This window comes from Vicia villosa, linkage group LG4 (genome assembly GCF_029867415.1).
Source record: "Vicia villosa cultivar HV-30 ecotype Madison, WI linkage group LG4, Vvil1.0, whole genome shotgun sequence".
Taxonomy (NCBI): domain Eukaryota; kingdom Viridiplantae; phylum Streptophyta; class Magnoliopsida; order Fabales; family Fabaceae; genus Vicia; species Vicia villosa.
This window is the reverse complement of record NC_081183.1, coordinates 141,132,243-141,204,331: the sequence shown is the minus strand read 5'-3', so window position 1 is coordinate 141,204,331 and position 72,089 is coordinate 141,132,243. Positions and strand designations below refer to the sequence as shown.

Sequence of the window (72,089 nt, the reverse complement as noted above, 5' to 3'; positions counted from 1 at the left end):
ATTTTTTCTATATTTGTTGGATATAAAAATAAGAATAAGGGCTGTTTAAAATTGTTTTAAAATGCCATTTTTGTTAAATTAACCTTGATAGTATTTTAGAAGTAATGTATACAATATTAATCGAAACATACAATTGAAAAAATAGTCATCATTTCTATATTAAAAAGTAAAAATAATATTTAATTAAAAATACAAAATTTATATTTTAAAATAGAAGGAGTATGTTGATTATAAGTTATTAAGGGTCTGTTTGGTAAAAATAGCGGTTGACTGATAAGTTAGCTAATAGCTTATAGCTTATGACTGATGACTGATGACGGATGACTTATAGCTTATAGCGGATGGTTGAGACTTATAGCTTATAAGCTAATTGAAGTGTTTGGTAAAATTAGCGGTTCAATTAACTTATAAATGTAAAATGACATAAAAGATATTTAATATATAATTATTTTATTTTAAATTAAAATAAATTATAAGGGTTAAAAATGGATTTTAATTAAAATAATAAGGATAAAAAATGAAGAAAAATTAATAAGCTATAAGACATCAGCTAAAACGCTATTTGAAATAGCGTCTGGAAAATAAGCTATAAGCTAGTAAAATAAGCTATAAGCTCGTGATGAAAAGACTGTTATCAAACGGGTCTAAATTATCATATGAGCTTATAAGACATAAGACATAAGCTATAAGCTCGAAAATATGTCTTACCAAACAGAGCCTAAGGCTAGTTTGATTTCTCTAATGTCAAAGAAATAATTGCCCGTGAATTGGAACCTTCACTTAAAAAGTACACTGATGTAGTTTTACATCGACTGTATGATCGGTTAGGCCTCAATTGTATCATATTATCCGTTGTTTGCATTCTTCGATCGTTAGCAATGGGTATATATAAGTCTTAGTGAGATAATTAATCCGTATTGAATGTGTTCTCTAAATACTTAAAGCTCTTGAATGGGTTGTTTTATCATATCAGTATTGGGTCATCTAGATGAGATGGTCTTCTAACATAGGGTGGATTGACTTTGAAGTCAAAGGAGATCTTTCGATCTCATTTATAGTAGCCCAGAGCCTGCCCACTTATTAAAGGGGTATTGATGATATTAGCGGGGCTCTTTACTTATGGGTTTTCAAGTAAATTTGGAATCCATCGTGAGGTATTCTCCAGGATATTGGCGGGGCTCTTTACTTATAGGTTTTCAAGTACTTTTGACGCCCACCGTGGGGGTATTCTCCAAGATATTGGCATAAGACTGCACACTCGAAATTTAATAGAGTCGCCACCATACTTTATTTATTTCAAAGGAAAGAGAAAATATCGATAAAACTCTCAGAAGAAAAGAAAATGGTCGTCGCAACCAAATTATGATTTAGGAGTCGGTTATGTAAGAGGAAGGTATTAACACCTCTCACATTCGTTGTACTCAACATGACTCATTTAGTTAGTTTTACGAATGAGTGTTAGCGGAATGTTTATTTGAGATTTTCAAATTATTATGCAACAAGAAAGGAAAGAAATTTTTTTTTTAGGTTTTTTTTATTATTGTGCTCGCTAAGATTTCAAAATCATGTGCCCACGTATTCTTCGGTACAATGGGAAAATCAGAGCTTCGTAGTTCGTGGTAGCAAATGTTTGTGAGTTGGTCGATTTTAGCGAATGATTATTAGATCACATTCGAGAAAAAACATTGCTTACCACTTGGTGTTATCTGGGAATTTCGACGACATGGAAATTCAGAGTTGAAAGGATGATTGTTGAAAGAGAGTTAGTTCGAAAAGAAATTTAAGTTTATTTCGTAAAGATTTCGACTGACAGGCACGGGTAGTCTAATTTTGCTAAGTGTTGGTGGAAAGTCTTGTTTTTGTGAATAAGTGAGACTTAAGCTATTTGGAAGCTTCGAAGAATAATACTTCGACAATCACATTGGCTGATTTGGCACTTCAAAAGAAAGGAGTTTTAAAAATCAGAAGATTGGTCTTATCCAAAAGGATGCGTGGAAGTCTGAGGATTCGAAGAGCATGCAAACGACGAACGTGACATTCTGTTAGGAATAGACTGTTATAGTCGAATTAGTATAAATTAGAATCTTAGAGTTAAGATTTAGGGTGTTTAAATCTCGTACAAACACTCAATATCATCCGAAGTACCAATGTTTACCGAGAAAATAGTTTCTGAGTATGTATGTATGATCCATCAAAGTTTATTCAATTGTCAATTTATATTTACAAAAGTTATTTTAATTCCTTTTACATTTAAGTCGATGTCTCTTTATTTTCTTGTATTTACTACGTATAGCGTTACAATTACTTACAAATTAGCCGTCACATTCGAGAAGATGAACATTTGAAAGACATAGATCTCCAAACTAAACACATCATCCTAGGATCAATCTAGTCAATCATGTGAGTAGCCAAAACATCTTTGTTTTGGAAGACTAGCGCTTGTTTACCAAATTCTAGGGTGAATAAATTGGCAGGCCCAGTGGGATCAGTGTCTAGTTTGTGTCACAAATGTTGTGTCGTGTTGTTTTTTATTTTGTTTCTATTTGTTTAACATTATTGCATGAGATTAAGGAGTGGAAAATTAGCCAATACCAATGAACTAGTACAAAAAAGAAAATACAATAGGAAGATGGTTAACCCTCCCAATAATAATGTAGAACAAATTTCTTCTATGACAGGAGAAGGCACAATTGCTACAAATATGACTGAAGCCATACCATCAATTCAAGGTACAAAGGTCATTCCTTCGACGACAAGTTTGATGGCCATACCTTTAAATTCGTAGAGCGAACCAAATGTTTCCTCTACAAAGATGCAGGGTCAACCTGTGACCCCATGACCTCTAGGTCCAGGATTTTCGATTCCAATGAGAGAAACTCCATATGGCATGCCAACGTCCTTTATGGCAGATTTACACAATAGTATGTCCACATACACAAATTCATTAACATCCATATTCTCACCATTACTAGGATCGTGCTCTGGTGTTAACAATTTGGGTCAGAATACCCAACCACAAGGATTTGCTGCCCAATTGCCTACACTTATACAAATTCTACAGCAGTTTGGAGGCAACAAACGGATGAGAGCAATCATGAAATGGTGGGGGTACTTGCTCAACAAATGAGTGCAATCTCCAACCCTTTGATTTAGAATGCTACCCAGACGAACTTATAAAATGCCCCGGCGAATCAACAAATGAAAGCACAGATGGGAAGAATTACATATTCCTTTGGGGATCCTAGAGAACAAATTCCACCACCCTGTCACCAATGGATGAGAGAAAACCAGGGTGCAGCATTCGAAGAGGGTCCAACAATCAACCAAGTCCGTCCATGCATACAAAATGCTGGCGCAAACAATCAGGGAATAAGGGTCGAACCACCCAGAAATCAATAGGCTATACCGAGGGAAGAAGAACCACGAATAGTTGTGTGGGTTAATCAAAACTAGAACGATGAAGAATTCGTCCAACACGTTCGACAGGATGAGATGGTAGGAGAGAATAACCTGGCTTCCATGGTTGAAAGAATTATGACACGAAATAGGGTAAACATTGGTCTTCGAAGGATAAATTATGCTCCTCCTTTATCTGAATATATAGCCAGGTATCTTGCCAAGGCTGGGGATATAGCGAATAACGAAAACCTAAGAATAAAATACTTCCCTAATTCGCTAACCAAGAATGCTTTCACATGGTTCACCACTCTCTCAACGAATTCCATCCAAGATTGGACTCACTTAGAAAGGTTATTTCACGAGCAGTTTTATGTAGGTCAATCGAAGATAAGTCTAATCGAATTGGCAAACATTAAACATAAGTTTAGCAAACCCATAGATGATTACCTCAACAGGTTCCGTCTATTGAAGGCGAGGTGCTTCACACAAGTTCCTGAACATGAATTGGTTGAGATGGCCGCCCGAAATTTAGATTTCTCTATTAGAAAGAAGTTAGATCCTCATTATCTGAGAGATATGTCCAAATTGACAAATAGTGTTCGACAAGTACAACACTTGAAGGCTGAAAAGGGTAGGGCGAATATAAATAAAAAAGAAAGGGTTGCATATGTTGAAGCCAATGAAGACTAACACGAGATCTATAATGATCTTATAGGCTTCGAAGATATAATAAAATATTCAAATAAAATAAATATAATAAAATATTATGAGATGGAGAGTATATATAAATAAGTAGAGCTGTCAAAATGGGCCGAAGCCCATGGGCCGGTCCATCGAGCCCAAAAAAAGTTAGGGCCTGGGCCTTATTTTTTGAGCCCATTTACTTCCGAGCTTTTTTTAGCCCGGCCCGAAAAAGCCCTAAAAAATATGGGCTAGCCCGTATGGGCTTTGGGTAGCCCGCCAGCCCAATTTTTTTTAAATATAATTATAAATTCTAACTCATAAAAAAGTTAAACAAAAGAAAAAATTTAATTGGGCCAAGATTCCCTGCCCACTGCCCAGGTAGGTTAATATCAGCCCAATTGGGATTGGCTCTAACTCAATCAGCCCACGTAACGTATCACACAAACACAAAAATAAAACCTAATTTCACTATCTTTGTGAGAACCGAGAGGAAGCGGCTGCCGACTGGACGATGTGCTGGTGATGTCGATCGGAAGAAGTGGCTGGTGAACAAATCTTCAGCGGCTGGTGTCGTCTTCTTTCGTCAAGTCCCTTCTTCAAGTGAGTTTCTGGTTTCATTTCAACACTGGTTGGTGTGTGTGTGTTTTTCAAGTGAGTTTCTGGTTTCTGCAAGTGAATGAATTTTTTAGCATATGTTTGGGGTTGTTTGTTAGCTTGTAATTATTTTAGACTAAGGGGGTCATCAAAGGTATTAGGATAGTAATTATTTTTGTGCTATTTTAATTCAATTTGTCTTTCCAAAACAAAAGATCTAGATATATTTGTCAGTTGTTAGTGGCAAGAAGTGAAGTGCTTTTGTAGTTAGTGAAGAGATATTGATTGGTCAGTAAAACTTGTGGACAAATTAGTATTAAATAGAACTTGTGCACTGAGCAAACAAACTACTTGGATGTATTGCGTAATTAGAGTTTTACCTTCTAGAAAATATTAGAAAAATAAGAATATTTTTCTTATGATGTTTTATGATTGTGAACGTTGGGTGATAAGGAATTCAAAAGAGCATTAGCTGAGTGTTGTATTCAATATTCATGAGGATATTTTGGTACATGATCAGACATACAGAACAAAATAAGATTGGGAGTCAATAGACAAGGTAGCATATATTATCTAAAGAAAGCATGTACAATTGTGTGTAAAATCATACGAGAAGAAGTGAGAGAAACCAGAAAAAATTAAAAATTGTTAACCCTAAACAATTGCCGACTTCTTTCTTCAAGTGAGTTTCTGGTTTCATTTCAACACCGGTTGGTGTGTGTGTGTGTGTTTTTCAAGTTTCTTCAAGTGAGTTTCTGGTTTCTGCAAGTGAATGAACTTTTTAAAGTGCTATATACTGTTTTTTCCTGGTTTTATTTACTATTTTTTTAAAGTGATTGAATACAGTGCTATATATTGTTTTTTTTAAAGTTTATCGTAAGACATCACCAGCCCTGATTGAATTTGTTATATACAGTGCTATATACAATACAGTGCTATATCCTATTTGCAAATTTTGTTATCCTATTTGCAAATGTTGTTAGAAATGTTTTTTTATTGATTTGAAATTGATATTTGCTGTTGTTTTTGTGTTGATTTACATGTAGGGGTTATAGTTTGTGTATACTACAATCATGGAAATTAATAGTGATAGTGAGGTTAATGCTAGGCAAGTTAAGCAACTCCACCTGTACCATTATTTTCTCCGTCTAATGTAATTGATCTTGATGACACTGAGATTAACCAGGAAGAGTCTTCCGAACCAACTACCAAAAACAAAAGGCCCTTACGTCTGAAGTGTGGAAACATTTTTTAAAGGTTGGGATGTGGATGGTAAAGAGAAATGTAAATGTATGGGTTGTGGAAGATTCTTGAGTTGCGCTGCTACTAATGGAACTTCTCATTTGACTCGTCACGTTAACAGTTGTAGGCTTATTTCAAAATTTCATGATGTGGGTGATATGATACTTAATGTCGAAGGAAGATTGAGAAAGAAGAAGTTTGATCCTAAGGTTAATCGTGATATCTTGGTTGAAATGATAACTACACACAATCTATCATTTAACTTTGTTGAGTATAGTGTTTTTAGGAAATATAAAAAATGGTTGAATGATGATTGTACCTTTGTTACTAGAAATACTGTTTCACGCGATGTTATGAAATGTTATTAGGAAGAGAAACAAAAGCTTAAGTTACAGTTGACTCAAATTAGAGGGAGAGTTTGTTTGACTTCTGATTGTTGGACTGCATGCACTAATGAGGGTTATATTTCTTTAACTGCTCATTACATTGATGGGAATTGGAAGTTGCAAAATAAGATTTTAGCATTTGCTCACATGACACCTCCACATACCGGTCGAGAATTAGCCTTGAAGGTGTTGGAAATGTTAAGTGATTGGGGTATGGAGAAGAAATTTTTTTCCATCACTTTGGACAGTGCCTCTGTAAATGATAGCATGCAAAGATTCTTGAAAGAACACTTAGAATTATCAAATAGCTTGTTATTTAAGGGAAAGTTCTTTCACATTCGCTGTTGTGCACATATTTTGAATCTCATTGTTCAAAATGGATTGAAGGTAGTTGGTGATGCATTGCATAAAATTAGACAAAGTGTGGCTTATGTAAAGGTAACCGAAAGTAGAACACTACAATTTCATGAATGTGTTAATAATGTTGGTGAGATCGATACTACAATTGGATTAAGATCTGATTGTGTTACTAGATGGAACTCCACTTTTATAATGCTCAAGAGTGCGATCAATTATCGTCATGCCTTTTATAGCTTGAGTTTGCGAGATTCAAATTTCAAGTGTTGTCCTTCAAGTGAAGAGTGGGCAAGATCCGAAATAATGTGTGATCTTTTGAAGCCATTCTACAACATTACTAATTTGATCTCCGGATCTTCTTATCCTACTTCTAATTTGTACTTTGGAGAAATATGGAAGATTGAGTGTCTTTTGAATTCCTATTTGATAAGTAAAGATTCTTTGATTCAAGACATGGCTAAAAAGATGAGGGAAAAGTTTGACAAGTATTGGAGTGAGTATAATATTATATTGGCTTTTGGTGCTATTCTTGATTCAACAAAAAAATTCAACTTTTTGAATTTTGCACATACAAAAATTGATGAGAACACTAGTGAACTCAAGTGCAAAAATATTAAGGGTGAGTTGTATGAACTTTAAGCAGAATATGTCAAACACAGGAATTCTCCCAATCCTAACTTTTCACAAGTGGTACCTACTTTTGGAGGAGTAAAGGATTCTTTGGCATCCTCGTTATATATTTGTGAAGTAAGTGTAAACTATTATTGTTATTTCTTTTGATTGGGTTAATTTTAAAATTTAAATTTTTATCAATTTCATATGTTTAATTTGTAGGAATTTGAAGAGCATGAGAGTCAAGCAAGTAACAATACTGGAAAATCTGAACTTGATGCTTATTTAGATGAACAAAGGTTGCTTCCATCGGTTGGTTTTGATATCTTAGCTTATTGGAGAGAAAAGAGTCGTAGATGTCCCAATCTTGCAAGAATGGCTTGTGATATATTGAGCATTCCAATAACTACAGTGGCTTCCAAATCTGCTTTTAGTATTGGCTCTCGAGTTTTAAACAAGTATAGAAGTTCAATGAAAGAGGAATTCGTTCAAGCTCTCATGTGCACACGAAGTTGGTTACATGGTTTTGAAGATAAACTTGTTAACTTTGCCTCTATATTTTAAGGATATGTTAGGATATATCTAGTGTTCTTTTGTTCGGATATATGTTAGGATATAAATAAAGAAATTAATATTTAAGATATATTTAGAGAAATTAATATTTTTAGGATATGTAAATAGTTTGCTAACATTGCCGCCTTAAATTTCACAAATTGAAAGTTACATACACTTCTGTTTTTATTTTAGATATCATATTAATACTTCAAGTTCGGTAACTAAAACAAGGCAGTAACCAAAACAAGATTTAAGAAATTATATTAAATTAATAAATCTTAAGCTTAACTTACATAATCCAAGTAACACAAAACTTAACACGTGACAATAAGATTTGAATACCACACCATAAATTAAATGAATTCAAAATAGTTTGACATAAGAAAAAGAAATAAACACCATGCCATAATTTTAACTAGAGAGCATAGCAATCAAAATATTGAAGCATGATATAGATACTTATTCAACGCTTAAGTGTCAAATCAAGCCCAGAAGATTCAGAATTGGAAGGTTCATCTTTAGTGTTGATCTTTGGTTGATGAATTTCATCTTCGATAGGAGCAGGAGCCACAAAAAAAAATCTTCTCTATGAGGAAGGAAATCATGAAACATCTTGTTGATTTTGTTTTAACAAATTCTTTTATTGTTTTGTAGAATTTGTTAATGACATTAATGTTAATCAAGATGTTGGATTTGGAAGTGGACAAGCATCCAACACATTTGAGCATTCGAATGTTGTTGAAGAAAACTCAAGTGACATTGCGAGTCGAGTCAAAATATAAACAAAGTTATTTTGTTATCATGAATATGTTGTGTTATCATGAATAGTATTTTGTTATCTTGAATATTTGAAACTTAAAACTTGTTGAAACAAGATATTTAATTTTGTGTGCTACATACATTGGATAATTTGTGATGTATTTTGGATATTGTTTGAATCAAGTCAATGTGTTTATTTATATTTTAATTGTTAATCTATATGGATTATTTAGAAATCCATGCATATATATATATATATATATATATATATATATATATATATATATATATATATATATATATATATATATATATATATATATATATATATATATATATATATATATATATATATATATATATATATATATATATATATATATAGCTGTCAATATGGGCTACCCCGCCCTAAATGGACCGGTCCTAGCGGGCTATGGACTTTTCAGGGCTGGGCCAAAAAGGCCCTGTATAATATGGGCTCGAGATTTACTACCCGATCCCGGCCCTAGATGGGCTTCGGGCTACCCGACCCTAAATGGGCTTGTTTATTTAAAAAAATTAAAATAAAAACTCCATAATATTTATTATAAATAAAATTAAAAATTATGTTATTTTAAATATAATACATTTTTAAATATTATATTATCTCTTATAAATACTATAATGTGTTTCTAAATACAATATATGTCTAAATTGTATAAAATAATACTTGAATATTTATTATAAGAGAAAAACTAATATAATATGATGAAAAAATGTTGATTATATTAATGTATAATATTTAAAAGAGAAAGATTGAATAAAATAGAGATAAAATTTAGTGAAGTGAGATCAATTAATATGCTATTTTGGAGTAAGATAATATAAAAATTAATATATTTTTAAAAAAATTATAATTATGCGGGCCTGATGGTCTACCCACGGCCCATATGGGCTAGCCCTAATGGGTAGCGGGCTTTTCAGGGCTGGGATAAAAGGCCCTGAAAAATATGGGCTCTAATTTTAAGGCCCAAGCCGTATGATTTTTCGGGCCTGGCAGGCCGGCCCATATGGGCTAGCCCATTTTGACAGTTATATATATAAATGGGCCCGTTTAGATGAATTTTACTTAAATAGGCCCGTTTAGATGAATTTTATTTAAATGAGCCCGTTTAGGGCCTGGGTAGCCCGCAGTCCAGCCAGGGCTGAGTCTGAGTAGTAAAATAAGAGACTATTTAAATATGGGTATTTTGGGCTCGGCCCTAAAAATCCCGAGGCCCACATGGGCCGACCCGTTTAGGGCCGGGTAGCCCATATTGACAGCTCTATAAATAAGTGACATTGGTGTTCTCCATGTCTTTACAAAACAAAGATAATTGCTATCTTGACACTATTTTTTACACCAAATACTTACACCTATTAAAATAATATTATTTTTAAAAAATATAATGTCATGATAATTGCTATCAGCTTGACACTATTTTCTTGACATATTTGTGAACAGTGTATTGAGTATAGGTGTATGGAATTGGTGTCATGATCTCATTTCTCAAAGATAATATCACTAGCATTATATAATTAATTTTCTTGTGAATAACAACATTTGGCATCCAAAAATATTACAAATAACATCAAAGCTGCTTTCCAATATTTTCTTTTATTTTAAAAAGCAAATAATATTAAAGCAACTGGCATTAGCCATACTAGAGAAAGTCACAGAAACTACAAAATGAACTCCTACACCAGTATCATTGAAAAGCAGATCACTCCTACACCAGTAAAACAATTTTTGTATCCATAGACTCAAAGGATATTCAAAACCTTTTGATTTGTGAAGAATTCATCTCCAAGAAATAATTTTAGCCTCGTCTAAGAATCTCTCAAAACCACCAGTATAAGCATTGACAAATGTCATTAACGCATTTCCCACAAATAGGAAGGTGACAATAAGGGTAGCAATCCTCGTCACGCTTACATGATTTATTAGTACATGCTGCAATTTAAAACATGAACAAAAGAATATTACTAATAGATAATGTATACACAAATTATGTATAAGTATAGTAATATATTTGATAAGGATGGGGAAAATGCATTACCGCAGTTGGTTACAAGAAGAAATATGAAAATAAAGATGAGAGTAGCTTTAACAAATTTGTTAACTTGTTGTGCCATATGTTTTCTTCCTATGCGGGTAACAAATAGAAACTAAATTGCTTGATCAATTTATAGTGTAAAAACCTTTATCTCCTCTTTGAATTAAGAGAAATGGTATTGTTACACTAATTTGTAAACTTACACCGCATTTTATACGGTTTTGTTTTTCCCTATGATGTTTAATAATAATTTTTTATTTTTTCTTATACAACTAAAGCATGTCTAGGCTGTATTTTAGACAGTGTAGAGATTCGGTGTTGGAACTTCAGTGTCAAAATAGCAGCCCTCTTGAATTAATTACTATAAAAGTTTCTTGTCCGTATGCGGTAGGAACCTTTCTACATGTGATAACGTTTATTAAGTGTCTCATGAATGGGTTGTATTTGACCTTTAGTTATCTCAATTAAGAAAAAAAATTTATATATGCTTCTTAGCAACCCGCAGCAATATTTTATAAATGTCTCTATATTTCGAAAGTGAATTTTTGAATGCACATTTTTTTAAAAAAAATGTGATTTCGGATGTGCACATCCGAAAATACCATTTTTTTTAAAAAAAAACGTGAATACGGAGATGCACTTCTGAAGACACCTTTTTCAGAAATAAAGTGACTTTGGATGTGCACATATCCGAAATCACCCCTTAGGATATTTCGGAGATGCACATCCGAAATATTGCATGATGCAGAAAACAAAAAACAAACCAATAAAGCTTGGATTTATCATAAATAATCAAAATTACAAAAGATAGATCAACATGAAATTAAAGTTACATATTGTTAAACACGGGTAGTTGAAGATGGGTCAACATTTGGATAACATCGACTCCCGTTCTTTGGCGTGTCGCGCGAGAATCTAAATTGGAACGACATCGGGTGGCTGAAGTATACAAAAGCAAGGTGGGGTAGGTTTGTGTCATTGTTGTTTGTGGCTTGATGTTGATGAAAACGTATAGGTGCATTATTTATAGACTTCTTGGAGTAATAATGACCCAACAAACCTTAATGTGATTGCAATTTTTAACTTCTAATTAATAATATTCCAAGCATTATGGTCTATTTGCACGTGATTTTAAAGAATAGTTTGTTGGTATAATGGAGCAGCACACCCGTTTTCTTGATATGGAAATTGTTTCGTGAAGTAAATGGTAAATTATTACAAAATGACCTTTAATTTTATGTTAATAAATAAATGTCATTGATCGAATGATTTTATGTTGATTTTATGTTTGAGTGATAATTATATTAAATTTTAATAATTATCGAAATTATAGATATTATAATATATAAATAACATAGTATTTTATATTAATTCATAGAACTAAAGAGTATTTTAGTTAGTCAAATTAAGAAATTAAATTTATATATATATATATATATATATATATATATATATATATATATATATATATATATATATTTTGAGAATGGGTAATTTATATGAGAATGTGAGAATGAATCTGAACCATTAGATTTTAAAATAAATGGCGGAGATTAAATGTGAATATTTTTTTCTCTCTCTTCCATTATTAAAATAAATATTGAGGAAAGAGAAAAAAATATTTATACTTAATATCCACCATTTATTTTAAAATCCAATGGTTCAGATTCATTCTCATATTCTCACATAAAAATGTCATTCTCATATGATACGCCCTCATATATATATATATATATATATATATATATATATATATATATATATATATATATATATATATATATATATATATATATATATATATATATATATATATATATATATATATATATATATATATATATATATATATATATATATATATATATATATAGGGGACGACTCAAGTGAGAACACTTGGTTATTATGAGAAATGAGAACAATGAATCACGACCATTAAATTTGATTTTAATGGACTGGATTGGTTTCTCTTTCTAGGATCCAGTCCATTAAATATTAAGGATCTTAGAAAGAGAAACCAATTCAGTCCATTAAAATCAAATTTAATGGTCGTGATTCATTGTTCTCATTTCTCATAATAACCAAGTGTTCTCACTTGAGTCGTCCCCTATATATATATATATATATATATATATATATATATATATATATATATATATATATATATATATATATATATATATATATATATATATATATATATAAAAAATAAAATTTATAAAGATAGTTTTATTAAATATTATTGATATTTATTTATTGTAAGGTCGAACAAAATAAAAAAAATATAAAATATTATAAAATATTATAAATTAAAAATGTATACATAATTTTGAAATGTATAAGAAAATAGAATCAAAGAAAAAAGAAAAAAACAATATTTTTTTTAGGTAAATAAAGAGTTTAGAAATGAAAAGACAAATCATCTATAATATAAGAAAATTAATGGTTTTGGAAAACACCATTTTAACCTTTTGTCTTTGTCTGCCACCTCATCATTTTGGGGGTATTTTGTGTCCAAAATTTACTTTTTGCAACTAAATTGTACTTTTGCAACTAAATTGTACTTTTAGTTCTAAATTGTACTTTTGCTACTAAATTGTAACTTTGAAACTAAATTGTACTTTTTGTTCTAAATTGTACTTTTGCTACTAAATTGTATTTTTAGTTCTAAATTGTATTTATGCAACTAAATTATACCATTTTAGAGACATTTTGTGTCGAAAATTTACTTTTTGGATGTGTAAAATAATTATTCACTTCCGGTGCATGAGTATTATTCTCTATTTTAATTCACAAGTAAATTAGTTTCTAAAATAAATGTTATTAGTCTAATTATGTGTCAAATGTTTGTTATGGGTCAAAGTCAAATTCTATTATGGGTTAAATATACGATGCCCCCTGCCACTAGGGCGAGTTTTGATTTTGCCCCCCTGAAGTTTTTTTTTTGTAAACCGCCCCCTATAAAACAAAGATTCTGTTTTCAGAAGCCCCTATCCCTTGTTTGGCTGACTGGACGTGGGAGATTTTGCTGACTGGGCAGTTGAATTCTTTGTTTGGCTGACTGGACTTGCTTAGTATGTTCAATAAGCAAAAATCATTCAAAAAATTTGTCAAACCCAGGAATCAAACCTGGTTCTTGCATGTTGCCATGATGCATCTCCCACCAACTGAACTGGTAAATCTTATTTTATAGGGGCGGTTTACAAAAAAAAAACTTCAGGGGGGCAAAATCAAAACTCGCCCTAGTGGCAGGGGGGCATCGTATATTTAACCCTTCTATTATTAATCTAAATATTTTTATAAATGATACTTACAAAAACTAATATTTGTATACGGGGTAAAATATATTTGATCCATGTATTTTAATAAACGGTGTTATTTTTATATACGAGAAAAAATCTATTATTGATCTAAATATTTTTATATACGAAAATTTACTATTAGTCCTAATATTTTTGTAAATGATACCTAAACATAAATAATATTTGTATACGGAAAAAATCTATTATTGATCTAAATATTTTATATACGAAAGATGGTATTTATGATCTAAATACTTATGATCAAGAAATTGTATACGAAAAAAAATCTATTATTGATCTAGATATTTTTATATACGAAAATTTACTATTGATCCAAATATTTTTGTAAATCATACCTAAACATAAATAATATTCATATTCGGGAAAATATATTATTGATCAAAATATTTTTATCTACGAAATATGGTATTTATGTTCCAAATATTTATGATAAAAAATGGTATACGAGAAAAAAATCTATTATTGATCTAAATATTTTTATATAGGAAAATTTACTATTGATCCAATTATTTTTGTAAATGATACATAAACATAAATAATATTTGTATACGGGAAAAAATTTATTAATGATTTAAATTTTTTTACATGCACAAAATGATATTTATGATCCACAGAATTTTAATTCAAAAATGATACACGAGAAAAAATCTATTATTGATATAAATATTTTTATATACGAAAATTTACTATTGTTCCAGATATTTTTGTAAATGATACCTAAACATAAATAACATTCGAATATGGGAAAAAAAAATCTATTATTGATCTAAATATTTTTATCTACGAAAGATGATATTTATGTTCCAAATATTTATGATAAAAATTGGTATACGGGAAAAAAATCTATTATTGATCTAAATATTTTTATATATGAAAATTTACTATTGATCCAGTTATTTTTGTAAATGATACCTAAACATAAATAATATTTGTATACGGGAAAAAATTTATTAATGATTTAACTATTTTTACATACACAAAATGATATTTATGATCACAGAATTTTGATTCAAAAATGGTACACGAGAAAAAATCTATTATTGATATAAATATTTTTATATACGAAAATTTACTATTGATCTATATATTTTTGTAAATGATACCTAAACAATAATAATATTCGTATACGAGAAAAAATCTATTATTGATCTAATTATTTTTATCTACGAAAGATGATATTTATGTTCCAAATATTTATGATCAAAAATGGTATACGGGAAAAAATCTATTATTGATCTAAATATTTTTATATACGAAAATTTACTATTGTTCCAGTTATTTTTGTAAATGATACCTAAACATAAATAATATTTGTATACGGGAAAAAATGTATTAATGATTTAAATATTTTTACATACAAAAAATGATATTTATGATCCACAAAATTTTGATTCAAAAATGGTACACGGGAAAAAATCTATTATTGATCTATATATTTTTATATACGAAAGTTTACTATTGATCCAAATATTTTTGTAACTGATACCTAAATATAAATAATATTCGTATACGGAAAAAATCTATTATTGATCTAAATATTTTTATCTATGAAAGATGATATTTATGTTCCAAATATTTATGATCAAAAATGGTATACGGGAAAAATTTTATTATTGATCTAAATATTTTTATATATGAAAATTTACTATTGATCCAGTTATTTATGTAAATGATACCTAAACATAAATAATATTTGTATACGGAAAAAATGTATTAATGATTTAAATATTTTTACATACAAAAATGATATTTATGATCCACAAAATTTTGATTCAAAAATGGTACACCGAAAAAAAATCTATTATTGATCTAAATATTTGTATATACGAAAATTTACTATTGATCCATATACTTTTATAAATGATACCTAAACATAAATAATATTCGTATACGGGAAAAAATCGATTATTGATCTAAATATTTTTATCTACGAAAGATGATATTTATGATAAAAAATGGTATACGGGAAAAAATATATTATTGATCTAAATATTTTTATATTCTAAAATTTGCTATTGATCCAGTTATTTTTGTAAATTATACCTAAACATGAATAATATTTGTATACGGAAAAAATTTTATTAATGATTTAAATATTTTTATATACAAAAAATGATATTTATGATCCACAAAATTTTGATTCAAAAATGGTACACGGAAAAAAATATATTATTGATCTAAATATTTTTATATACGAAAATTTACTATTGATCCAGATATTTTTGTAAATGATACTTAAACTTAAATAATATTTGTATACGAAAAAAAATTATTATTGATCTAAATATTTTTATATACAAAGATGATATTTATGATTCAAAAAATGATATACGGGGATTTAAATATTTTTATATACGAAAAAATCTATTATAAATTTAATTATTTTTTCTTTTTTAATCTTCCATTTAAAATAAATATATTATGTAAACAAATGCGTGTACCAGATCAGAACCCGTGCGTATGCACGGGTTTGTTACTAGTTTACATATAAGAAAATTAAATATCATAATTATCTTTAGAAATCATTGATTGATTGCAAATTTTAATTTATGATTTAATGTGATTGCAACTTTTGATATCTTATTTTGATATTTGAATCTAATATAAATATTATTAATAATTTTTAATTATGTATACTAATTCAGATTGGTGAAGAAATATTGTGTAATAAGTGCTATCAATCTAAAATAGACGAAAAATTTAATTGTTTTGTAAAATTTCATTAAAAAATTATGTATTTGATTTGCTATATACATATATTATAGTTATCAAAGAGTTTTTCAAATCTATTGAAGTTTTAAAATAAATTTACTTAAATGCAGCACGTGAAAAATGTGTTATTTTTTATAATTATTTAGGTTAGTAATATAAAAATCAATGAGGCAAATAATTATAAAAATAAAAAAAAATCTAAACAGTAACATATGAGTTAAATAACATTATAATTAAAAGCTAATATAAACAATTTATAATTAAAAGATATATATATATATATATATATATATATATATATATATATATATATATATATATATATATATATATATATATATATATATATATATATATATATATATATATATATATATATATATATATATATATATATATATATATATATATGAGGGGGGTTATATTTACTCCAAGAGTAAGTGTAAAAGACTTACTCCAAATCTTAGCCATTAATTTCCATTAATCTAACGGTTTTAATTGATAATTTAATCTAATTATTTTTGGAAATATTTTTCTATATAAAAAATTAATTAATGGCGTTAGATTAATGATAATCAATGGTTAAGATTTAGAGTAACTCTTCAACACTTACTCTTGGAGTAAATGTAACCCTCCTCTCTCTCTCTCTCTCTCTCTCTATATATATATATATATATATATATATATATATATATATATATATATATATATATATATATATATATATAAAGTAAAGTACTTGGAATTTACACGATAAGCCCTCTGATAAAGCAATTTAAACTTTTCTTATTCCATGGGTAAAATAGACTTTTAGCAAAATAACTCAATATCATTGTTGCATTTTTTATTTTTTTAATTCCATAATTAACTAATTAAATCAATTGCACATTTATTGGTTTGAATACACGGCTATTTAACTGATACATCAACAGTCTTTTTTGAAAACTTACACTCATCATTCTTCTCCTTAAACGTGAAAAGCCAGAACCATCCTAAGTCACAACTTCCAATATATCGTTTAAGTCCACCCACACAGCTCCCCATGTTGCTATTCAAAAACCACTTCTCCTCATTCTTTCAATCTAACTAGTAAAGGACCCGTGCGTTCGCACGGGTCACGCAAATTCAATATATATAATAATAAAATATATAATAATATAAAATGCGTATAAAAATTAGTTTCATTTAATATGAAATTCATATAATTAGGTAGTTAGATACCATTGTGTCCGCACTCGTACGTTATTGTTTAAAATATACCATAAGTATCCATTACCCCTGGGTTCGCATGGGTCGCGTAATAATTTATCTAACCAATAATAATATTATTATGTAAATTGTTTTAAAATGTACCACATATAAATTCATTAATTATTATATTGTGTATGAAAATTCATTCTGATATTTAAATAATGATGTATAAAAAAAATATATATATTTGTTTAGAAATCAATTTATTTTAGCATAATAAATTTTAGCTTGTCAAAAATATATAACAAAAAATATATCAAAAAAGGGAATATATTAAATTTTTTTGGCGAAAAATATAGAAGACAAAAAAAGCAATGAATGAAGATAATTAATATTAAATTAAGTAGTAAAGGAATTGTAAAAAATAAATTCAGTTAATGTAATTAAAAATAAATCGAATTCAATTTTGAAAAAAATAAAGTGAAGACCCAATTTAAATAATTCAATGTATTAAATTTTTTTAAAATTAACAGAGTGATGTGTATATTGATAAAACGATATTAATTATTCATTTGAAGAATTTAATATAATTTTAATGTGGTCATCTAAAAAGCCAGTATATCAGTTTCCCACGTTTTTTGCACGTTTCCCTACTAAGTAATGATAATGTATGTGAAGATGTACTTTGGGAAAAGAAGACTAAAGAGGTTGGAACTTTTCAGTATATAAGTGGATGAGAGGAACTTGAAATTAGGTTTTAATCTCAGAAGCGAAATCCACTGCATCTGTTGAACGAAAATGGGTACCTTCTCCCAGGTTAAGAAAGCATGCAGGTTGTGGATTCTTTTCTTCTAAATCCAAAATATTTCTTTCATATTTTTTAAGAGTTTGATTTTGATTTAACCTTGTTCTTTATCGTCCAGAAATTTAAAATTTATTATGGTTGAAGATCGTTTACAGCGATTCGCCATTAAAAGGAAGATTAGAGAAAGATCTAAACTACTGCGCATGAGGGCGAAGATGAAGAAAGAGCGGGTTACGAAGGCGTGCACTGATTTGGTTGTTTATGTACGGGACAATGTTGCATGCATGTGGGAGAGTGACAGCAAGGTGAGGAACATCGGAGGGGTGTGGCAGAATGAGATGGTTGCAATCAATTGGATGCTTCGTCATGAAAGAATCAGATCTGGAATTAGGTTTGCTGTTGTTGAAGATGTTCAGTTTGTAGCTGATGTTATGGGCAGTGTGGGATTGGATATGAAACCCAGAATGGTAGAGATATCAGATGGAGTGTGTGTTGGTTGGATACGCTTTGAAAATGAAAGGTATAACTTTATTGTTCAAAGTTTTACGAAAAGTTTGAAAATATGTTAGATTATATTTTTTGGGTTTTAGAATCATAAAATGCTTGTATTATGGATGACAGTGAATGGAAGATCTGGACAGAGTTGGTGAAGAAACTGAAAACAATGGTTAGGATTGTATTTGTTGACATATAATGTTGTATAACATTGATATTGAATGCTTTGCATTGTAATCCGTATGTTTCTGGAATTTTTTTAACACTGTTTTGTATGTAAAATGCAGGTTTAGACGATGGTGATTTGTTGATGTCTTAATGGTTAGTGTGGATGCATTGATGACGACTTTTTGAAGAACAATATTTTTTGGTTTAATCATTTACCTTGTTTTTAGTAATTTTGCATTCTTAATTTGAATGTAATTTTAAGAACTTGTTTTATTTAATGTTCAGAATTTTTGTTTGGGTATTAATTTGCTATGGATTGATAAGAACTTATGCAAATTTAATGTTATGATAATCTGTTATGCAATTGCTCTTATTTTCTAGTTTTGTATCAGTCATTGTTTTACAGATACAATTTGTTATTGATTTGGTATGCTTTATATTTTACTTATTTATGGAAGATATGTGAAGTTAGTAGGGGAATATATATGACTAAAGTCCTGGGGATGTACAATATTTAAATTATTATATAAATTTGTTTATGTTGGGCTTTGATTTTGTTAAGTCTATGTAATTTTTTTTTCAAAATATTATTAGTTCAATACAATTATTAATAGTAGATTTGCAATAAAATATACATGTGACAATCATTGTCTATTTGAAAAACTTTAAACAGTTGAATTCTGATGCCCAACAAAAATGTTTTGACATTGTGTGGATTTGATATAATAAATTAAATATACATGATATGAAATGGGAATATATTATGATGCATTGCTTAAAAAATATATTCCACATATTTTGTCTGTTAAAATTATTTTAATGTGTATTTAATTGTGGTAAATAAGATGTAAATAATAATAACAAATTAATATATTGGTAATTTTGTTATATATAAAAAAAAAATTATTAGTTTTAATATGATGAGTGGGTTATTTTAAAAAATAATATGTTAATTATTAATTGTGATTGTTAAATAAACATATTAGTCAATCGCTTCTACACTTATTGGGCTATTGGGTATTTTCTTGGTCAGGGCAACCCAACAATTATCTTGGCCCATTGGAAATTAATAGCTGTAAATTGCCAACATTATGAGGAAGCAGAGAGACAGGTTATTATAAATTAATTTTTTATTGAAAACAAAAGCACCCTCGGCAAACCAAACGCGCGAGCTTTCTGAACAGTACGGTAATTCCAGATTTCCTGCATGGTAGAGAAGATGACCGGAGGAAGGAAAACTGTCCACGGATGTATATCAGACGAAGACGGCGTAGAAATCAGGTACTGCTTTTCATCGTTACTTTAAGAATATAAATCTGATTGTTATTATTTCAAGTTTTAGTGTTGAAGCATTATTGTTTCTAAATGGGTTGAGATGCATGTGTTTGGTAAAGGCGAAAATTTATCTGCAATTGAAAATTTTTCTGAAATCAACTTTTTAAAGATTAACTGGGATATATGCCCTCTTATGGCTATTATAAATGTGGGGGTGACGAAACATTGTCGGTTGTGTCGTGTTTTTTCTGTGAAGTTTTTTTGAATATTCTCTAAGTATGTAGGTGTATGTTAAATAAATACGTACCAAGAGTCGTTAGGGTTTATGTGTATTTCAAACTGAATTTGCAAAAACAGATTACATCAGGTTCGATTAGTGATTCTTGGGTTTTTACTACTGTTGGGTATGCATTTTTTTTTGTATTAAGTCTGTGTTTCTATTAAGGATCGTTTTACATATTTGTTTGTTCATATTCTGAATATCTGGTGATTGTTCAACATCATTTCTTGTGAATCATCAGTAATCTTGAATTTGTTCGTATCAAGATAATTTTTATTGAGTAATTCAAATGGCTTAATGATTTCGTTAAATTTATAAGACAAATATTTAACTATTGTTATGATTGTTTTTGGTTGTTAGCGACGAAGGGGCATGGAGGTTGATAGATGGGTTGGTTGCTGAAACGGGGTACAATGCAGATAAGGCAAAAAAAGCTTCGAAGAAAGCGCAAATAGCAAAAGAACATGGGAAAGTACATCGGTTTGATCAAATGGCTACGACATCCGCCACTGCAGTTCCTCAACCTTCAACTCATGAAAATGTTGTGATTCTGGATGTAAAGGAGGAGCCAATGGAAGAAACGATTGAGGATAAAACGATTGACAGTGTTAATGTGGATCCAGGGATGGTTTCAAAGAAAAATTTGTGTGGTGAACGAAGTGTAGGAATTAAAGAAAAGGAAAAAAATTCAGTTCGGGCAGTTTCATCACGGGGAAAAGTCAATCCGCATATATTGAGAAAGGGAAATCAATCAAAGAAAGGGAAAGGGAAGGCGTCTACTGAAATTACAGAGGAGTTGTCGAATGGCGCAAAGAAATTCACTTGGAAAACTCGTATTACAAACGGCAAAAAAAGTGCAAAAAATGTGATGGTAAGATAACACAATCTAATGTGATTCGTATTCATTTAATATAGGAACAATATGAAATGTAAGCTAAAATATATGTGTATTTATGCAGCATTTTCCAAAGGACATAGCTAAGAAATGCCTCCGAGTATATCAGGATGAAATTAAAGTTGTAGACGCGGCGACTCGAAATGTGTTCAACTGCAGGCTTCATAAGGCGAGGAGGAAAGGAGTCCCAAGCACTTATGAAAGGTACATGGCTCAGGGCTGGTATGAATTAGCTAAGAGTATCAAACTTTGCAATGGCGATACTTTAGTCTGGAGCATGTTGCGGTTTTCTCCTTATGTGCATTTAATCGTGGAAAGGCGTTAGGATGGGGACTTTGTAAAGTGCTGTTTTTTATAATTCCGAATGATACAATCAAATGTTTTTGTAATTGTAAAAACCTGTATAACATGAGTTTAATCTTTGTGTAATAATGTTGGATTTTATTTCAACCATTCTACCATTACAAACAGAAACTTGATATGTGTTGTTTAACACTGACAAATAGAAAAAGGATATAATCTATAATTTAATCATTTGGAGGCAGTTTTATTTGTGTAATAAAATGATAAAACATCCAATGAATTTAATAAAATATTTTAAAATCGGTGTACTAAGTTTATGAAGCAAACTTCTTTCTATAATGTACATTGTTTTCGATAATGGTTGTTGATAAATATCCTGATTATATTAAATTATGGGACTGATAAAAGGGAACTGTAAAAGAAATCAGTAATAATTTACCTTTTAAAAAAGTTTAATAGCTGAATAAAATAAAAATTTTGTAGGCCTTAATTGTTGAAAATCAAGACATAACAATTTTTTTCCTTAAATATGTAAGTCATATTAAGTAATCTTAAACGTTAAAAAATATATCAAAAGAAATTAAAATTTAAAAAAATTATGTCGCGTCCCAATTAAAATTTCCAACATGTTAAGGGCCAACATGATGGGTTTTGTTATAATATTATTGAGAAATATAAATTTCATATTTTGTTGATAGAATATTAGTTTGAAATATATTTTTCAGAAAATACGAATATAGTATTTGTTTGTCTGCACATTATATGTGTTTTTTGTATGTTATGGATAAATATAGTGACATCTATCTTTAATATGGTTTTTTTAATGTAAATATGAAAACTATAATTTTGTTACAATGCTGTCCTTTATAAATAGTTAGTGCATCTATTATATATTGATTACAATATGTGTGGACATGTTGCACGACCCAACATTTAAGTGTGTGCCAATTATCATATATAGGAAGTTGTTGAAAAATGGTCATGACTTGGTCTATTATAACCAAAAAACTGTTGAGTATCCAAAAATAAGCATTTAGATTTGATTGGAAACGTGCGCTCGGACTTCCTATATTAACCAATTGTATTACATTTGAATTAAAGTAACCTTTCAGATACATTTGTTTCCTTAACTATTATATTAAATTATCGTCGTTTGGTTTAAGAAGTATAGATAGAGAAGTTGGGATCCTAAGTGAAGAAACAATACTTCTCCAAAGGGCGTTAGGGTTTCGTACTGGTGAGGAACAGTTGGTCGACACAGCAAAGAAACTTTCGCTTGGCAATGACGTACTCTCTGCCATATGACATTCCCGATCGGTGAGTTGCATGTATACTGAATGTATAGATCGTATAATAAATATGTAGATGTTGTTTTTTCTGAAGAGATGTAAATATCATTTAGCTTGAATGCTTGGATTGTCTATTAAATATGTAGATTTTGTTAAATCTGAAGAAATGTAAGTTGCATGTTCATTGTTGTTGTTTTTTTCCGCTATAATTTTTGTTGTTGCAATTTTTAGGACTATCGAGCAACTTGGAATGGAGAACAATTGGGAAAGACTGAGGAGGGAGGCTGGGATTCGCAGGGTGTTGGAACTGATTGATGTTGTAGTGGAATGGAGGAAAGTTTGGGAGAGGAATAACCGGAAAAAATGGAAGGGATGCCTTTGGAGACGCGAAAATGATTTTAAGGCAATAATGGCTGGTCTTGCGAACACTCGCACTTCAGTAGAATGGAAGGCAGCATGGCAATCAAGCAAATCTGGGGTGTACAGAAAGCATTCTGCAAACACTGAAGCAAGAACTGAAGAACATGTAGTTGTTGGTGCTGGGAAAAGAAAAAGAATGTCGAGAAGAGAAGCCCAACAAAATGTGATTGTATTGTCTTCAGATTCTGAAAGGTAAAATGTATACACTATATATGTTACATAGATATTAATTTCTTGGCTTGTCTATTGTTTTAAAAATTATGTCCGTTAATGTTTCGATTCGTTTCTGGATGAATGTTGGATGTCTCTAAGATGCAATGTGATAATCAGTAAGTAATAAAGAATGATAAAAGTAGTGTGATTATAGTTTAAATGTTTAGATACAATTGACTTGCTATTTGGTATTTAGATATTTATTATTTGCGTGTTAGTAGTATCCTGATAGCAGGAAAGGATTTAATACATGTAATTTAAAGATGATAATAAGCGCGTGATAAATAATGATAATAAGGCTGTGTTTGTAGTTAAAATGTTAGAAAGAATGATTTATTGTGTTTCTTCTGGATGCAGTGAAGAGGGGTATGGCAAAGAATTTAATAAGCCGTCTAAGAGCAAAAACAACCAAGAAGGACCAAGTAACATTGCAAAAGAAAGGGATTCATACAGGAAGGGAAAAGAGGTTATGGAAGAGGTTGAAGATGACCACGTTTCAATATCATCAGATACGGAAGGGTAAGTTAAATTAATTTATGTTATATGTTTAAAAATATGTAGAAGTGTCGTATTTGTAAATGTATATTCCGTTTTAGTATTAGATTTGGTTAATTATATAATAGTTTTAACTGTTTATTTGAAATACAGGCATAATGATGATTCGGTTGTAATTCAAAATGAAAAAAGTTGGATTATGGAGGTTAAAAACCCACCATCAATGGGCACGCAAGTTCTTGTAAGTTCTTAATAAGATAATAAGTGACCGAAAGTATTCCATTTGCTAATGTCTGTAATTTATACTGAATTGTAGCAAATTCCTGCTGAGGTCATAACTGCGTGTGAATTGAAAGGCAAGGACACAATTGGGCTGTATGACACGGACAGACGCAAGGCATACAATTGTGTGCTCAAGAAGAGAGAAGATAAGAATGAAATGTTTCTTTGCAGGGGGTGGTATGAGTTTGGGAAGAGCAGGACTTTCAAGAAAGGTGATGTTTTGCATTTCACCATTAGGTACCCACCTGTCGAAGAAATTCTGGTCTGCGTTGTCCGTGGGAATTACTAAAGAATGTGTTGCTGATATATTATGTGTTGTTTTATAATTCTGTGAACTATTTTGGCTTTTTAAGGAAGTTTAATTTTGTTTTGCTGTAAACAAATTATGGATAACCATGCAGGATGGTATCAGTACTTTTTTTTAATTGGTAATTATAGTAGTATTTTTATATGAATGGGTGCTGGATATATAATATATATATATAACTATTGTATTAATTTTAAAAGAATTAGAAAGTTGTTAACTTTAAGTTGTTAGGTCTGTTTTATAATTTCAAATGGTGTGTGTGTGTGATATATGTAGGCTTCTCTTTTGGATTTAGAGATTATATTAATTCTTAACCCTTTTTGGAATATGGTAACTTTAAAATAGATGGCAACTTTTTTTACAATATGAAAGGAACCGTGTGTTGGGCTTTTGAATCTACCCAAAAAATTCAGACTATGCATTTATCAGGTTCATTCATTGTAATTTAATACCAACACTACAACAATCATCCACGTGACAATTTGAACAAACAGTGGATTACAAAATGATACTAATTAAATGGATTATAATTAGACATTTTCAAATACTTCTTTGAATACCACGTTGGTGGTAGTGTCTGCCGCTTCATTGTCTTTGTTGTGGATTAGTATCTTGAGACCGTTTTTGCTTTTCACTCTTGATATTGCAACGTACAACTGACCGTGGCTGAAGACATTCCTTGGCAGATACAACCCAACATAGTCTAACGACTGACCTTGCGACTTGTTAATCGTCATTGCGTAGGACACAATGATTGGAAATTGCCTTCTTGTTAATTTAAAAGGCCAGGGTGATTGTGTTGGAGAGATATCCATTCTTGGAAGATAAAATGAACTTCCTATATTTTTACCGGAGATAATCCTTGCCTCTATAACATGGTCGGCCAATTTTGTAACAATGAGTCTTGTACCGTTGCACAACCCTTCAGATTGATCGATGTTTCTCAGGAGCATTATAGGGGTGCCAACTTTAAGTCTAATGCTGTGTTGTGGAAGACCGGATGCCGTCAGGGTGTTCAAAAATTCCGTTGTCAAAGCATCAAAGGAATCGGAAGCATCAGCGTCCATTTGATCAACTGAGTCGGAGCTCAAATAAATCTTTTCATCTCCTACATAATTACAATCAAGGCAAAAGATTGTATCAGAATGTAAAAATATAATTTAGCAGTACAAAGATTTAATTGATAAAAATTTTCCAACAGCGTATATTATAATTACCTGGAATCATATCTAGCGCATAACGATTTACGACATCAACTGTCTCTAAAGTTCCAGCCAATATTGCTCTACATTGAAGGTATTGGGGATCTTTGTAATTTTGCAGAAAGTCAGGATAGGTCGAATCTATAATTGCCTTTATCGGTTCATCAAAATTGGATATCAACATGTCCTTTGGTATGTCAATATCTGCATATCCATCATTCGGTTCAGCCAGTTTTCCATCTCCAACATCTAAAGTCCAACTTGAAAACTCTTCTAATTCTGTTGAACTTGAAGGTGTGGTGGATTGCAACAAACGCATGTTTTTTGTTAGTCTGAGAACTTTGCAGTGATCCCATATGTATGAAGAGTTGATGCTCGCGTGAATTATGTCAGAACGGCTGCCCCTTAGAATATCAGGAAGGATCTGACGAAAATCCCCGCCAAAAACAACAACTTTACCACCAAATATAGACTTGGAAGGCTTTGTGTCTGACATAAGGTCCTTAAGGGTTTTATCCAGTGCTTCAAAACAGTACTTGTTAGCCATTGGAGCTTCGTCCCAGATAATTAACTAGGCTGACCGAAGCAACTCGGCTCGTTCAGTATTCTTTGGGATGTCACATATGGATTCCTCCAATGTTGGGATTGGAATTTTGAACATTGAATGTGCTGTTCTACCTCCTGGTAGCAAGAGAGAAGCTATACCAGATGAAGAAACTCAAGCAAATCTGTTTTCTCGAACGAATGCAAGACGCCAATGTCCTCCAAATGTACGTCTTTCCCGTGCCGCCATAGCCGTACAGAAAAAAGACACCTCCTCTTTCGTTATTGACAGCGCCGATAATAGTTTTAAAAACAGTTCTTTGTTCATCTAATTATAATCGTAATAAATTATATATTACGGTTTTCAACAAATAAGATACGTAAATTTGTAACAGATAAAACTGAAATTTATGAAATGCACAAATACCTGTGAGATGTTGATATAATGTATTGTATTCTTGACGTTGTTCTATGATGTCGTAGTTACGTTCATCATAAATCAACCTGTTGCCTAATTGCTGAACAACATATCCATTTGGCTGTGGCATTCCCACAAAATCGGATAAACTCTTCCTGTTCTTTTGAAGTAATTTTTCAACTTCTACCAATGTCAAATTGACCAATTCTTCATTTGACAAAATCATCTCTGCAAAAAAAAAAAATTCAATAGCGTTATGGGTGGCATGCGCTGTATATTCTTTTTATATAGTATTGATGAATACTAACCTCTATTGTTTGCGATTCTACGTTGTTCATATAATATGCCGTCCGATAATAATTGCCATGTTTTTTTCCAAACATGTGTTGGTCTATTCAAGCTGCTTGATAGTAGCATATGAACAAAAAGTAACCTCAAATAATGCCCAGATCCCCAATGACTTGCCTCTTCAATGGCAGCGATGTACTCCCTATCGTCGCCAATAAATCCCATAGCAAAGCAAGCATCGCGGAAAGAATTACATTTCTTGTTGTTAACTATTTTTATGTCTTCGTAACTATGTGGACCTTTTACATGCGTTAACATCATTCTGAGATAGTATAACTCACCCGAGCTTGGAGGAACCCATACCAATCTACCAATTGTATAACCCTTTTTCCGCGGTTTCCATTCCCTTGTTTTTTTTACATAAACAAACTTTCCAACAAACTTGCTGTATGTTAACTCCTTGGCTTCAGGATATTTTTTGTTTGCCTCAAACCAAGCAGTAAACATTGATTCTGTGACACTTGGCTTTTCCAACACGGTATCTAAGCGATCCATGTCTCTGTAAAACACAGAATTCTCTCCTTCGCAGTGAAAAAATAACCTCTCAACCGCGGGTTTTTTTCCATGTATGGGAAAAGAGAATATTCTCCAACATGCTTCGCAAGGAGAAACATATCTGCAATCAAGATATTGTTTAATCTCGTCAACATTTTTTTGGGCATTTTGGCTCACCTCATCATTCCTAATAATGGCAGCAGTGATTCTGTCGTAACCTTTGTTGATGTATTTAAACAGATACTTTATCGAAGAACTTTGATTGCACCACTCCATATTTATGTGACCTCGAAACTTCTTTAATAATCCTGAATTGTATGGTACAACGTGACGGTTATCAAAACGAATTCCATTCTTTAACACAGTGTGACCATTGTCTCTTCTTCGATAAACAGGGAAGCCATCTTGATCGACTATTGTTTGAGGACGGAACTCCTTTGGAAAATACTTGGAACATTTACCATCCCTTGTACACGGAGCATTTAGGTTAAGTCTTCCGCATGGACCGTGTATCATATGTGACTTTACCAAGTCGTAGAGCTCGTGATCAGAATTCTCGTCAGGTATTTCGGCTGAAATTATTTTATCAATATCCTCTGCATTTGGATACTTGCTGGTCGGATGAAGAAAAATTATTATGTGAGCATGTGGCAAACCCCTCTTTTGAAATTCAATGGTATACATATCTGTTAATGAAATGTCATATATTTCCAATTAAATTGCAGCATATAAATATGTGAACCATTTTAAAACGAAAATTCTAAGTTTGGAAGAATGAAGGAAAACAAATGTACTTACAGGCAAGGACCTTGCCCATGACAGATTTCTTGGTTAGATCGGACAATAACTCATCAAACTTCATCTTAAATACTCGACAAATAATGTCTGGACGATCGGCCGGCTTCAAGTTTGATTGTCTTACGCAACGCTGTATCTCCGGCCAGTTTGGATTACATGTAAATGTAATAAATAGGTCAGGAAAACCAACAAAGCTGCAAATTGCCATTCCGTCAAAATACAGTTGATCCATATATCTACGACTGCCAACATATGAAGACGGTAAAACAACTCTTTTTCCGGTGCTTGAGCCTTGTGTCACACTGTTTGAATTTAACTCATTCAAATTGTGATATTTTCCAACCCTTAATTTGGATTGATTTTTACGAAGCCATCTAAGTCTCTCCGATTCCAACATTGTATAACCATCAACTAAAAATTGTTGGAATAGCCTTCGAGCTCTTAACAGTGTCGGTGCCTCGTTCTGTCTTGATTGTATTCGGAATGCCATCCATTCTCTTATCGTTAGCCTGTTTCTCTTTGTAGCTTCTTCCCATGGAACATCATCGTATTCCAATTCAACACGACTGTTTGGTGTGGTGGAACGTACCACGTGACCGTGATGCCGATGTTTCACATCTGGCCTATATCCATCCTCGCCATATGGAAAAAGCAATGGATATTGATATCCAAGATAAGAACTATGATACTCATCAATTCTTTGAAGATCGCCCGACTGTTTGTGCATTATGATATCTCTTTTTTCAGCTGTATCGACATCACCAACTATCAATGCGGCAACTTCGGAAACAGTTGGCTGATTATAAATACGTCCATCAGTTTTTCTGTCTGAAATAAGTCTCAATTTCAAATCTGTTACGCTTCGTTGAGACAAAATATCTCTTGCCATTTGGAAAGACTGAGCATGTACGTTGTGTTCGTACAACATTTGAGATAATTTTGTAACAATATCAATGTCAACGCCAGTTTTTGTTCTACATAATAAAATTAAAAAAAATATGAAAACATCTCATCAAACAAATATGGACGTGACAAAAAACAATTGGCAAATAAATACCTCATCCCATTAATCCTGTGTTGTATTTCATGTTCAGTGTCGTAAATATATAGCTGGGAAAATTTTGGAGTCTGTCCCGGCATGGGTAACATACTACCAATTCTATGACAGGCCTGCCCTTGAATACGGAAAGTAGGAGGACCACCTCCATTGTTAGAACGGTTATCCATCTTAGTACCAGGAGATGTGAATGCAAACATCATGTTATACATTCGAATGTTTTGCTGGAAATTGCGAGACTGAACCGTATCACTGTCAAATAGGAGATGTTGCAGATATTTAGGTGGCATCTTGAGAAATGGAAGTTGAATCTTGCCATTTCGACAACACATTGAAAATTTTGGAATAGATCTATTCCGATGTTTTTCCTTTCTTTCAAGATACCACATTTGCGCACCGCATTGTTGACATACAGAATCAGCGTCTCCTACATCGTAGTATCCTATAAAAATAAAAAGTATTTGAGTATAATATTTTTATTGTAGTATTACCTCCTATAATAATGAGTTTAACATGCACAGGGGAATGCATTACCATTTGAAGATGTCGATGCAGAATGCATGTCTGTATAGATGTTATTACATTCATCCGGGTATTCAATATCGGAGTCCGTTTCAAAACCTGAAGCATAAATAAAAAAAATTGCATGTTATTTGTTAATTACAATCTGATAAGGGGTTATGAATGATAGAAGTACTTAATATTCATATACTTTCTGTACTATTGTCATCAGAATCCGAAAATAAATTGCTATTGTCCGTGGCCGGGACAGGAGTTGGAGAAACCTCAGGATGATCATTTGAACCACTGACGGTGCTGTTAAATTTTTTTGTCAAATTCAAACCCAACCCGTTCGTACGATATGTGATGGGTCTCCGAGATTTTAAAATCCCAACAGTTGAAGGTTGAGTTCTTGAAGAAGATGGTTGACATGTGTTAGGTGAAGATGACTCAGTAACGTTGATGGTATTCATTGTTATGGTTGATAACGGTGTTCGGAAGGAGGAAGATTGTTTGACGGAAATTGGAGAGAAGAAAAAGTCATTATCTTTGTTTGTTAGATTCAGACCCAATCTGTTTGAAGGTTGGGGACTTGAAGAAGATGGTTGAAAGTGGTTAGGTGAATATGATGAGGAAATGTTGATGGTATTCATAGTTATTGTTGATAAAGGTGTTCGAAACGACGAAGATTGTTGGACGGAAGTTGGAGAGAAGAAACACTCGTTCTCTTTGTTTGCTCTCTTCAACCGCTTTGCCTTCTTCTGCCTGAGGACATTCATTCTATTAAACCTTGCCTTAGCAGCTTTCATTTTGTTGATCTGACGTAAAAATATACAACTCTCATCATCCATATTAAAATCCACAGATCGATTACCAAACTCCATTTAATATGTTTATGAGCATCTGCAGTATTCTAAGTGTAATATATAGATGGCATGTTGTTACTCAAGAATCCTCAAATGTTGTACGAAATCATTAAGGGGAAGAGCATGCTTTAACAAAATATGCACGCCATCAATGAATAGCTAGCATGGAAAAACAAAATGTCATTATTAATACGTAACACAATAGTTTTAGCTTGCAATTATTAAAATCAATCCTATGTAACCCTATATGACATCACTGACAGCTATTTAATTTATTTTTGCTACATTATAAAACAAAGGAATACGAATAGTTATGAAGTAGGTGAACACATTATTGTATTAAGATGTATAATACCTTATTCTCTTAAGTATATATATTATTTGACATTTTAGTTACATGGGTATACCAAAAGTTGCGCATAGCACAAAACATATACTACATTTTAGCGCTTTTAGGGAAATTTACATATAAATTAATATTAAAAGTCACGTTAAAAGGTAGCTCCTCAATAAAATATTTGTTTCGATAATCATATTTGATAGTGTGTTTTTATATATGCGACATGTTACTGTATATTTATAAAAGCGACTTGTTAATGTATTCTTATATATGGTAATTATTATTCTAAACCCAAAAACATTCATGGAAAAATTATTATTTGAGTTTATAAAATAAATTCATGAGTATATTGTTGTAACAAAATTAAAATATATTAAGAAGACACTCAAAATCTCCTATCGATATTCTTACATGCATGTGTTAATAAAGCATATTGTAAAAGACACTCCAAAGTTGCGTATAGCACAAAACATAAACTACATATTAATAAATATCCTAAAAAAAATATTTGTTTCGATAATCATATTTGATAGTGTGTTTTTATATATGCGACATGTTACTGTATATTTATAAAAGCGACTTGTTAATGTATTCTTATATATGGTAATTAATATTATAAACCCAAAAACATTCATGGAAAAATTATTATTTGAGTTTATAAAATAAATTCATGAGTATATTGTTGTAACAGAATTAAAATATATTAAGAAGACACTCAAAATCTCCTATCAATATTCTTATATGCATGTGTTAATGAAGCATATTGTAAAAGACACTCCAAAGTTGCGTATAGCACAAAACATAAACTACATATTAATAATTATCCTTTGATTGCGCTTTTAGGGTTATTTTACATATAAATTAATACGAAAAGTCAGGTATAAAGGTAGCTTCTCATATTATATTAATTTGCTGCAAAAAAGTGTTTGATAATAAGATTAAAAGAATATGACAATAATCTTGTAACAGAATTAAATTATATTAAAAAGACACTCAAAATCTCCTATTAGTTTTCATACGTGCATGTGTTAATAAAGCATATTGTCCAACGTGATTTGAATATTTTTTCAGGCGATATATGACGTATCAACATTTGAAAATAGTCACGGTATTTGTAAATAATAGAAGCAATATTGTAAAACCTTGATAAGCATATATTATCCAAAATGGGATGGTCTTATGGAATACCAAGTTTGAAAAGGAACATACTTCTACAACCAAATATGATTATCCAAATATTAAGCAAAAATTTAAAACATGAAATTGAAAATGAACATTCTGCTTAAAGTCAGTGCTTTTTTAATCACCAACATATCAGTTGGTTCCTTCTATCTTCACTTTTTTTAGGGGTTTGGTACCCGAGTACTGTGTAGCTCCGACAAACTCACATTCATTTTCACCGTCTGGTGCATTTGTTGACTTCGCCTTTGTTGGGGTGACCGTACTGTTAATTTCGGGTTCATTTTCTCCACATGCCGAAAGTGAATGCTACAGGATAATAAAAATGTATTAAACTCTAAAAATGCAATGTTTAGCTAAATGATTGAGGAGTTTGATATGTACTTACAGCTGAGAAATCAATGGTATCTTCCTTTCTTGGATCCTTTCCAGCAATGTTGAAATTCTGAAGAAACAGCAATGGAGAAATTAGGAATTAAATTTGATAATAGCCGAACAGTTATGGAAAAACTTAAATAAAATATAGCAGTGTCTACCAAGGTATCTGTTGGTGTTTTTGGTTCATTGACTACAATGTCTTTACTTTGCTCATCTTGCTGTTTGATGTAGTTTTCTAAAATCTGGTCAACAGAAGATGCATCTGTTAAAAGTTTCTGAACGGATCCTTGATTGAAGTTTGGCTGCACTTTAACTCTAAAAGCAAATCTCTTTTTCAAAAGTACGTCAAGTTCGTCTGGATATACCATAGGATCATCTTCACCATTCTGTAAACATATCATAGAAAATAGATTATGCCAGATTTAGATGCGGAATTAAAATATTAAAACATGTATTATAATCACGTAAGGTAAAATCTTATTCAGAACTAAAAACCTCTATCATGGATTTGCGCATATCGTCGGCTGTTTTTCCAATGATATTAAAGCAATCAGTATCCCAAAATACAAAGCGGAACTTGGATTCTCCATCAATTACATGAATCTCAACCTTGTACCTAACATTTGAGGTAATAAAATTTATTTAATAAGCAGTTAGAAAATAAAAATGAAAAAATATCTGAAAAACCTAAACATCGTATTTAAAGCACCTTGGTACAGGTTTCACAACATTTTCACCACATCCACATTTAAACGGATTATCTGGATTGGAAGCCTTCAAAGTGCAGCCGGTGCATCCATAGTAGAACCATCCATATTTGGAAACAGCAAATTTCAAAGTAGTAGCCACAGTTACACACACAGATTCCTGCAAACAAAAATTTTATTCACTAATCCATGTACCATAATTATGTAAAAAAGGTCTCAGAGACTTATACCTGTTTTAACTTTGCCACTTCAGCTAGCGACATACATTTGGCATTATAAACAAACTTATCAATAGTTGTGTATTGGGTTGACCCAGACCAAGAAGACATCGTCTGAGTGGATTGCAATGGTCTTTCATTCCTCTGAGATTCAGACAGCCTACAAAATAACACAATTACCATGAATCAATGAATCAAACGTTGTAAAATTCTTATTTAACAGAACAATTAATATAAAAAACACAAAATACAATATTTGTGATATACTTTGACATGAATTCATTGATAACAACAATATCGTCATTGATAAACAGTTTTGAGCCACTCCAGCCATTAGAGACTGCAAAAAAGAAAAAGTTAATAAGTTTATTAAAAATCCATTCATGATTTTTGATTATAAACAGATCACTCTATTTTACCCTGAGAATCCTTAATGATTGCATGAGTTAGAACAATGACTATTGCTCCACATTTTGAATCGTCATTATAGTAATTTAAAAACCTGGTTCCGTAAGTGTCCCACAGCGTGCAAGTTACAATGTTCCCACTACAAATTATAAATAGCCATCAAAATGTGTAGTCAGCAGACAAAATAAGAATACTGTATGACAGTATTATCGAAATATACCTCAAATCTTTGAGTTTAAAAGAAATGACAATCTTTTTTCCTCCTGTCTTGGATTGGCAGTTTTCAATCTCATCAACCACACCTATGATATCTGAATATGAAAAGATTGTAACAATAAATTATTACAGATATTTAATAAGTATTAAGCATCTCAAAATATATATTCAAACACAATATCTTTGACATACCTTGAAGTCTGTCCATGTTACATCCCCCCGCGAGTATGTCGGCGAAATCTTTAAAGAAATATTTCTCAGATGGTATATTGTTAAGGTCAACTGGTTTAACAGTTGTACCGCTTAAGAAAACAAATTTTTTGGGATGATCGCACAGCTTCCACTGGAAATCATTTTCATAAACATTCCCATTATTAATGACGCAGGTCATATCCTCTTTCAGCAGTTGCTTCCACTTCGAAGTATGGTCACCACGGACCAAGGCTTGAATACGATCTCCCTAAATAAAAAAACAACAAACAGAACAATATTAGATAAGCTGATAGCGAAAAAAAAATATACAGAAGATCAATAAGAAACCCTTGCTATACAAAGACCCACAAAAAAACGATTCAACCTTTGAATCAATCAAAACCATCTCAAGATACTCGACACCTTTACTATTTACGACAGTCCAGAGATCGTTGATACGAACAGCAAGGCGCCATGTTTCTTTAGAATCATCAACATCACGTATGAAATCGGTTCTGCGAGACATTGAAGATGAAAAGAAAGAAAATCGATTTTTTTTTAGGGTTTAAGTTGGAGAAAGAAATATGTTTGGGAGGGTCTATACGGATGACATTGATATATAGCAAGTATAAGAATCCGAATGGCCAATATTTGGAAGGATTCATTGGAAGTTGTTAAAAATTGAATTCAGAAGTTTTAAAGGTTAAAAGTTGGCGCATGGAAGGCATAGGATATTGGACCAAATGGTAGCAGCTTGTATGATGATTATGTCTGCTGCATAAATAACGTAAAAGCATCCAAAATAATTAATGAAAATACTTAATAAATTAATGACAGAATAAATATGTTTGTAATGACACTTTTATCCTTAAAATGAGATTAATCCATGGATAATTATGGGATTAGAATGTAATTAACTGAGGCTTTAGTTTTCTTAGTATAGTATTGACGCTATAAATTTTTCCTCTGTCTTCAATCAACACAACCCTCCACCTTCACCTCTACCTTAACAACCCTCTGCAGTCTCCTTCCCTTTCTTCTTCGCGCTACCGCTATCTGTTGCGACGTTCAAATTCGATGCTGAGCCAATTAGCCACTCCTCTAAATTCACAGTTAGGGTTTTTGATTTTGTAAATCGTATTTTTTATTGTTTCAAAATCGATTGGTTTGTTTATTATGAATTAATATTGTTTTTGTTTTGTTCGATTTTAGATAACTGGAGTGTGAAAGGAATCGGCAAAAAGTTTGATTTTTTTGTTTTTGTTATTGCTTTCACTAAAACTCGCCATCACACCATTTGGATCCACTGTGAATTTTAAATCTAACAACCCGATACGTTTTGTTTTTCGAGTTTCACTTTTGAGATTCTCTGATACTAATTTGTGCAATGATTCTTTGATTCTCTCACCAATAAACAAATCTTCATCTTTGCAGCAAAATGTAAGAAGGCTTAGCTTTTTGTAGATAGCTACAAGGCTTAGCTCTTTCGTTGATTCAGTAATCTATCTGCAATTTATTATCAACTTATTTATCAAACTGACTTTTAATAGGTACACACTATGTGTTTGTTGAAAAGTTGCAGTGAATCTTATGTTGTGGCTTTATTCTTCATATTTGATTTCGCCAAAAGATTAGTTTGAGATATTCATTACAATACATGCATCAATCTATGATTTTGGGTGATATTATGTTACAATGGCCTTATGTACCTGAACGTTATGTTTTTTAGGTGTTGTTTAGATGGTCTTGTGGTATAAATTGTTGTCAAATAATCTCATCGGAGCTGCTCAAGCTGTCGCATCGTAATTATTTTTTATGACACTTTTTTATAACATTATGAAAGGGTTAGCATGTTTAATCTAACTTCCACCATTTTGTAGCTTGGATCTTGCATAAGAAATCGAAGAAAGTAGCCAAAAGAACGCAAGCCGAAATAACCTTTGGAGTTTTGAAGCGAGAATACGACGAATTCCACCAAGATCCTGTCGAGCTTCTCAAATAAGTTGATCACAAGTGCGGCTACCGAACACTATATTTTCAAAATTAATTTTTAAGCTAAAATAAAAATTTCATAAAAGCAAAGGGATTTCATAAAAGCTTCAAATAAAAATTTGGTTTGAATAGTTATTCTTAAAATGTTATTTTAGGTATTTCATCTTTTTATTAAAAAAAATTTTAAATATCAAAATTTCAAAAATTCACTTAATTTTAATTTTGAAGCTATTTCAAATAGATTTTCATAATAATCATTTTTGAAATACCACTTCTGAAAAAATTATAATTTTGACTATGTTTTGGTCTTCAATAATGTTTGTTTACGTTATCTACTATCAAGCTAAGAAAGAAGTCCATCATTCTACCCAAATTACCCTTTTTGTTTCAACAATTTACAAAGCAAAAAGGACTAAATTGTCTTTTCATAATTCAACCATTTTATTCAACTTCCAAACAAATCAAAATGCAACACATGTCCCCCAATCTTTCACTTCTCAAATTATCATTTTCCTTTTCTCTCTCCAATCACTTTCATTTTAATTTTCTCTCTCTCAATTTTTTTTAAACATAAATAAATTAATAAATTGAATTAACATAATTATTAAAAATATTATTTTCAAATGTCAAAATTATTCATAATTATTAAAAAAAAAATTTCAAATGTCAATATTTCTATTTTCTCACTGAAAACTATCAGCAAAATACATATTTTATTTTAATTAGCAATTGATTTTATTTGAGACACAAAATTCTTATTTTCAAATGTCAAAAATTTTATTTTTCTCACAGGTCACTATCAATAAAATATCTACATGTTTATTTAAATAAAATCTATATCATAATAAATAAATTTGTAACGGGACGTGATTAGTTAAATTCACACAATTTTTTTTTATAAATATTGCTTTCAATATGCATTTGAGTATAAAACTACCATACAAAATTATTCTAACATATGTAAATGCATGGATATCATTATTCTATATACAATTATATTTATCATTTAATATTATAAATATTTAAATAAATTATATATATAATATCAAATAAATGTACCCGTGCGGTAGCACGGGTGATTTACTAGTAGGATGTCAAAAGTAATGTTTCAATGTAAAAAAATAATATAAATTTTTTTTAATATTTTAAAAAACAGTTTTATAAAATCTATTTTCAAAAATATAAAAAAAAATCATTTTTTTAAAACTAACGTAACACAAACTAGCCCATACTCTATTTTATTGAACCTCAATTCACTTAATTTTTTCACAAGCTAAAATTTATAAAAAAAAATATGTTTTACTAAATATAATATATTTAATTATTTAAATTTTTTCAAAAAAGTGCACACAATCTAAATAAAATATTTTTTATGAAAGAGGAATAGTCACCAAACACATTTTAATTACTCATACCATATTACTTTTATAAAAACTGAAAATCTTACTATACGTTTGAAACCAAGTATTTGAAAATATATAAAAAAAAATAATAAAACACTAAAAATAAATAAAGAAAACCGAAGCATGCATAACCAAAAAAAAAAAAGGAAAAAAAAAAAAAAATCAATTCTGTTAGTTTTCTATCCAAATTGGGCTAATATATGGTGTTTCTAATAAATTAAAGTTGTACATTGGGAATTAACATTAATTTAATAACATGGATAAATTTATAATTATCAAAAAGTATACTGTTACAATTTATAATATATGATTTTTATAATATATTGCTTACAACTCATATGGGTAAATGTTACCCAACTTCACAACACTTTTTGAAATAGAACTCTATAGATATGGTAGGAAATGGTCCCTGGATCACAGTAAGCTGTATAGTAGAAACTTTTGGCCACCATGAGGAATGAATTCTTGATACTTGAGGGCAGATCATTTGGAGAACTTTGAACTACCAATTGCACTAGTTCTTGCATCCCTGCCTCTACCTCGACGCAATCGCTGCCAACCTGTACCTGAAGATAACAGAAATGGAAATATTCAGGATCTGAATGTAATGTTAGAGTATTGAATGAGCCAAGTCAAGATAACCTTGCACTTCAAATTTTTAATTTGAGTTTAATATGTAACTAGTATTTTTACGGAAGCTAGGAATAAAACTAGTATTCGTTACTAACCCAATTGCTTTCGTAATTATATATGCTAAGGCAAACTCTCTTAGTGACGTCAAGCAATTTCTGGTACCGAGGATCAAGCTCTAGATCTTCTGACCAATTGCCAGAGGTTAAAATTATGGTTTGCACAATTAATTCTGCGTCTCCTGGGGATCTCAGTCCTTTACTACGCCTGCTTGCGAACCAACTTTGCCACTGATCATTTAACAAAATGAAAATCTTTAGTATAAAACTCTCAAGTTCTTTCTATTTGCTATTCACTTACATGTTTCATTTAAGCTGTGCTCAAAGAAGTTACAATTATAAATGCATTTAAAGTTACAATCCTCAAGAGGATTTCCACTCACCATTCGATTCAAATAATGTGAATTTTCTTGGTCATGGCGCCTAAACATTTGAAATCCAATGAGATCAAGGGTTGTCATCCAAACTCCCCGGAGTTTTTCATCTATCCTGTCCTTTAACCACCTGCATCAAATTACGTATGCATGTTCAAAAACATATTTTGTTGCATCAGTCGTGAGTTATTAACCAGAGTTCAAATTTTAAAATGATATCAAATGTCTAGTACTGGGCATGAGAAGGGTAAAAAGTATATATGAATGATATATTTACTTATTCAAGTTGTTTAATTCATTTAACTGATCGTCAAATGCATCCCTAGATTCTCCAATTTTACAATTCGCCTTCATTATCCGGATCAAAACTATTGTTTTAGCCCATGCAAGTCTCTCTAAAGACCTCTCAGGCTCAAATATGTTGGCTGCTGCGACAAAATAAGCGGTCTGGAGTTTCTCTTTGCTCACTCCAAACCTTTCTAATTCCGATTCCAGGTACCACCTATTATAGAAATAAGCAATTGTAAATATCGGAAAGTTTATTAATTGTTGCTTTCATTGAATGAATCATGCATGTAAGAGAGTGTTCTTTGGTTATTAATCTTACCTATGGATTTCTTCCCATTCTTTCTTATGCACTGCTTGACAGTTGTTGTAATCCAATTTCGCTAGCTCCAAATAAACATCATTGTTCACATACGGCATCCTATCAAAATTGAGATTCTAAGTTTTTGATTTGTCGAAACTAAGATCAAACAGTACGGATTGGGGAATGAAACTAAGATTCTTACCTGTAAAGGGTCTTGCCAATCCAAACATCATTCTTACCACCATACTGCTCGAGGTAAAGTCTTGCCTCTACTCGGGGTAAGCTAGCATACCACGGCACATCCAGAGCATAACCAACCTGCAGAATTGTTACAATTGTGTTTTAGAAAGTGTGTTACTGTATAGATCTATATGCATATAAAGTGCTTATATTTTAAGGTTACTTCGGCTGAAATTAGAACTCACCTCGCGAGGTAAATCTTTAGTTATGATCCATTTATCGAAAAGTTGTTTAGCATAACGTTTCTTGGTTAAATATCTGCCAGAGAAGCTCCTGGCATTCTTAAGAATTTCCTCTTCTTTAAACATCACTTGAGATGCTCTATACAGATTGAACATGCCTGTCACGGCTTGGTTCAGCTGTCCCGCAAAGCAGAAGAATTCGCCATTTTTTTCAAAATGCTTGAACACATCTGCCAAATTAGGAATCAAAATCGAACATTTTAGTTTATTTATGGAGATTATTATATATATTTCTTCAAACCAATATGAAAATTGATGCAGATATAGAACTTACCAGGTGAAACTTGATGTCCATGCAACCTTAGAAGTCTAAACCCCATTGCAGTGTCATCAATATCTTGAACTTCCGAATTTCGTGCCCAACAAATTCCTTTTTCAGTCCAGTGTCTAAAATTTCCGAATTACATTAATCAAGCGAATAACCAATCATATAGAAGACAATGCAGGTATGTATTCTCAGATTCACACATTTATATTCAAGTGTTTGCAATTGTACCTTGACATATAGTTCACAGAGTCCTTTATCTCTTGTTTAAAATATCTTGAAACTCCAAGGCGTTCTAGCCGATCCACGGCCCATATATGCTCAAACAAGTCCACCGGGAAGACATTTGGAACTATCAAAATAAACATTTCCACCGAATTTAATCATCAAAGAAAATAACTAATTGTACATAGATTAAGAAACGTGGTAAAATAATGTTTATTTTGTTGGAGAATTTTACCTCCTCCATTGAACTTCTCAACAATTTTGTGCAGGTAGTTGAGAGCATGTTTGTCGCCCGTTTGCATGACAGCAAAAGCTGTGGAGGATGGAGAGAACAAGAATGAGCCATCTTGAGACTGAAGCTGTAGAAGTTGGCTCCAATCTAAGTCTTGCATTCCTTCTAAACTATGAAGCAATGTCGTAGGAACCTTGTGCAACACTTCTCTTGGTATTCTGTCATTTAGATCAAAATTATCAGTTAAAATTTTTTAAGATAATAACTCTATTTACAATGTTGGATACACAACAATTCATGTATTGTATAGTGATTGAAGAATAAGATAATTCATACTTTTTGAGCTTCTCGTCTCTCATTGCAAATATCTCTTTCAAGATAGGAGAATCTTCCAACACTTCAATGTTCAAACTTTTAGCTATATTCAGAAGAGAAGGAAAAGCAACTTCAAACCCAATAGGCATGTGCTCAGCATTCTCATCTTGAATTTTGTTCAGATTTTCCACAAAAAATTTCATTCCTGTAAAATATGAACATGCATATATTCACAATTAGTTCTTTTTTAGTCCCTATGGCTATTATCACAACTAATAGCATATAATTTGACATGTGTAATGTAAATGTACCTTTTTCACACATATCAGGGTGCACATTCCATGACTTTAATGCAATCACACAAGCCAAGGTGTTGAGAATCCTGTCGTGTGCCACAAATAACTCATCTCCCCATGAGCCATCAGCAAGTTGGTTATCAACAATCCATTGAAGAGAAGATGGGAATTGTGGCTTGTTTTCACCATCCACATTTTTCACCAGTGCCACCCAAGCTGTGTCATAAGCAGATATGCTTATCTCTCCATCTTCCATCGACCTCAACATCCTTTTCACCTCGTTTATTTGCGCCCTTATCTTGTTGGTCACCATAACCTACATTAGCACCAATGATTAGCCGAAAAGCAAGTCCAAAATATAGGAAGTCCCGTTGGCGAGATCTAGCTTGGTTATAAATATACATAATATTCGACCATTTTAAAAAATTTATTTGATGAAAGGACTAAAGATTCATCGAATTATCAAATGATATATAATGCAATATAGTCAAAACAAGCACAAACATGTGTCATGCATCAATAATGCATACATAGAGAAGAATCTAAATTTGATGCTATTAATCGAGAAATAATATATTTAGGTATTACATATGGTTCATTATTGAAGTGGATTCTATCCTAGACAATCACAATATTTAGGGTAAAATTTAAGACATTCACTTTTATATATTCATTCTATTACTCTTTATAGTCTAGTAATGACATACCTGATGAAAAGATTCAGCATATTCATCATTAATCTTCTCAGCCTCATTGGGAAGCACAGTGTCTTGTGAAGCTTCATTAAGATATTTTGATAAATAGTCATTAATTACATTAATTTTGATGTTGTATTCAAAAAGTTTACTTCAATAATAATACACATGACTGAATACTAGTAGTGCTTATTATGTTACCTTGTGAATGAATTGGCTTAAATCCACCAGAGTTGTTATCATCTTTTGCTTTGACGAATCCGACGGGACGGGTACCTATACCAAATATTAAATAAATTTTAAAAAAAACTTATCATAGGAAAAAATATTTAGAAAAAGTGAATAAAATAAAATATTAATTATAAAATAATAATAAATAATTTTTTAATAGAAATTACATTAAACTTGTATAATAAACAATTAAATATTTGAGAAAAGGTTCATTATAAACTAATACTCATTGATTAAAATAGTTAAACCTTTATAATACTAAACAATTAAATATTTAGTTATTTACTTCAAAAATTATTTGTTTTTTATAAATAGATGCAATCGTTTCTTAATAACAAATATATAATTAAATAATTGATAACTAAAAATCCACCAAAATTCATGAACATTGTTATAATCCATTATCACAAAATTTATCAAAATGATATAAGTGAAAACGGAAAAAAAAGAATAAGAACAAAAAGAAGAAATCAAAACGATATTACGTTGCATGTCGTAAATATAGTTGAGTACATGCAGACGAACGTTGAACATTTTTGCAGAGACCAAATAGATTTAAAATATGAATTTAATAAATAAAATAGAAAATAAATGAATAAAGATATAAACTAATATATATACTTGTCAAGGAGTGAAAAGATGATTGAAGGAATAGGTTGGAAGGATAATTGGACTTGGCTGTGAGTTTCACAGCAGAAAATGGAAGCATGGCACTAGCACAAACTGAGATTTGGGAAGCCATGTGGAACTGTTTTGTGTGTTAGAGAGAGAGAGAGAGAGAGAGAGTTTGTTGATTGATGTACTGCTGGTTCTTGCGATTCACTGTGATTTCAAACTATGGATGTCTCTCTTAAATAGTATGAAGGAATGTAACTAATATGGAAAATGTTAAAAGGTTCATTTAACATTACCACTGCATGCATTCACTGTATATACGTGTTTGACTGTACTATTTGACTACATTCATTCCCGAAATAGGATAAAAAATAAAGTAATATTATAATTTCATTAAAATATACAAATTAACATTTTTGTTAATTAATTTATACAATTTTAAATTGTATTTTAAATGTGTTTTTTTAAGTATTCTCACTCTAATTAGGAATTTGATATTTGGAAATTAAAATTTAAGAAATTAGTTTTAGTATTATCTATATAAAACTTAAAGGGATAAGCTTAGGCTGACGCAACAATTTTAATTTAACAATATATTTTGATAAGAAAAGAATGTAGAACAAAAGAAAATAAAAATAAAAGTAAATTAGTTGAAAATAAAATGACTAGTTGATTGTTTGGTAAAAGTAAAAGTAAATGAATTTTACTTTGAGGGAGAATGATGAAAATGTAAATAACTGGATTTTGTTAACGTATGCTTTCAATATAAAACCAAGTTACGACCAATCGAAGCTGGTGCTTTAGAGACATTTATAGTAATTTTGTTCGTGCAAGTACAACTCGGGACTACAACTTCTTCTTAACTGTTGAGGCCGACCAATCGGGACTACGACCAATCGTTGTTGGATTTTTCGGTGGCTTCGTGTTATAATTTTTATTTGAAGTTTCATATTCCGTTCGGACCACCTAATGTTCATGATGGTGTTTTTAGTATTTTGTGGAAGTCGGGGGTCCCGTTCAAAATCAAGGCCTTTGGTTGGAGACTTTTTCTTGATAGGCTTCCAACGATTGATGGTTTGGTGTATAGAGGTATGAATTTGTCTTTTGAGGATACTAAATGCGTATTGTGTGGTAATGTCCCGGAGGATAGGGATCATTTCTTTTTTGGATGTTTGGTGGGTACAAAGATATGGAATGACATTGCTTATTGGATTGGTAAAGGGGGAAATAGGGAAATGGAGTGTTTACCGCATTTTATGGAGTGGCACTTGTTTTTCCGATCTCATAGGATTAGAGATAGTAAATTAGGAATGGAGTGCGTTTTAGGAAGGAAGCTTGGAGCATTAACAACACCGTTTGGAACATCAAGTTCTTGGTTTGGAAATGGTCTTTTTGTGGAGAGATTACTCATCCCAATTACTCTTTTTACGACTTTAGTAAGGATCCGCTCTTATTTCTTTCGTAAGGGTATTTGGTGTATAATTTTTCTTTTTGTCGAGCATCCCCGCTCCTCCTTTGTAATCGGGTTGGAGAACCCCTTTGTTCTTCGTTTAATATATTTTCTTGATTACAAAAAAAAAATCCTAAACAATGAAGATATTAGGGAGTAATCCGTAGTCAACCCCCTCGAGCCAGAAGTTGGAGTTTTCTGTTTAAAAAAAAAAACCTTTAATTTAAACCAAGGGTAAGGTAGATTTCAATTAATTCAATGGTGTGTTCTATTCTCAAGAGAATCAAATCAAACTAAGCAAAGGTTCAAGCACATCCTTTTCCTCGCATTCATTAGCTAAGATGGGGGAATCAATGGAAATAAAGTTCACGATGTCTTCTTCCTCAGTACATCATTTAAGATCGAGGAAGCGATAAAGATGAAAGCTCACGACCATCAACATGGTCGTCACAAATGTTCAAAATCGAAAAACAAAAAGAAATTCAAAAAGAAGAAAGCCCGCTAAGTCAAGTAAAAATAAAAAGAAACTTGACTTAGGCAAAAGTTTGGGCATCGCGATGGACCGCAAATTCAAAAGAAATTGTCCATGCAAAAATAAGGGATTGAAAAACAAATAAATTGGAGAACAATCTTGTGACTGCCACCTCAAGAATCATCAAGGCTTTTTGCTCCTCATTAATGTTTGAATCTTATTTATGCTTTTCATTGGCGCTTGGATCTTTACTAATGTTTCTGCTTATTACTACGACTACGAATATTCTCTTGCAGATTGAATACATCCATTGGATTAATCAAACTTAGGATTGGAGAACATCAAGGAGAATGGGATGGGTTTATATAAAATTTGAGCCTTATATCCTTTGTTTCTTAAACCACGAACCAGGGTCACGATACAACCCTCAAAAGTCCTAATTGAAGCAAGGTTAACTATGAATTCATACTAAGCAAAATTTGTGTTAAATTGACTCATATGTTTGTTAAAATTATTTGTAACCACTTCGCTTCTTCGAATCTTCATCTTTAAATCATATATTTCTTCTTCGTGAAAACTTCGATCTTAAAACTTGCATGTGCATCAGTAAGAATTACTTTTCAAAATGTACAAATTTATCTACGAACCGACACTTAGCATCAAGGAGATCTCAAAATTTGTTTAATCAAAAGCGATCCATTTCAAGGCTCTCTTGACTAGAGGAAAATTATCTAAGAGGAGCTATATAATCAGGGGAAAATCATAAGGATCATAGGGCCACATCACATGAATATCCTATTGACTATAGGGCAATCATTCTAAGGTTCAACTGACTTGGATCACATTTCAAAGCACCGTTCAATCAGGGGCATACCTTTCAAAAGGGGCATTCCTTAATCAAGTTCATATCACCACATGGTAGGACTCAATTTCCTCTTTCGATAACTTCTCAAGATCCTAACGATCAGTGGCAACCTTTCAAGGTTCAAATATTGGGGCAGTTCGTATCAAGTTCATCTTATGGCATTCAAGTTTTCTTTCAAGCAACTTCAAGGACAAACATTTGGAGATTCTCATACTTGGGGAAATCTATATTAAGTTCATCAAGGGGAGATCCAAGTCTTTCTAAGGGTACTTCCTCCAAATCCTAGAGATTAGGGGCATACCTTGCCAAATTTGAATATTGTGGAAAATCGCTGCGAGGCTTGATTAAAAGAGTTAATTCAAAAAATAGTTCATCAAGGGCAAGTCATTCAAGAGTCAATTACTCAAGGACATAATAATAAAAAATGGTGTGGTCATTCAGACTATGGTCAAACTACTTCCGAAAATCATATCAAGAAGAATCTCTCCAACGACCATACCAGCAAATTGGGGCAAGAAATTCCACAAAAGGGGCAAGCTCTCTGCATACTTTCACAATCTCTAGTGGATCCTTCTCCTACGTCATCAATCTATGAGTTCAAAATGAGTATTGGGAAATCATGTCGGCGTAACACCGTGTGACCAGCAACCTTGTTACATAATCAACCTCTCTGTGTCTTAACCATCCACGGCCTACCACGAGGGCATCAACCAAAAGCGTATCAAATCCACTTACCTTGTCAGTCTCTAAGCAAAGGTATATCAATCATTTCACCTTGCTAGTCTCCAAGCAGAGGTATATCATAGCATTTCACCTTATCGATCCTTTAGTTGAATCTCGGCAGTAGATTCCCCAAGTTAATCTCGACAATAGATTTCCTAGAAGACCTCGGTAGTATGTATACTTAGATGAATCTCGGGAGTAGATTCCCTAGTTAATCTCGGTAGTAGATTTCTTAGAAGACCTCAGCAGTAGGTAGTTTCTTAAGAGAATCTCGGCAGTAGTTCAAATTTCTATTCCAGATTTAAACTTTTCCAAATGTTTCTTATTCAATTTTTCAGATGCAAAATTTTTCAATCCCATTTTCAAACTATCAAATTTCAATTTCAAGTTCAAATCTCAAACTTGCTTTATCTATCCTATAAGTTGTGATGGATATACCAAAATCTACTATAACTTACTATGTTAGTCTCTAAGTGATATTAAATTTCCCTTTTCCTTATTATCTGTCCTCTAGGTCGTGATAGATATAAGGAAATTTATAATATAATTCATTACAAATTATCTAACCTGTGTTATTTATCCTTTAGGTTGTGATAAATATGCAAGATAAATATGCAGTTGTCATACCTCAAATTTGCCTTGTTTGGATATTACAATCAAAGCGATTGTTCATATGGTTTTGTGAATTCTCTGGGATATCTATAGTAATTTTTGCAATTTATTTCTTAAAAGCTTAGCTAACTAATATATATGTTTTTATGCATACTAACCCCTAATTTTAATTGATTTACTTATAGTTTAATATTCAAATTATTTGTTGTAGATCATTTTATTGTAGATCATTTCCTAAGGTTTAAATTAACTTTGAGGTATTTTCTTTAAGTCACGCTACCATCTATGATATTGATTCACTTCTAATCTATTGTGGTATAAGCATATTTCTTATAAGTAAAATATAAATTACCTTTTTTTCTTAATACAAATACAATAGTGACTAACAAGCTCATTTAGTTTTTGTTAAATCCATTAGAGGAGCGGGTGTATTTCTTTTTGAAGGGGTTTTTATTATTAGGTCCAAAAGATCCATTAAGGTTTGTGGCCCTTTAAAGCTTTCATAGAAGACCCATTTCTGAAACTTAGTTTTAACATAGATTTTTTTATTATTGAACATTTTATATTTAGTTGACCAAAGTCAACATCGTTCAAAATTATTATTTGTTTTACGTTGACTCAAAGTTAACACTTTTCCAGCCATTTAACATTATTTTAATTAATTCTTTTTATTATTATATTATTTTTATAATTTAATTTGAAGGTAGGTTGACTAAGTCAACTAAGAAAAAACCAAACCCTAAAACCCTAATTTCAGAATTCGCAAATCCAAAGTCCAAGCCCAGAATTATTTTTAGAACGAATCAAACCAAAACAAAATTAGAATCGAATCACAAATAAACATAATCGGATACAGAAACGTTTTATATTGAATTTACACGAGATAACAGTCCAAATACATTTAGATCTCTAACCCTAATTTCTATCTAAAATTCGAACAAAATCTAAATCAATCTTCAATCATACAAAATAATGTAATTCATTAACAAATATTCCTAATCTAATTTACCTAAAAACCCTATATAAAGAAACCCTAAGCTATGTACAAGGGAGGATGAAAATCATTGAATATGGGGACAAAAATAGAGAAAAGAAAGGGGAGAAAAAGAAGAGATTTTGAGAATCCTTCGCTCCTAGCCGTGAATCCCTTCAACGCAAAGCACCTCGTCATGGAGATATAGGTTATGTTTGCGAATTTGGAAGGAAGGGGGGGAAAGGCTTCCGAAAACGAAATTTTAAAAAAATATAGAAAAATATTTGACATTTTTTGAAAAATTGATTTTGTTTAGAATGATAAAAGAGTCATTATTATTACTAAAAATTTTATTTTCAGAATAGTATAACAACTTAAAATATATTTGGAAAATTTATGTAAGCCCTCCAAAACCCTCCTTCAATACAATTTTTGAGTTCCCCCATTTTATGGGGTTTTTGGTGTTATGAATAAAATGAAACCCTCCAAAACCCTCCTATCCAAAATCTTTTAATTCTTTTCACCCAATTCTTCATATTTTTCAAAATCCTCCCCTCCCTTCCCCTCCAAATTCGCAAACAAAGCCTTAGGGTTTTTGAACTGAAACCATAAATCCTCAATCTCGACCGCGCCTCTAATCCTTTTTCATCCTTTTTCATACGTATCCTCATCGATGGATGAGGAAATCAGAGTCTACGTAGTTCGGGGGTTTGGTTGGTGTTTTTTATAGGATTGCGTAGAATTGCTTTCGAGTTATCCTTTAACCTTGTATGGTTTTGAAAAATGAGTGATCGTATATGCAGATCGCAGTTCCGATTTAAAAGCAATGTTATTTAATCCTTTATTTGAAAAATTATCTTGAATTTTGAATTATGTTGGTAGTAAAAATGATTTGTTGTTGGTTAGCTATTTTAATTAAGTTTTGAATCGTTGAAGAATAGTGGATGTTCTCCTGAATTAAATCACGTTGGGCGAAATAATTGATTTGATTGATAAGGAGTATGGTAGGACATAGAGCGGAGGGATCTGTCAAAGTCTCCTTATCACATGGCCAAAGAATGGCCACGTGTTGCTCATCAGAAACAACACAGAGGGAGGGTTTGTTTACGTGCATATAAGAAAAGATTTAATTTGATGAATGGATTTTAATTGTTTTAATTTAAGTAATCAATCGATAGACGTTAAGTCGACAAATCGATTATTCGAGGATATGGTGGATGTAAAATCCACCCATCCTATTATTTGTAAAAAAAAGTTTTTGAATTAATTTGATAATAATTAAAAAAATTGTTTGATTTTGTTAACAGTAGTTTATTTACAAGTTTGAACATTTTAATCAATCGAAAGAGATTCACAAGCTGTAAGAATTATTTACAAATGAATAGTGCAAAACTTTTATTTACAAGTTAGGGAAGGTCAATTAGTCAGGGAGAAAATTTTTAATATGCATAAATTCATTTTTTTTCAATTTTATTAGTTCTAATTACATACTAATACATCTGGTATTTATATATATTTTTAAATAAACAAAGTTAAATAACTGCTAATCAATTAAATATAACTAATAAAAGGATAAATTTTTGTGTTTTTATTTTATTAAAATTAAGTATTAGAATAAATTAAAATTAAATTAAGGCTTAAATGCACTTTTGGTCCCTGTAAGTTAGCGGATTTTTGACTTTCGTCCCTGTAAGCTTTTTTTGGGTCTGAGTCTCTATATCTTACTTTTTTTCTTGCAGTTTAGTCTCTAAAGCCAAAATCCGCAGGAAAATCTACAGGTTTCCTGTGGATTTTTCTGCGAATTTTCCTGCAGATTTTGATTTTAGGGACTAAAACGAACGCGAAAGTGAAATATAGGGACTCAGACCCAGAAAAAAAACTTACAAGGACGAAAAATCAAAAACACGCTAACTTACAGAGACCAAAAGTGTATTTAAGCCTTAAATAAAATTAAACAAAAATAATAATTATGTTAGGAGATATAAAATGAGATTAAGTGATAACAATAATAATTATTATAATACTGCTAATAATTATAATAATACGATAATAATATTGATAATACTAATAATTACAATAATTACAACAATACTAATTATTACTAATATTAATAATAACAATAACGTACTAACCTACGGGGAGGAGATTTTCCCCGGTAGTGTTTCTGCCTTTTTTTGAGTTCTTTCCTCCTCTCATTTGGTGTCTCCTTCCTTGATGCAGAATCAATGTAAATAATAGTTGTTATGGAGGAGTTTAATGGTTTGTTATGGTTTTTGGCCTCGGCCTCCGATTTTAGGTTATGTAGGTGTTAAACCTTGGAAACCGTCGATCGTGGAAAATTTTATCAATCTAAAGGATAGTTGTTAGTGATATTATAATGATAAAAAAATTTGAAGATAAAAGCCATCAGTTACCATCATCTGGCATAAAATAACAAATAGATTAAAAAAATTGAAAATAAAAGGGAGGGAGCCTCGTATCGAAGGTTTAATCATCGGTCAAAATAAGATTTTACCAAAGGGTTTGAAAACAAGAGATAACAATGAAAAACCAAAAGGGACCTCATATTTTAATCATTGGCCAAAACAAAATCACCAATAGTATTGAAAATAAAAATAGAAGTTTGCAAACAAATATTTGTTATTCAAAAATACAAATAATTTAAAGTAAACTATTGTATATTTTAAAATAAAATTAATGTTAAAATGTTGGTATAAATAAACCCAAAATTTTGTAAAACCCAAAGTTTAAGATAATTTGACTGTTAGAAATAGGGCGGACAAATTTAGGGTATGCCATTAGCCTATATTTCTAACTATGTGAATGGTAACTAAATGATTAAATGAAGACAAATTTTTACAAATGAGAGTGAGACATGTAAAAGGGAGGGAGCCGGAACTCGTGCGTGTTAGCTGAAGTTTCCGACACCACATTATCCTAATAAAGAAGAGAAACTATATTTTAAGATATTATGAGCTTTCGACAAGAATAGCATGTTTGTTAAAATTCAGTTGAAGTCACCCTTTGTAAGAAGGAAACATTGGACATGGACTTAGAAATATTTGCTAAGTTTTATATTTGTTCGACGAGTAAGGATGTGGCATTCGACGAAGAAGTTGAATTTGAATGAAGGAATAATTGACTTTCGTCCTTATCCGTTTTCACCAGAAGACGCGTGGAGCTTCAGGGTGAAAGGAAAACATGTCGAGCGAAACATGGCATGTTCTGAACGAACGGCCGTTGAAAACGGTTATTTTGGATTTAGTGTATATATATATATACGAGTCTTAGTGTTAGGATTCGGTGTATTCATCCATTTGTACAAAATCTCACATAAAACTAAAAGTATTTGCGTTAATTGAGAAAAGAGTTTCCTGAGAATGTACATGTAAGCACTATCTTTGCTTTTTATAGTTTATAATTTATCAATTCATGAATTTTACTTATAGCAATCTATTTTCAATTGCCTTTATTGTACTTTCTTTACAAGTTTTATGAGATTACTTTAGAGAATCATTTAGATCAAAATAAATATTATCATAAGATTATGAACATTGTCAAAATGTTCTTCATTTCAAAGAACAAAGTTTAAAGTAAGAAGCCCATGTCCTAGGATCAATCTAGTCGATCTTGTGAGTAACTAAGAATTCTGGTTTTTTGGAGGACTAGTGCTTATTTACCAATTTTTACGGTAAAACAAGTAGCACGCCCAGTGGGGCTTGTGCTTCAATTGCTAATATTTGTTCATGTAAAAAATTTAACAAAATTCTTCATTATTTTCTAGTATTATACTTCTTCGCACGAGACTTAGATGTGGTAAATTAGCCACAAATAACGAAGAAATACCTAAGAGAAGATACGTTAGGAAAATGGAAAATCAAAGTCAGTCAAGTAATCAAAATCCCCCTAACAATAATGAAGTACCACACCCAGTCTCTTCGACAGGGGGAACTACGGTCTCAACGCCTGTTTCAGACACTATACCATCCTCAATAAGTTCGATGCCAATTCATTTGAACGCTCAAACTTTCCCTATTTTGACTTACATATGAACACAGGGTCCACCAGTGACCCCCCCCCCCCCCCCCCACTGATGAGAAATGTTTCCTAAAGGCCCCTAGGGCCTCCCAGTCTTACTTTGCCTTTCAATGATTATGAACAACCTTATGGCATGTGTCATACCCCAAAATTTTCCCACCATATTTTCATGCAAGACTCATCCAAGTATCAAAAGCTCAAGACTCAACTGAGTACACACTCTCCTAATCAAAGGCTCCTAAACTAGGGTTTTGAATTTCTTGGTGAAAAAGGATAAATAAAGGTCTCCAATGGACTTCATATGTCTCCTTAGGTTTCAAACTATCTCTATGACAAAATTCAAGCTTCAAATTCACAAGATTGCTCAGTTAACTGTTCAAATGATCAATAGTCGACTAGTTTGACCTAAAAGTCAACTATGGTCAAATCACAGACAAAACTCCTGATTTTGGGTCAACATCAATATTTTGAAGTCAAATTCATCATTTGATCAAGGGATGATCATGATTAATCAAGGAAAACTCAGAAATCACCAAATGTCCAAGTTACTAAATTAGTGTTTTTAGGAGAAAGACAACTGAACTTTGAATGGCCATAAGTCTCTCATACTTTATCAGAAATTTCCCAACCAAAGCTCATTCTCAAGGAAATTCAATTCTCTACAACTTTTATGTTAGGCCCAAGATCCAAAAAATGCTCCATTTAAGAGATATGGGCCAAAACATTACAGGTCTTTCTAGAAGCTCACAAAAAGCTATTTTTTGTCAGGAGTCATATCTTCAAGATAGAATCTCCAAATGCAAAAAGTTTCCAAAGTGGCTTGTAGAGGACATCTTGGGCTTTCCAAAAAGTCCTAGATCATCTCCATATGATAAATATTGAATGAGTTACGACATGCACAAGTTGGTCGATTTTGAGAAAATGCATGGAAGTCAAAGTGATGATTTTTAAGTTTTTTTTGCTTAATGGGCCTAAATATTTGATTATAAACTTATTCCTAACATGATCCACGACCCAAATACCTTTCCATAAATTTTTATTATTATTATTGATTTTATTTTTGAATTTAATCACTTAAATTCAATTTAAATTAAATAAAATAGTAAAGACATAAAAGATTTGATTTTTGGTTTATTTGTGTGAATCCAATATTCAATTTAATTCATGGGCAAGGTTATTGGAAAATATTAGCCAAAAATAGGAACTTTGAGATTTGATTTTTAATCAAATATTTGCATATTTTTCAAGTAACCTAAGAGGCAAGGATCCAAGCCCATCTTTTACCCTAATGGAACCCTTATAAATGCAGCATTATATTCATAAGGGGGAAGGACGAAATTCATAAGGATTGCAGCCAAAAGGAATTCATACAAGGTCCAAAAATTCAAAGAAAAAAGAGGAAATCGATTTTGGAATTGGAGGTCGATTCACCGTTGGATGGACAGATCTTCAGATCAAAAGGCCACTGTAGCGCTGCTCCACCATGGACTCTCCAAGGCCAACAACACTGAATCAGCGTCTGGTTCATTTAAATTAATTTTTTTAGTTAGTTTTTTGCTTTCAATTGTTTGTTTCTTTCTTGTTTCCTTTTTCCTTTTACTTAAATACTTTCTTCTTTTCCTTTTAAAAACATTAAACCCTTTTTTACCAAATTAGTTTTTTTCTAGGTTAATTAATTTAATTAGTTTTTTTAATCAATAAATTAGTTTTAAATAATAGGATAACTTAGTTAATTAGGTTGTTTTTTATTAATTAGGTTAATTAATTCAAATTTAAATATTTAGGTTTAATTTTAATTCAATTACAATTAGGTTTTTTTAGGTTTAGTCTTTAAACTTCAAAAACCATAGAAAACCCTATAAACCCAAGAGGTGGGTATTGTCTATTAACTGTAGGCTTGGGTTTTCTAGCCATTAGGCTAACCTTTAAGATTTAGGGTTTATCACCATAAAAACCTCTAACCCTTATTTTCTTTCAACGCGATCTTCTCTTCTCATCTCTTATTCTAGTGTATGTCGCATGCATTTAATTTGTTCGGTTATTTATTTTCTGCCATTTAAATTCTAGAAAATGTGTATAGGCTTGCAAGTTTTTTTTGTAATAGTTTAGGTTTATTTTCTGCATTTATTTTCCGCCTTTTTATTTTTCTGTCCACTGGTTTTTGGATATGTAATCCCCCAACCGAAGCCTTGTAATAGCGTAGGACTTTACTTTCCACATTTATATTTCTGCCTTTCTTTTACTGCGTGGTTAGTAACTTAGGGTCGCACCCCAAAATTTGCCCACTTATTTATTCCCTAATTGGCTCTCATACCATATTCATGTGCATACCTCATTTAGGCCATCTGTTATACCCCAAAATTTGCCCACTTCTTTTTTCAGGAAAGTTTCAATATGAAAATTAAGAGTCTCATATAAACATGGATTTTTTCAAAATATCCTGACATATGAAGAACTTGGTTTTCAGAATTTTTCTTACACAGTAACTTGGCTTACAGTGGAATTTATTCTTACGCAAACGCCAAATACTGTTCTTTACTTCACAAATACTATTTATTTATTTTACAGATAAATAGTACTAACACAGTTCATGCAGGGTTAAATCTTTTTGCAGGCGCAAAAGCAGGAAACTCACACTGTACTGGTAACAATTGTTTTTGTTTTCCCACTAACTTTTGTGCTATATTCCATTATTTTCAAAATCTTTTCAAATCTATCCTTTCAAATTCAAATCTCAACTTTATCCTATCCATCTCTCTTTTCCCAACAATACCTTACACTTTCTTTCAAATCTCACTACCACTCAAATTTCCTTTTGTACGGAATCACATCATTCCCCAACGTCTCTATCATCTTTCCATTCTATAAATACCTCTCATTCTTCCCACAAATCTCACATCAAATTCTAAATCATCTTTCAAATTCCTACCTCATAATCCATCATTTCTTCTTCCCTAGCAAAAATGGCAAAATGGATAGAAACACTGCTTCTTACAGTCGTCACCATTGCTACGGTGATCACAACTTTCTTCTGCCTACACAGTCCTGAGAAGTGTGGACCTGCAATGGTTGCAATCCCACTCCTCTACATGTTATTAATCATAGCATGGTTCGTCAACCGTCATTTTTAAAATTTGTCGTGTTTCTTATTTTCTTAAACGTACCGTTTATTCGTCGTACTTTTCAATATAGTATGTAATATTTATACTGTCAGTATTAAATGTTGTACTAGTTGTCATAATATTGCTTAATTACTAAGATAATATTTTGTGTATTTTCTGCCAGTCAAATATTTCTATTTCTGTGCATTAAATAATTTTCAGGTTATTATCGGTAATTTTGCCCGCATACCGTAAATATCAGTTATTTATTATGTTTCTGTTTTCTAACAAGTCATGTAAATAAATTTTCATGCTTCACACCAAACAAAAACAAAAATAACAACAAAAAAAAAAGAAAATTAACTTTGACGGTTGATTTTTCACTTTAACTGCTGCTTCAGTACACGAACAGTCGGTTGACAGACAAACTGCAGACAGTACAATTCACAGTGATTTGTACAATCAATCAAATCAATCATTCACAATTCAAATTTCCAAGATTTTTGTGTTAGAAGTCTTCTGAATATCACATGATTAGCAGAAACTCAACACTGCACAAAAATCAGGTACGCTTAACTGCCTCCTATACAGACAGTCCCTAATCAGGGTTTTTCTTGTTTTAACAGGAGCAACAAGTTTTGAGAGCTCAAATGGATTTCATATACATCCATACATCTCAAAGTACCATCATACAAATTTTCAAACTTCAATTCACTCAGACGCACCGTCAGCAGCTCAAACAGTCAACAGACGACCCGTTTGACCAAAAAAGTCAACTGACAGTCAAAAATGAAATTTTTTGTCAAAGTCCATATTTTGTCAAAGGATTCAACATTTGATCATTGGATGATCACAATTCATCAAGGAAAGATCAAAAATCAACAAAACCCTAAGATTCAAAATTAGGGTTTTTGCCTGAAAAGTCAACTCAACTTTGACTGATCATAACTCTCTCATCCTTCATCCAAAAAATGTCAACCAAAGCTCATTTTGAAGGAAATTCAATTATCTTTCAAATGCAATTGATCCCATGGTCATAGCATTCACCATTTGAAAAATATGGCCAAAGACATTACAGGTCATTTTCAAAGTCAACAAAAAGACACTTTTTTCAAATGGACACACAAGGAGAACCAAAAATCATTTTGATATGAGACCAAAGACATTGGTTAGAGGACTCTTTGAGGTTTCCAAAAAGTGCAAGATCTCCTTCATATGACAAAAATTGAAGGATTTACACCTTGTTGAAGTTGGCTAAATTTTGGGAAAATGCATGAAATCAACATTGCTCAAAAATGTTTTTTTTCCAAATGAGTCCAAGTTTTTATGGTCCAAACATCTTTGCCATGTTACTATGGGCCTCCCACGACCAAGACAAAGCCCACATCTTTATTGGCCATTTTTTGCATAATTTTATCTTACTTTAAGATTAAAATTAAAAGGAAAATGCATGGATAATGGTTGCTTGGCCTCCAAGTATGACTCACTTCAAGGAATCTTCATTTTTTCTGCAAGAATTGAAGAGCAAGACAAGAGCATTGAATGGAGTCAAGCTTGGTCAACAATTCAAAGATTTTTAATATTTTAAAAATCAAACTTTCAACAAAGACAACAAAGCTTCTTAGCTTGAGTTCCAAGCAACTTTGGGCTATAAAAGAAGCATCATACTTCAGCAAAAGGGGGGACACACGAAATAGGGCAAGAGTATAGCAAGAAATATCACAAAAATTCTCAAAATTTGCATATACTTTGTAATTTTCAAATTCAAATTTCCAATCAATATCAATACCAATAAACACTTCTAATCATCTCCTCAAACATTATAGAGTAAGATTGAGCTCAAAATATAGACATATGAGAGTCGTATAAAGCACTTAAAGCTCTTCATGTACATATGAGTTTTATTTTCGTTTTTGTATATGCAACTAATTTCACTGCAAACTAACCACCCTAACATCCTTATGGGGACCTATATGTGTGATCTGGGCCTTAGCATGAGTGTTCCAACGTGAGGATCAGGCTCCACCATTAAAACGAGTCCATGAGTGTTTAAGCTTCATCTTCTTCGTATCCATAGCTAGGAGCTTCAAACCTTAAAACAAATGACATATTTGGATTCAGGACACTCTAATTAGTGGATCTGGGTCACTTGTTTCTATTGCTAACTCGTATTTTTTGCAGGTTCATAGGTTGTTAAAAAACTGGAATTTTAACGTCCAAATAGGGGAGGTTAAAAACCCCCGCTATTTGAAGCTGAAAACCTCACTTCTGGAGGTTGAAGACGACCACGCGTCCAAGCGTGGTTCGTCTGACTTTTCAGCGCGCCAAGGTGGCCCTTCCCTCAAATCTTATTCGCTGGTCAATCCAGCGTGGGCCCCTGCAAAGACTTTGAATCCCCTTGGATTCAGTGTACACCATCATACCATGCACCTACAAATCTGTGCCCTTGGATCAATCTCAAAGCCAATCCAACGCCTCACACATGCAAGCTCACCATGCTCCTTCATTAATTGCCACACCAGATCAGTATCCTTATATTTTTAATTTTATTTTCTATTTTTATTTTAGTTTCTTTGATAAATTAATTAAAAATAGTTAAAAACTTCCAAAAATTCCACAAAAAATATTTTAAACTTCTAAAATAATATATTATTTTATGAAACAAAAATATTTTATTTTTCTTCAAAATTTCAATATTTTTCATAATTAATTAGTATGTATTTGTATATTTGCTTATTAATTATTTTAATTAGTCAAAAAATCAAAAAAAAAAATTGTTCTTTGTGTTAAATATTGTTTATATATCATAAACTAATTTTGTACATATTTAGGATAATTTTCTCTTTAAGTTTTAATTATTTGTGTAATTATTTGCATAATTATGTTTTGATTAACTTAAAATATCCAAAAACAAATTTCAAAAATTCCAAAAAAATTAGTTTTGTTCTAAAATCAATTAACAAACATTTTGTACATATTTTTAAACTTATTTGCTAGGTTTAATCATATTTCCATCTTTTCTTTATTTTAAATTAATTAATAATGCATTAATTATATTTAAAATAAATCACAAAAATACAAAAATATGCCTTTTATTTCTTGCAATTTAAAATTCCTAGATAAATGTATAGGATGTCAAATTCATGTAAATAGGCTAGTTTACATTTCCCGCACAATCGATGTAATAGCGTAGATTTACTTTCTGCACTTTACATTTCCGCATTTTAATTTCCAGCACCCATATAAACTGCGTGTATGTCAAAGATAAAACTGAACCGTCAGATCACTAACTTCAAAGATAAATATCTGAATTCAATCACAATCACATTTGCACCTCCTAGGGTAACCCCTTTTCACTCTTTTCAAAATCAAAGTTACATTTCTACTGTTTCGAGTACAAAATCGAACCTTTTGTTTATATCCGACGAATGGATAGATTTTTAAAGGGAACAAGGATAAAGACCTCCTAACTCAGGGTAGACCTCCTAGTTTGCTTGCTCAAAATCAAAACAAACAAAATTCTCATACACTGTTGTTCTTTTAAAACGAATTTTCCAAAAGACAATATTTTGTATACATCCAAACACGGATCATTACAAAATTAACGATCTTTTCAAAACATCTTTCGAAAGATAAACAAGCATTTGTATATATCCGCACAAGGATCATTACAAATTCTATTTGCAAAGGTATTTCAAAAACACAGGTAAAGCATTCCGAATCAATTGAAAAGTAAAGCAAATGAGCTAAGCAAACTAAAGAGCCCATGGATAACCATGGATACAAAGGGTGCTAACACCTTCCCTTTGTATAACCTACCCCCTTACCCAGAATCTCTCAAAGGTCTTTTTTCTGTTTCTTTTATAAACCTTTCCTTCATTGGATAAAATAAAAGGTCGGTGGCGACTCTGTAAACTTTTTCAAAAGTGACGCGAAAGCGTCCGATCGACAAAAAAAGAGTCAGTTCACGTATCCCACCCACGGAGGGGTATGGCCCGAAAGGACGGTCCACAGAACTGGCGACTCTGCTGGGGAATACAAAAACAAAATGTTTTCAAAAGGGGTTACCTTAAGAGAATAGATCACTTCGATGTTTTCAATTGATTGACTTGATTGCTCTATTTTTCAAAGGCTTGCTTGGGTATTTTGCTTGTGTGAAAGATTCTAACCCGAATCTCGAGATACCTTAAGTATATGACATTAGACCAAGGAAACTGTACGGCATGTACCGATACGGTTGATCTGGTAGTCATCGTTAGTGTGATACTTTGGTTTATACTGATGTCCCTTGAAAGCGATCAAGGAGTATATTAGGCTTCCGAAGTGTCATTAACACTAATTTGTCTTAGAACCTTTTAGTTGAACTTGACTTGTGGCCTATTAAGTGGCTAGCTTTGAAATTGATCGAAGCTAGTTATCCTCGAGGAATATTCTTGATCGGCCGTCCGAGCGCCGTATTGAGATGTTGTCTCCAAGGATCATAGAACCCGAATACTATTCTAGGACAGGTTTTCAACCAACTCAACTTCAGAGGGGAGGGTATCACCTATCAACCTCATGCAAGCCTTTAAACCTAAGGCTATTGTTTGATTTGTTTTTGTGTGCCACATGTTTGCATCATAAACACATCATTTTTCACTACACATTTCAAGGATCAAAGAGTTTACTTTTGTTTTTGCAGGTAATGGCTCCCGCCACCAGAGATTACATCCGAATCAATATCTCAACGGTGCCATCTGAACTCAAAGTCTTGGTAGCAGAATTCCCCAGGAATGCTCAATTCACTGAAAAGCATGGTCACCTACTCCATTTGGTTACCTCAAAGTTTGAAGAAGACATGATACGGGTCCTGTTCCAGTTCTTCGACCCTGAACATCATTGCTTCACATTTCCTGATTACCAGTTGGTACCCACTTTGGAAGAATTCTCTGAATTAATTGGATTACCAATCCGAGATCAATTACCTTTCACTGGTTTAGAAAGAAAACCAAAACCTGAAGTCATTGCTGCTGCTTTACATTTGCGGAAATCAGAAATCAAATCCAATTGGGAAATAAAGAGTGGAGTTGAGGGTTTGCTTGCCAAGTTCTTATTGGAAAAGGCTCGACTACTGCTAGAAAACAAAAGTTATCCAGCTTTTGAAGAAGTTATGGCTCTTTTGATCTATGGGTTGGTTTTGTTCCCTAATTCCGACCAGTTCATAAGTGTACACATCATCAACCTTTTCCTAATTCGCAACCCGGTACCAACATTGCTGGGAGACATCCTACACTCTCTACACACTCGTACCACGAAGAAGCGAGGAACTCTCATGTGCTGTATACCACTGCTGGCTAGGTGGTTTACATGTCATCTTCCCCGATCAGTACTGAGAAATGAACAAAGAGCACAATGGTCTTACAGAATCATGTCTTTATCTCATTCAGATATCCGATGGAACAACTTCTTTCAAAGAGACATTACTATCATTGATCATTGTGGAGAATACCCTAATGTGCCACTCCTTGGCATTAAAGGAGGTATCACTTACAATCCCTCTCTAGCTCTACGCCAATTCGGATATGCAAGAAGCAACGGTTCTCATGACATGATTATCCGTGGCATTGTGTTTGATTACGAGAATGATTCTCACAGACACCGACGAAGATTCATACAGGCTTGGGACAGTGTCTATAGAATAGAAAGCAAAACTCTGGGGCAATGGAATTCTATTCCTATGGAACTTTACCTCAGATGGGTGCGTACTCATGCTCAAAAACTCATGATGCCCTATCCCGCTGTTCTACCTGTGACTATCGAATCAGAAGTCGAAGGTTACGAACCTCAAGTTATTCTACACCCGGATATGCCAACTGACTTGGAAGAGTTGCAAAAATCCTGGGTTCAACTCAAAGAGGAAAGAGACACCTTCAAAGAACACTGTCAGGACTATGAGAGAAGGCTATTCGAGCTCACCAGACAGCTTCAAGAAGAACAAAGAATCAACGCATTCCTGGGGACAAAGAAAAAGCGCCCACGGGAGACCTGAAAGATCATTTATTTTATTTTCTGTCTTGTAAGCCCAAATGAGGCAAAGAAAAAAGAATAAATTGATTAACTAACGTTTGTTGCTTCTTTAACAAATCTAGACTCTATGATCCTTGAAAACATTGCACACATGCATTCACATGCATTGCATACACATTGCATTTCATACATTGCATTTCATACATTGCATTCATATACATTGCATACACATTGCATACATGGCATCCAGTCATACACATTTCATAACAGGTTCTCATGACGGGTTTCTCATCTCTTCGCTGTTTATTTCAGTCAGAAGAGATGGAATCTGAGGCAAGCATCAAGAATCTCGAAGTACAGAATGCCCAAGTTCAAGTGGCAGTTCTGGAACTGGCAAAGGGGCAACAAGAGCTGAAAGCCCTGATACTCAAGAAGAAGAAGAAGCCCAAAGAATCTGCAGGCTTGAGTTACCTGAGAAGGAAGATCAAGATCCCTGTCAAAAAGATCAAAAAGCCACCAATCCCTGAAATAGTCGGTGATGGTGAACAAGAAGATAATCAAAGCAACCAGGGTTCTGCTAAACCCTCTCTCTCTTCAAATGAAGAAGAAGATCATTCTGGAGACGAACAGGATGATGACAAATACCAACAGTTGGAGGATCGTATGAAAGCTATGGAAATACAAAAAATACCTGGCTTAGATTTCAATGATCTGGGACTCGTGTCGGATGTTGTCATCCCTCCAAAATTCAAAGTTCCAACCTTTGCAAAGTATGATGGAGTTTCTTGTCCAAAACTACATTTGAGATCTTATGTGAGGAAGATACAACCTCATACAACAGATAACAAATTGTGGATTCACTTTTTCCAAGAAAGTCTGTCAGGTACACAACTCGAATGGTACTACCAGCTAGAAAATACCAAGGTTCATACTTGGGAAGAATTAGCTGCTGCTTTTTACAAACAGTACCAATACAATGCTGATCTTACACCCACTCGTACTCAATTGCGAGGCATGTCTATGGGACCAAAAGAAAGTTTCAAAGAGTATGCACAAAAGTGGAGAGATATGGCTGGAAGGGTTCAACCACCCTTATCTGATCGCGAACTAGTCGACATGTTCATGGGCACTTTAACTGGCCCATTCTATAGCCATTTGCTGGGAAGTTCATCATCAGGTTTCACTGACCTAATACTGACCGGAGAACGTGTCGAAAGTGGCATTCGAAATGGAAAAATTCAAGTAGGATCCTCCTCTGGTACTACAAAAAGGCCCATCAGAAATGAGGTCAATACAGCGCAAATTCAGACAAGTCACAAAAGTGATCAGCATCAATCTGTAGGGGCAGTTATGATCTCCGCATCTGCACCTCAAAAAGATCAACAGCCAAAATATACGCATCGACCAGATGCACCAAGAAGAACTTTCACCAAAATCAACATGCCAATCTCTCAGGCATTGCAGCACTTGCTTAAAGCGGATCTGATCACATTAAGGGGTCCTCCGAAGAATGTCAATACTTCTTCTCTGAATTATCGCCCTGATGCAACATGTGCCTATCATTCAAACTGTCCAGGACATGACGCAGATCACTGCTGGGCCCTGAAAAATAAAATCCAAGACATGATAGATGCTGGAGAAATTGAGTTCGATCCTCCAGAAACTCCAAATGTCATCACAGCACCTATGCCAAAGCATGACAAAACTGTCAACGCTATCCTGGACACTGTTTACATCTATGATGTGAACGAATTATCAACTCCACTCCTCGAAGTCAAAAGAAAGTTCATCCAAGCTGGTTACTTTCCAGGTTGTGATCCCGACTGCTTTTATTACTCACGCCAACCCAATGGTTGTGAAAATCTAAAGATGGGAATTCAAAAACACATGGATCGCCGTATCATTATGTTTGAGAGGCTCCCTTCTATGGACATGTTGGGCAAAGTCTTTGCCAACGGGATAAGAATGGAAGACGTCTCAGTGATCTCCAGCTTACCATTCAAAATCTCTACCAAGGCTCCATTCAAACTTTCTGCTACACTCAAAGTGGCATCAGTAGTCATTGCTAGACCAACTCCATTTCCATACTCCTCAGACAAAGCTGTCCCATGGGGATATGACACTAATGTTTACATTCATGGAGTTAAGCAGGATCCCTCGACTAAAGAGGACGCAACACTAACTACTTCAGCTGTAAGTAACATTGCAGGCACTAGCAAGATCACGAGAAGTGGAAGAATCTTTTCACCAGAAATTTCTCCAAATATTGCTGCTAGTCCAATCCAGGTTCCAATTCCTATTCCAGATATCAACACTCGAGGCAAAGAGCCACTGATCGAACCAGTTCAAAATCCGGTAGAGATCACTGCTGAGGATCCATCAAAGCAAGAGATGGACGAAATATTGAAAATCATCTGCAAAAGTGATTACAATATTGTCGAACAACTGGGGCATACTGCTTCAAAAATCTCAATGTTATCTCTGCTAAAATATTCAGAAGCTCATGCTAAAGCTCTAATGAAGTTCCTTCAAGCTGCGCATGTGCCTCAAGAAATCCCAATCGACCAATTTGAGAATTGTGTCGCCAGTCTTACAGTGCCCAATGGTCTTGGTTTCTCTGATGTGGATCTAACTCCTGCTGGAAGAAATCACAACAAGGCCCTGCACATCTCTATCGAATGCAACGGCACCACTCTGTCTCATGTGCTAATAGACAATGGTTCCTCTCTAAACGTGTTACCAAAGGTAATACTGGAAAAACTTGACTTCAAAGGAGTTGTGCTACAACCAAGTGATGTGGTTGTAAGAGCCTTCGATGGGTCAACAAGAACGGTGTACGGAGAAGTTAAGCTCCCAATCAGAGTGGGCTCTCAAACTTTCGATGTTATCTTTTCCGTAATAGACGTTCTTCCAACATACTCCTGTTTACTAGGACGCCCTTGGATACATGGGGCAAACGCTGTAACTTCTACCCTGCATCAGAAGTTAAAATACCCAGTAAAAGGAAAGGTTGTCACAGTCTATGGCGAAGAAGAATATATGGTCAGTCACTTGAGCAACGACAAGTATGTTGAGATGGAGGGCGAATCCATCGAAACTCCGTATCAAGCTTTTGAGGTTGTATCTCCAGATATCTCTACCACCAAGCATATTCCTGCTACTCCAGCTACAACTATGGCTTCTCTCAAAGATGCCAAAGCCATGATTGAACAGGGTGATCGCACAGTATGGGGACAACTCCCTGATATACCCTACAAGTCCGACAAGCTAGGTCTGGGCTATAATGGTGAAAATCAAAAGAATGATCAAAATCCTCGCTCTGAAGGGTTAATATCACACTTCGCCAGCCAAGAAGTAAACGCCATTGATGATGAAGGGACATACTTGAACCACATCATTCAGCCATATCCAGACGAAATTCCACCCATTACCATGGGAATGTGGGATGCTGTGGGAGGACCAAATGACGGTTAAAACTACCAGTATATCACACCTCAGAATTCTTACATTGCTCTGGAAGATCTTACTCCAACAGAAGAGGGTAATCAAAATGACGGAAGTATCACAAGTCCCGTCACTCAGCAATATCAAAATCCACCCAAAGAAGTATGGGACACGCTAGGAGAACCCAGCGGCAAATACGACTATATGGTGAAATATTCCGCTCCTCCGAGCTTTTCAACTCCCATCAAAGACATTGTCCCGACTGGATGGGACGAACAGTACGACGACAACTTCGCTCTTGAAGAAGCCAGGAAGATGCCAAACAACGAAGGTTATTTTCTGTCACAGTACACTCCTTATCAGGATGCACAAGTCTCTATTCAAAACATCATTCCTACTGCATGGGACGGCCTTATCGAGCATCTCGCTCAGCCAATAGAGGGACCTCCACCTGGATTCTCATATCCAACAAATCATCCAACTTATCCTGAGGAATTACCTACGCATTTTCCCACTAGCGGAATCAATGCTACGGAAGACGAAAAGAACAACTGCAACTGGAACAGCTGGGTGCTCCCTGCTAACAACGGTGGATTGAACAACTGGAAAGCAGAGGATGTGATCTCCTTTGATCAGGAGTAAATGCCATTTCCTGTTTTCTTTGTGTATATTGTGCAAAGATAAAAGTGGTTCCTGAACAATCGAACCATGAGCTTGAAAGCCGTGTGCCTTAGCACAACGGTCCTTCTATAAAAAGGGTTTGTCATATCATGATTATGTGCATTCAATAAAATCATGGGATGCTTGCATGTTCAAAATTTTGTGATCCTTTTTCTTTCTTTATTCGCTTTCAAATAGCTATGTTTTTCTCTTCATACACACTCACATATCTACCATGCAGATTCACATACACGCTGGATCCAGTCAATAACGACTCTGCTATTGCCCGTCATGACTTTGAAAATCCGATCTACCAAACTGAGGACGAAAGTGAGGAAGATTGTGAAGTGCCAAGAGAAATTGCAAGACTTCTAGAACAAGAAGAAAAAGCCATACAGCCTCATGAGGAGCCGATTGAGGTCATCAACTTGGGCAACAACGAAGAAAAGAAAGAAGTCAAAATAGGGGCTGATTTAGAACACAGCGTCAAGCAAAGACTGATTCAAATGCTGCGAGACTACGTCGAGATATTCGCCTGGTCCTATGAGGATATGCCAGGCCTTGACACGGACATCGTAGTTCATCGCCTACCAATCAAAGAAGGTAGCATTCCGGTCAAACAGAGACTGCGAAGGAGTAAGCCTGATATGTCAACAAAGATCAAAGACGAGGTTGAAAAACAATTCAATGCCGGATTCCTAAAAGTTGTAAGTTATCCTCCTTGGATAGCTAACATCGTGCCTGTACCCAAAAAAGACGGGAAAGTCAGAATGTGTGTAGACTACAGAGATCTGAACCGGGCAAGCCCTAAAGATGATTTCCCTTTACCGCACATCGATGTACTAGTTGACAATACCGCACAATGCAAGGTATTCTCCTTTATGGACGGATTCTCAGGGTACAATCAAATCAAGATGGCACCCGAAGACATGGAAAAAACAACCTTCACAACTCCCTGGGGAACCTTTTGTTACAAAGTAATGCCCTTTGGTCTAAAAAATGCTGGAGCTACCTACCAACGAGCAATGGTAACACTATTTCATGATATGATTCATCAGGAAATAGAGGTGTATGTCGATGACATGATCGCAAAATCCAACACCGAAGAAGAACATTTGAGTCATTTACACAAGCTGTTTGACAGACTCAAGAAATACAGATTGCGACTGAACCCGAACAAGTGTACCTTTGGAGTAAGATCCGGTAAACTCTTAGGTTTCATCGTCAGCAGTAAAGGTATTGAGGTTGATCCTGCCAAGGTCAAAGCTATTCAAGAAATGCCTATACCCCGTACCGAGAAACAAGTCAGAGGATTCTTGGGACGTCTAAACTACATAGCCAGATTCATTGCCCATATGACTCCTACTTGTGTGCCAATCTTCAAATTACTGAAGAAAGATCAAGTGGAAAGATGGAATGACAAATGCCAGTTAGCCTTTGATAAAATCAAAGAATACCTTCAAAAACCGCCAATCTTGTTACCTCCTGTGGAAGGCAGACCTCTGATAATGTACCTAACTGTGTTAGAAGATTCAATGGGGTGTGTACTCGGACAACATGACGATTCCGGTCGAAAGGAGCACGCAATCTACTATCTTAGCAAAAAGTTTACCGATTGTGAAACAAGATACTCACTACTCGAAAAAACTTGCTGTGCCTTAGCATGGGCGGCTCGCCGACTAAGACAGTATATGCTAAATCACACCACTTTCCTGATCTCCAAGATGGATCCAATCAAATACGTGTTCGAAAAACCTGCTCTCTCTGGAAGGATTGCAAGATGGCAAATGATCCTAACAGAATATGACATTCAATACACTTCGCAAAAAGCAATCAAAGGAAGTGTGGTAGCTGATCATTTAGCTCATCAAGCAGTAGATGATTATCAGGCATTGAACTTTGACTTCCCAGACGAAGACATTATGCTAGTCAATGACTACAAACAACCAGGATCCCGATGGACTATGGTTTTTGACGGAGCTTCTAATGCGCTCGGCAATGGCATCGGAGCTGTGATCATTTCCCCCACAGGAGGTCATACACCCTTCACCGCCAGATTGTGTTTCAATTGCACCAACAATATAGCCGAATACGAAGCATGCATTCTGGGTCTCAAAGCTGCAATTGATCTAAAAATCAAATTCCTTGAAGTCTACGGAGACTCGGCCTTGGTAATCTACCAAGTCAAAGGGGAATGGGACACAAAGCACCCAAATCTAATTCCATACAAAGAACATGTGTTGAGTTTGATTCCTTACTTCGAGGAGATCACTTTCGAACACATCCCACGCGAAGAAAATCAACTAGCTGATGCCTTAGCTACCATGTCATCCATGTTCAAAGTCAATTGGGACGACGAAGCTCCTATGATCACCATTTACAGGCAAGACGAACCAGCCTATTGCAATGAGATCGTTACCAAACAAATGGAAGACAAATCATGGTTCCATGAAATACAAAGGTATCTCGAAACCCAGGAGTACCCTGAAGGGGCATCTATTAACGACAGAAAGTTTCTAAGGAGATTTGCCTCCAAATTCTTCCTAAGCAATGGAACTTTGTACAAGCGCAACCATGACTCGACTTTACTTCGTTGCGTAAACAAGAAGGAAGCAGAACAAATCATGGAAGACATACACAATGGTACCTTCGGTACTCATTCCAACGGACATACAATGGCTAAAAAGATCTTGAGAGCAGGTTACTACTGGTCTACCATGGAGACAGATTGCCATCATCATTCCAAAACTTGTCACAAATGCCAGATATATGCCGACAAAGTGCATGTACCTCCAGTTCCATTAAACGTTCTGACGGCTCCTTGGCCTTTCGCAATGTGGGGTATTGATATGATTGGAGAAATCAAACCTACTGCTTCCAACGGACATCGCTTTATCCTGGTCGCTATTGACTACTTCACAAAGTGGGTAGAGGCAGCTTCATATGCTTCTGTCACCAAGAATGTGGTAGCCAAGTTTATCAAGCACAATCTCATTTGTCGGTACGGCATCCCCGAAAGGATCATCACTGACAATGGCACGAATCTAAACAACAAAATGATTACTGAACTCTGCACGCAGTTCCAGATCAAACATCATAATTCTTCTCCATATCGACCAAAGATGAACGGCGCTGTCGAAGCCGCCAACAAAAACATCAAGAAAATCATACAAAAGATGACAGTAACCTACAAAGACTGGCATGAGATGTTACCTTTTGCTCTTCATGGTTATCGCACATCTGCGCGTACCTCAACAGGGGCAACTCCATTCTCCTTAGTCTATGGTATGGAGGCAGTTCTTCCAATTGAAATTCAGATTCCTTCCCTAAGGATTATGAAAGAAGCCAATCTAGACGAAGACGATTGGATTCAAACACGGTTGGACCAGATAAACTTGATTGATGAGAAAAGGCTCGCAGCCATTTGTCATGGTCAGCTATACCAAAAGCGTATGATCAAAGCCTTCAACAAAAAAGTCAAAAGTCAAGCATACCAAACTGGTGGCTTGGTTGTCAAACGCATCATCTTACCACAAGGTGATCCCAGAGGCAAATGGACTCCCACCTACGAGGGACCATTCATAATCAAGAAAATATTCTCCGGCGGTGCCATGTTGCTTACCACCATGGATGGCGAGGATTTCCCACACCCTGTGAATGCTGACATAGTCAAAAAATACTTCTCTTAAAAAGAAAAAAAAACAGCTCGCTAAGTTGAAAACCTGAAAGGGCAACTTAGGCAAAAATGAGCGTCTCGGTGGATTGAAAACCCGAAAGGGCGATCCAGGCAAAAATTAGAGACAAAACAAATACAATCCCGGTAGGCTGAAAACCTGAAAGGGCAGCCTAGGCAAAAATTAGGGAATAAAGCATACAACTATGTCCCGCTCAGCTGCCTACTCACCGACAAGGTTCAACACCTCAAAGACACCGATCAGTCCAATCACTTTCTTCCAACAAGTGAGGGATGAGATGCTCGAAGACAGATTGGCAATAGCAGAATTGAAACTTGACTGGATCGTTCTCACATAGCTATTTCTTTTCATAAATACTTTTCAAAACTTTCTGACAATTTCCTACTTCTAGGATTGTTGTCTCCCTATACTAATCCGCCTATCACGGCACCTTTTCAAAAATCAATGCAGCTTATAACTAACATTTTCATTTTTTCTGTTTTGAATACGCGAGCATCCCAATGATATTTTGAATGAACATATGCATTTGAATATGATTGATGTTTACCAGGAAAAACAGGAATAGCATTCCGGACATGTCCCAATTATTTGGACATTATCCTAAACCAGCATCAGAAGGAAGTTTCCCCAATGGAGACACATTCCTCAACAAATCCCTCAAAAAGATTTTTCTTTCGAAAGAAGTCTTATTCCCCAGCAGGGTTGTTCCAGATTACTGTCTTCAGAAGGTGTGATCTCCGCACCCAAACTTGGTCAGATAGTGCATCGGAGGATTATGCATCTTCCTCATTCCCACTCCAAAGGGCGTCACAGTCCGAACTCTCAAAACTACTGTTCATCCCCGAGCAGTAATCAAAGATCCTTCAATAGAACATCCTGGTTCTCAAAGAATTTCCCCAACCCAGGGTACTCAAGCGAGACAGAAGATCATCAACAACCACGATGCCTTCACTTCCAAATGGCTAGCAGGGATTTATTTTCCCAATCACAATGCCTTCATTTCTTGACGACTAAGCTGGGATTTATTTTCCCAATCAGGAGCTTGACACGCTCTAAGCTGCATAAACCATGCATCACATTCACACTCATATTCACATTCACAATCATGCATCATACGCATATTCATACACAACATAACTTGCATATTTCTCCTCTAGCTCGAGGATCTCATATCATACATGCATCATAGACATCGCATATTATTAACTTGATTTTTCAGGTAGACAGATGTCTTCAGCAAAGATGTTCTCACTCACATGCAGTGTTCATCCTGAATCTTATTCAGACAAGCAGTCCTTTCAGATACAATCAAACCAAAGATTCACTCTGAAGAACTCTCATTCTCAACTCATTTATCATCTAACATTGCTAGTCTAAGGCGATACCTCAGACGGTTCCAGAACGATCTAGCATTTCAGATCTAAGGCGATACCTCCGACGGTTCCAGAACGATCTAGCATTTCAGATCTAAGGCGAAACCTCAGACGGTTCCAGAACGATCTAACATTGCAGATCTAAAGTGATACCTCAAACGGTTCCACAATGATCAACTTTCAAATCCTTCATCAAGATATAATCAACAGATTCATTCTGATGAACAAACCATCAACACATTGTCCAGGTGGCATCCGAAAGCCCATCTCAGGTAATGTTTCAATCTGCCAACAACATTTCACAGACAACATTCAAATGCAACTTCCAACATCTCTGCTGATCAAGGTAAGTGCAAATTTTCAGGGCATCTATTTATTCAATCATCTTCTACCCTCAGATTTCAGACAATCTCTTCAGGTTTAAGAAGATTGAATAGGGGCAACTGTTATACCCCAAAATTTGCCCACTTCTTTTTTCAGGAAAGTTTCAATATGAAAATTAAGAGTCTCATATAAACATGGATTTTTTCAAAATATCCTGACATATGAAGAACTTGGTTTTCAGAATTTTTCTTACACAGTAACTTGGCTTACAGTGGAATTTATTCTTACGCAAACGCCAAATACTGTTCTTTATTACTTCACACATGCTATTTATTTATTTTACAGATAAATAGTACTGACACAATTGGTACAGAGTTAAATCTTTTTGCAGGCGCAGAATCAGGAAACTCACACTGTACTGGTAACAATTGTTTTTGTTTTCCCACTAACTTTTGTGCTATATTCCATTATTTTCAAAATCTTTTCAAATCTATCCTTTCAAATTCAAATCTCAACTTTATTCTATCCATCTCTCTTTTCCCAACAATACCTTACACTTTCTTTCAAATCTCACTACCACTCAAATTTCCTTTTGTACGGAATCACATCATTCCCCAACGTCTCTTTCCTTCTTTCCATTCTATAAATACTTCTCATTCTTCCATAAAATCTCACATCAAATTCTAATTCATTTCTCAAATTTCCACTTCATAATCCATTTTCTCTTCTTCCCTAACAAAAATGGCAAAATGGATAGAGACACTGTCTCTTACAGTCATCACCATTGCTACGGTGATCATGACTTTCTTCTGCCTGCACAGTCCCTGAGGAGTGTGGACCTGCAATGGTTATGCTCCCAATCATCTACATGCTATTGTTCATAGCATGGGTCATCAATCGTCATTCTTAAAATTTGCCGTATTTCTTATTTCTTAAATGTACCGTTTATTCGTCGTACTGTTCAATAT

General features: G+C 33.2%; 2 protein-coding genes and 1 pseudogene across 2 annotated transcripts; all 3 read right to left on the bottom strand.

Moving 5' to 3' along the window:
- Positions 1–25,646: 25,646 nt before the first annotated feature.
- LOC131597979 (uncharacterized) lies at positions 25,647–31,362 on the bottom strand (annotated as a pseudogene).
- Positions 31,363–32,869: 1,507 nt separating this feature from the next.
- Positions 32,870–34,314, bottom strand: LOC131599800 (uncharacterized). The gene is made up of 6 exons (XM_058872053.1): positions 34,179–34,314; positions 33,951–34,108; positions 33,737–33,857; positions 33,400–33,627; positions 33,252–33,308; positions 32,870–33,172 (listed from the first exon to the last, which is right to left on the bottom strand). The coding sequence occupies exons 1-6, from the start codon at positions 34,275–34,277 to the stop codon at positions 32,999–33,001; spliced, it is 837 nt and encodes a 278-aa protein (XP_058728036.1). The 5' UTR covers positions 34,278–34,314; the 3' UTR covers positions 32,870–32,998.
- Positions 34,315–34,317: 3 nt separating this feature from the next.
- Positions 34,318–45,548, bottom strand: LOC131597978 (ent-copalyl diphosphate synthase 1-like). Its single transcript, XM_058870635.1, has 20 exons — positions 45,531–45,548; positions 41,860–42,130; positions 41,570–41,753; positions 41,237–41,451; positions 41,008–41,128; positions 40,786–40,898; positions 40,455–40,681; positions 40,232–40,347; positions 40,048–40,146; positions 39,718–39,942; positions 39,450–39,570; positions 39,106–39,297; positions 38,884–38,943; positions 38,731–38,786; positions 35,368–35,497; positions 34,983–35,250; positions 34,795–34,885; positions 34,586–34,713; positions 34,418–34,506; positions 34,318–34,326 (listed from the first exon to the last, which is right to left on the bottom strand). Exons 2-20 carry the CDS (start codon positions 42,110–42,112, stop codon positions 34,318–34,320), a joined length of 2,697 nt encoding a protein of 898 aa, XP_058726618.1. The 5' UTR covers positions 42,113–42,130; positions 45,531–45,548.
- Between the last annotated feature and the right edge of the window lie 26,541 nt (positions 45,549–72,089).

Bases quoted from the DNA above. Each gene is read 5' to 3' on its own strand.
- LOC131597978 (XM_058870635.1), bottom strand. From the start codon at position 42,112: ATGTTGAGGTCGATGGAAGATGGAGAGATAAGCATATCTGCTTATGAC. The intron at 38,944-39,105 runs GTTAGTAACGAA...TGTTATCTTCAG, and splicing joins ATAATTACGAAAGCAATTGG to GTACAGGTTGGCAGCGATTG. The intron at 34,714-34,794 runs GTATATTTCGAT...TATAATTTGTAG, and splicing joins TTTAAACTCAAAGATTTGAG to TGGGAACATTGTAACTTGCA.
- LOC131599800 (XM_058872053.1), bottom strand. From the start codon at position 34,277: ATGTCTTCTTGGTCTGGGTCAACCCAATACACAACTATTGATAAGTTT. The intron at 33,858-33,950 runs GTGCTTTAAATA...CTCAAATGTTAG, and splicing joins GTTGTGAAACCTGTACCAAG to GTACAAGGTTGAGATTCATG. The intron at 33,628-33,736 runs GTTTTTAGTTCT...ATATGTTTACAG, and splicing joins TGCGCAAATCCATGATAGAG to AATGGTGAAGATGATCCTAT.